At 35.5% G+C, this 60,948-nt stretch overlaps 5 protein-coding genes across 6 annotated transcripts; 4 read left to right on the top strand and 1 right to left on the bottom strand.

Annotated features, from left to right (window-relative positions):
- The first annotated feature begins 10,723 nt into the window (after positions 1-10,723).
- On the top strand, positions 10,724-11,506 carry LOC131162882 (putative germin-like protein 2-1). The gene is made up of 2 exons (XM_058119488.1): positions 10,724-10,856; positions 10,953-11,506. The coding sequence occupies exons 1-2, from the start codon at positions 10,724-10,726 to the stop codon at positions 11,504-11,506; spliced, it is 687 nt and encodes a 228-aa protein (XP_057975471.1).
- A 22,063-nt stretch (positions 11,507-33,569) lies between these two features.
- LOC131162171 (putative germin-like protein 2-1) lies at positions 33,570-34,607 on the top strand. The gene is made up of 2 exons (XM_058118368.1): positions 33,570-33,758; positions 33,877-34,607. The coding sequence occupies exons 1-2, from the start codon at positions 33,617-33,619 to the stop codon at positions 34,428-34,430; spliced, it is 696 nt and encodes a 231-aa protein (XP_057974351.1). The 5' UTR covers positions 33,570-33,616; the 3' UTR covers positions 34,431-34,607.
- A 3,143-nt stretch (positions 34,608-37,750) lies between these two features.
- LOC131162172 (putative germin-like protein 2-1) lies at positions 37,751-38,735 on the top strand. Of its 2 annotated transcripts, none has more exons than XM_058118369.1 (2): positions 37,751-37,950; positions 38,070-38,735. In XM_058118369.1, the coding sequence occupies exons 1-2, from the start codon at positions 37,809-37,811 to the stop codon at positions 38,621-38,623; spliced, it is 696 nt and encodes a 231-aa protein (XP_057974352.1). In that variant the 5' UTR covers positions 37,751-37,808; the 3' UTR covers positions 38,624-38,735. The 2 variants fall into 2 exon arrangements, with proteins under 2 accessions (XP_057974352.1, XP_057974353.1); XM_058118370.1 differs by having other exon boundaries at positions 37,830-37,956.
- A 1,027-nt stretch (positions 38,736-39,762) lies between these two features.
- Positions 39,763-41,123, top strand: LOC131162174 (auxin-responsive protein SAUR36). Its single transcript, XM_058118372.1, has one exon. It carries the CDS (start codon positions 40,105-40,107, stop codon positions 40,483-40,485), a length of 381 nt encoding a protein of 126 aa, XP_057974355.1. The 5' UTR covers positions 39,763-40,104; the 3' UTR covers positions 40,486-41,123.
- A 119-nt stretch (positions 41,124-41,242) lies between these two features.
- Positions 41,243-54,705, bottom strand: LOC131162173 (probable CoA ligase CCL5). Its single transcript, XM_058118371.1, has 5 exons — positions 53,253-54,705; positions 42,536-42,681; positions 42,071-42,138; positions 41,852-41,954; positions 41,243-41,697 (listed from the first exon to the last, which is right to left on the bottom strand). Exons 1-5 carry the CDS (start codon positions 54,598-54,600, stop codon positions 41,584-41,586), a joined length of 1,779 nt encoding a protein of 592 aa, XP_057974354.1. The 5' UTR covers positions 54,601-54,705; the 3' UTR covers positions 41,243-41,583.
- Between the last annotated feature and the right edge of the window lie 6,243 nt (positions 54,706-60,948).

Below are 60,948 nucleotides of genomic sequence, written 5' to 3' on the forward strand. Positions count from 1 at the left end.
GAAAAGGGGGCGACGGGCTGCATCCCTAGTTTTGTTAAAAATCGAATGTATATGTTGATTTATACTGTGTTATAGGGATGGTTGTGCCTTGACTTATTTTAAACTGTATATGTTTGGAAAACCATGATTTTAGATTACCAAATGGGTGTGGTTTGTTTGGTTATATGAGCATGCATTCTTGAGTTGTATTTTGGTTGAAATGCTAGTAGGAACGTGGTTCCGAATTTGTTCCAAGTACTGAGAGTGTCTGACTCTATATCCAAGGGCACATGAAATCGCTGGCCATAGGTTGGCAAAGTGTACGACTCTATATTCGAGGGCATGATCCTATCCCGACTGATCACCGAAGGGTGTGGATCCACCAATTTTGCATTGGTACAATGCCATGGGAGTCAGGGACTAGCCATGTGCCGATGGCACCGTGTTCACGGGTTGGATATGGGCCAATGCCGTATGTCGCAGGCCGGCTTCGGGCCGAAGGGTGTGACGACACCGAGATATCTGATCATATGTGTGTGTGTGCATGTATGCACCGTTTTGAAATTAGTACTAGAATTGCATTTAACTGCGTGTATGTTGCATCATGATAACACTCAAATGCCACACACCAATATAACTTGTATTCTTCCTTATTTAGAGGTGTCTCATCCCTGCTGTACGTACATATTTTTCAGGTCCTTCGAGTAATCGAAACTACCATCCTTGTGTCGAGAGCGTAGTGGTCGGTGTATTGCGGGTAGCGCTTGGGTAAGTGCTAGGACTTGTGTTTTTGCGAGTTGTCGTTTTGAGATATGTTGGGCACCCAGTTGTACATTTCGTATGCGTGGAGCCTGGACTCCATTTCTTGTATAGGCTTTGGTATGGTACCATGTATGTATAGAATGACCTTTTTTCCACTGCGTATATTCTGTATTTGGATGTGTATAAGGTACCTGGGAACCCCACGAGGTCGGACCCTCATCCTTTGTACTATATCTTTGGATGTTTTGTTGGATACAGGGACGGGTTAGGTTACATTCTCACCCCTGTATCCCATTTTTGGGTTCGGGGCGTGATAGCTTGGTATCAGAGCTAACTAGGTTGTTAGATCTTGTAGACTTGGTTAGGCTTAGTTGTGAGTACATACCAGAGTATAGAATGATGGTTGTGGGTAGAGTTAGTTGAGGGTTGTTCCGTTGCTAGACTGAGACAAATGTAGTGTGTAGGAAAGGTAGTATTTTGGTTTTGGGAGAATTTTCTTTCATAATTGTAATCTCCCAGAACTACCCAAGTAACCACGGTATTCTTCCACCATAAGTGAGGGCAGGTAATAAAATAAGTAGACTATTTTTCCTTTTAAGGGATGATGAGTTATATGAATAGTAAATTTCGAGGACGAAATTTTATAAGGAGGGGAGAATGTAGTGACCCGAAGAATGATGGTATTTAAATAATAAAGAGTGGGGGAAATGGAAACAGAAACAGAAGGAAGCTGCAGGCTTTGTCAATGACGTTGCACTTTGGGTGTAATAACCCAAGAATTTAATCAAGGACTCATCAACAAATACAGGGGATTCGTCAACGAGGATAACATAGGGTCTCGTAGACGAGGGTATGTTTCGTCGACGAGAAGATACCAAGAGGCTGTTTTCTAAATTCTGAAATTTGTAAACAAGGAGATGGTGTTCGTCGACGAACCTTCATCGTGACCTCGTCGACAAGATGATGTGCCTCATCGACGAAGGCCGCATTATAAATAGTGTTTAACTCAGTTTTTACGTAGAAATTTCACCTGAAATCTCTCTTTCTTCTCCCCTACGACTCCTTCTCTCTCTTTACTCGATCTCGGTCTCGTCGACCGCCAGATCGACGATTTGAGGCCACCACGACGTTCCTGGGGAAGTTCTCCCTAAGTCTGCCGGAGCGGATCGTCGGTGGGATGAAGTTGGATTTCATCCCAAATTCAGGGTAAGGTCTTTTTGTTAAAATTTGGCTTTCCAGTAGTTGTAGGAAATATAGTACGCAAGGAAATAGTGATAGTTTGGTCTGGGATATTTGATTTTCAGGGTGTTGAGTGGGGAGCTCAGTGGGTATAGGACCCGTCACAATAGGGAATTTTAGCAGGAATTCGGTAAGGGCAATATGCTATGCTAGGCAAACCTGCTTTGATTCAGTATAAATTATATTTTTTTCAGCAAATTATTACTAAGATTATTTATGTAGTTTCATAGCCTGATAATATTAATGTTCAAATGTGTGGCATGAGTTTATTACTAGCCCAGTACACGGTTTCCATAATTTTCAGAATACCATGATTTTCAGTATACGTACAGAAACATGAAATTTATAGAATTTTTCAGAATATTAAGATGTACCTATTACAAAACCATAAAGCTCTGTTTATACAGTTAGTTAGGAAATTCAGTTATTCAGTTATGCAGACATTTCAGATATCCAGTTATTACAATTTATTCAGCTCTGAATATATATAATGTTATGGTTATTTCTACTATTGCAAAATCATGGTAAAAACAGTATTTTAGAAATATCAGTTATGTATATAGTATCATGCCCTAGTGGACCATATTCAGCAGCAGAGCACGATACTGTAACTATATTCAGTTCATAGTGCAACCCCTATTCAGATAATAGGTGGTATTCAGAAGTCGATCATGCCTATGTTGTGGATAGGCTCCCCATCAGATATGGGTTGAGGGGACCGATCTAACTGTCGGAGTTCAGTTGACTTACCCTGGTCGGCCAGCTAGGTTAGGTCCCGCCTTCGGGCCGCACAACCCTGTCATGAGGTGTTAATTCATGACTTCAGTTATCCATCCAGGGAATTTTCTCAGTTATTATATATACGTATAATCAGCTTTACGGAACACAGTCTTACCTATATATAATAGTAGTATTATAAATAAAATATTCAGAAAATCAGTTTATGTTAAGCAACATAGATATGATTTATATTGTAGCAGGTATACATGTTTTACTCAGTTTTGTTACTTATGGTATTTCTCTAAGTCAAATTTTACAAGTATGTAGCCCACCTGCCATACACTGGCAATAGCATATTTCGTCTTACTGAGCGTCGTCTCATCCCATTAAATTGACATTTTTAAGGTGATCCAATTAAGCGAGCAAATCAAGCTCACAGGTAGAGGGCTTCAGTGCTACCCTGCTAGGAAGGTGAGCATTTTTGGGAAAGAGGGTATTTTTGTGTAGCCCTGGTTCAATTATGTATTTATATTTTGGGACTATTTAGCACTCTAGTATTGTATTGTATATGTATATGGTTGTGGATACTTGACTTCAGCTTCTCGCTACTTAGGTTAATGTTTTATTCCATTAGGAGTTATTAGCGCAGTTTAACTAAATATATAAATATATAGAATTTTAGCTGGTCGTTACACGACCTCTCCAAAAAACGACAGGGTTTTATACGCATGAACTGCTTAATCGTGTAGCTCCGCTCTCCTGAACTCCTATCCATCTCTGTCATCACCTGCTGGGTGACGCTACGTAATGCCACTAATACACTTAACAAACTAGGATCCATAAAATAATTTTCTATAACCATTCATCTTATCATCCCTAATCCCAATTTAGGATTCAGTCCTACCACTCAGAAACAAGACTCAGCAATAGTTTACTATGGTTTTCCTGAAGTTGTCATCTCAGGAAAATCACAAAAACCACCACGGAATTCCTGCCTCCAAGCCGCAAGATAGAACCCTAAATTCCTACCTTATCCTCCAACATTAACTGACTCATATCTCAATCTACCCACCTCCTATTCTCCTCAAAATCCATTCCTATACTCTGGTATTGTATTCCGTTGTTTACTAAAGTCTGTAGAATCTAGCAACCTAGGCTTTGATACCAAACTGTGTTGCCCTGATTTTCATACACTTTTTTTTTGTATATATACAATAATAAATAAATTAATCATATGTCACGTCACAAACTCTAATACCATATCAACATAACCAGACTCAAAATAGGGTACTGGGTAATCAATTCATCATATACACACATTCCTAATAGTGGAAGTTAATATTTACATACTATCCAGAATACAAATAACCAGAGTTCTATACATCCATACTCAACCCAAAAATCCATAACATTCTCTAGGGGATCACACAAATAGATTCCCAACACAAAACACTTACCCTGACTATCAGGGTACCAGCTTCCCTCTGTCACGGAGCTCTATCTCTTGGTCTATTACGGTTTCCTGAAATATTTAAATATTTGGGTGAGACACCTCTCAGTAAGACGGAATAAATTATTTATAGTGTATGGCACATGATTTTAGTTATATCATAATACACTCATTTTAATGATTATATCTTTTGAGAAAATATACACATATGTACTCATAATCATATAATTATAAAACATAATTTTATAAGCTTTGATACCACTTCTCATACTCACACATAGGTAACCAATATTTATCAGCAAAGTTTACGAGGATAGGGGAGATTACACTCCCATACATGTAACGCCACTCTGCTCTGATATCGTTTTATAACCTTGCCTGATTAACTCAGGTGCGGTTATAACTAATACTTATCAGGACACTCACCTTTCTCAGTAAGCCCTTAGGCGGAAAGTTTTACTGCGCCCTAATTATTTATGCAATTAAACTCACACTCTTTCATTCCTCATTTCATACTTTATAGCTTTCATAAGCTTTCATTTCTCAAATTCATATTCAATAGTTTTCATTCTCAATAACATGTTCTAACTCAACAAATATCCATGTATACCTAAATCTACATATATGTACTTTACATAATACAACAGATCACATAATTTTAACTCTCAACACATACTTACTTTCCATACTGAGCATTCCTCTCCAATGGCATCAGTAAGAACTTCATAATATGGTCTCATACTGAGCATACCTACCCAACGGCATCAATAGGAACATCACCCACACAATTTCCATACTGAGCATACCTCCCTATCGGCACCAGTAGGAACTACACACACACAATTTCCATACTGAGCATACCTTTCCATCGGTATCAATAGGAACTACACACAGAATTTCCATACTGAGCATACCTCCCCATCAGCATCAGTAGGAACTACACACACACAATTTCCATACTGAGTATACCTCCCCATCGGCATCAGTAGGAATTACACACACAATTTCCATACTGAGCATACCTCCGCATTGGCATCAGTAGGAACTCAATTGCATAGTTCAATATTCGCATTTCAGTACACACATTTCAATATTCTCATTTCAATATATTGGTTTATCTCATCACATCAGTAATATTCTCATCATTTTCTAATTCATTCTCATCATATCATTACTCATTTCATCTCATATCAATATATAACTCAATTCAATATTTTAGTATAAAATATCTCTATACCAACATATTTTACATCTTGTATATCTTCATTTCAAGTAAACACATCTATATCTCACATTTTATCATAACATTGTAAAACATACCTGTATATCATATTTCTTCATTTCCAAATAAAAATCTCATATCATCCACAATTATGTATATAGAACATAACTGGGTTTATCATGATTTCATTTCTATATAAAACATTTCAATATTTATACCTATCATAGTCTCATTTCTCAGTGCAAAACACCTATCCCAATTTCAATTACATTCCCAATAAAAATAAGTCATATCATATTACTCATGCCACACAATTTTTATCTGATATTCATATCATAATAATCACCAACAAAATATCATATTTCATTTTCACATACTTTAAATCATCTAGTTCATTTCCCAAAATAGCTGTTATAATTTATTCCCCTTACCTGACTTACTGAGAGGCCTGCTAAAAACCCTAAATCCACACCCGCAGTATTCAGAATTCAAAATCCTAAAATCACATTTTCCCCAGTTCAATTAACTCAACCCCAGAACTATAATTATTTAACATTTCCTAGACTCACAAGCTCCCATTAACCGGTTAAATTCTAAAAACACGAGTTTGATCCGCTTCTCATATTTAAATTTAATTTCTAACATATTAAAAATACCAATAGGATCAAATCCCCACAGTTAATTTAATTCCAAAATATTCCCAGAAATCTAATTTAATCAAATCCCTGAAATTTAACTTAATTCCAAAATATTCCCCAAAAATCCACTATAATCAAATACTCCAATTTAATAATCTCATATTATAATTTAATCGGCTGAATTTCTAAAATAATTGACATAGTTTGTGCTACTCACCTTAACCTTGGAGTGGTGCCTAGGATCTCCAAATCAAAAATCTACTCCAACTAACGTGACAAGGACCGAACCTAGGACCCTCTAGTGGTGTCTGATCGTCAATTTGAAAAATTGAGTAGAGAGTGAGAGTTTACCTTATCCCAAGAGTGGTTCCTACGACGCCCTAATCACGAATCCATTTCTGTAAAAGTGTTGGTGGCTGAGATAGGAACCCAATGGCATTTTTTGTTTTTCGATCGGCCAAGTATCGAAGAAAAAATTAAGAAGAGAGAGAGAGAGAGAGAGAGAGAGAGAGAGAGAGAGAGAGAGAGAGATGCTCTCTGGATCTTCAGAAGAATGGAATTCTTCATAAAGGTTATCCTTCAGTTACTTTAACTTATGTATATATATATACTTTAACCATAATATTATATTACATTCCTAAGCATATCATTTTCTGGGGCGTTACAAAACCCATTGCATTATGCATTATTAATTTGAACAATATAGAATCATAATTGTTGCAACGTCCTAAAGAAGAGCCTGGAATGGCGAGAAATAATAATATTATAAGTGGGATGGAGTCACCACTAACTTGTTATTTATCTAGGTGAGGTGTGTTCACCCAATTACTACTCGTTGATTGGTCTTTAACCTAATCCAAAGCCAAGGAATCAGTAGTCTCGGTCTGTATTTACTAGAGTATTGGGATCAAAAGTTTAGTTATGCAAGGGAAAGGTATTATCACCCCCTACACGCCTATTCTACGAAAGGTACCTAATTAATTATGAATTATCCCTAAATTAAATCTAATTGTATTTAATTAACTCCTTTAAAATAATTAAATAAATGAAATAAATAAATAAAATTCTAAATGAAAAATGAAAAATAAAGTGTGATTTAGGAATGTCTAATAAGACCTCCAAAAGAGAGAATCGTATTAGATAAACCCCACTCGGAATTAACATAGGTTAGATCTGAAATACCTCTTTATCCTTTATTTAATCATTAGAACGCACACATATAAAAATAAAATATATATACAGATAATAATAATAAAAAATCATCAAATTTAAGCAAAAAAAAAAAGTCTTTAAAATATTCCCAGATTTTTCCAAAATTTTGTATAATTTTTTTGATAATTTTTCCACATTTTTCCAAAATTTTCTCAGATTTTTTAAAAACTTTTCTTCATTTTTTGGTATTTTTATTTTTCTATTTTTTGATATCCAAGTCAAAATAACTCAAATGTTTTATTTATTTTTTCTAATATTTAAATATTTTTTTCGAATTTTCCTAATCTTTCATATTTTTTTTAAACTTTTTTTTTTTAAAAATCAATTAAAAATAAATTAAACTAGACCTATGGTCCAAAAATCATACTGGTTCAACCGGTTTGAACCGAGTGTAACCCAATTGGATAAGTGGGCCACGTGTCCGCCAGCTGTGGAGACACATGGTTTTATTTTATTTTATTTTATTTCTTTTGAGTTTATTGTACCAAGGTGATGTGAGCATGATGTCACCTGCCACATAGTGAGTTTTTTTTAATTTTTTATTATTTTTAAAAATTTCTGCAATAAGGTAACGTTAGCATGGCATCACCTGCCACGTGGTGATTGACGTCACCCGCCACGTGGCAATTTGTGGTTGGTTGTAGAAGTTTGATATGGATTGCTGTCATGACAGTAATCTGGCTATCCGGAAAAAACACAAATTGAACGACTAAGATTGTGTCACATCACCTTCCGAAGGCATGGTCTTGGTTGGGTTAACTAGTTTGGATTTGGCTATGGTTGAATTGGGCCAAGAGCATGGGTTGATGGGCTTGGATTTAAGATTAGGCTAGAGGATAATTGGGCATTGAGTTTGGATTTATTTAAATGGGTTGTAGGACAATTAGGCTAAGCTTGGATTTAATTAAAAGAGTTGCAAGACAATTGAGCAAGGCTTGGATTTAATTAAATGGGTTTCAACCAATTGGGTCAAGTCCAATAGACTTAAACTGGGAAACAAACATATTGGTTTTAGTTTTGTTGGGCTTGGGATTGGGTTAAAGGTCAATGGTCAATGGACCCAGGTCCAAGTTAGACCTAGGTCGTGGGTCTTCGAATCAAATGATTAAGATTTGGGTCAAGCTGACTCGGATTTGGGTCTGATCTCGGGTAATCGAGTATGAGTATTTTGATCTGGGTTACTAAATTCAGATGTGGGTAATCAATTCGGATTAAAATTCCTACTTGTATTCAAATAAAAAAAAATGAATTTGAAATATTACAATTTTATTTATCCAAGAAACGAAACTGAACTAAACAAAATTAAAGGAACTAACCTTTATTTTCTAACTCCTCCAATCTGTAAGTTTGCTACTTTGAATTTCCACTGCTAATTTTATCACTGCTCTGCAATTCAAGCTTCTTGATCTTCTATCTTCCTTCACCTTCTCAACTTCAAGGACTCAAACTCTTAACAATTCTTAAGCAATTCTTCTCTATGTTTGTTTGTGTCTCTCACCCTCATAAGCCCACTATTTATATGTTTAGGGGATCAATTTCATCAATTCCAATTTTATCAATTAGCACCTAATTTGATCAATCAAAATTGAATTGAATAATTTGTGCTTGCATTAAACCATAATTTCATCACATGTTTCTTATGTAAATTTTCACATGTCTAATTTATTTTTTCCTTCTGTGCTTCCAAGTTTAAAGATGAAAATGTTGACCCACTTTATTTTATTTTCTGTTTTTTTTATTTTTAATGTATTCATTTTTTTTATTTTTTTATTTTTCAAGTATTCAATTTTTTTCCTTATATTTTTTTCATTTTATTGCATTAATAAATTCTGCCCATTTGTGATATATAAGTCCCGAATAAAATGGAGTGTCTACAATAATTTTCTTTTTTAAGTTTTTTGTTTTTTTTTTTTGGGGGGGGGGGGGGGGGGGGGGGGGCGGGCATGCTTATTCTAGTTTTAAAATATTAGCTAACTTGGTACATTAATGCTAAAAGAAATGATCAGGCAAGCAGAACCTACGATTCGAGAGTAGGTGAAGATTATATATGAGCTCAGATACATTAGAAAACAAGAAGAACAATTTCTACTTAATTAATTAAAATGGTCTTCCTTAGATGTGCCCTGCCACAAAAACATAAGGCTGGGTCTTTACTAACTTCTGAGGAATAAAGCCTTTTTTCATTACTCAATAATAAGATTCTTGAAAATCACATTCCAACATGCATATAAATTTTTTTCTAATGAAATGCAACTAAAAGTGCGTAAATGAACATTGATAGTTACAATGTAAGTAATAAATTCTTACATTCAAGTAGAAATTTTTAGTTTCCATTAACATAGTACACATTTATATTCTATATATTCATATATTTAATTGTTGATCACAGAAAATAAGCAATGAAAAAAGGCTTGTGTGTAATGAAACATTAACAAAATAAAATAAAATAAAATAAAAGGGCCCTTGCATTATGCATCAGATCAGAATTTTCACTTTTTTTTTCCTCTTTTTTTTTTTTTTTTTTTGGTGGGTGGAGAGTGTAGGGAATTAACACGAAATTCTCAAATCCTATGAGAAACAAAAATAGAGAAACAATCCACACCCAAAAAAAATAATCACACGCACAAGACAAAATTTGCATGGTTCGATAATTTTGTCTACGTCCACGGAATTGTAGGAATTTCACTATGATCAAGAAGAAAAATAGAGAGTGCGGTTATACAACGTTTTCTCTCTCACTCTCAAAATGACGGTCAAACCTAATCACCGAAAAAACAATAGTTTTATAAGTTGCACACAGGGTTCCCAATGGACTACAAAAAGGGCCCAAATATTTTTCCTGGAGGTGTTGCCCCCGGACCCCCATGAGTACAGCTTGGGCTGCTTAGTCCATGGAGCGAAGACTTGGGCTTATTGGATCGAACGCAACTAGGCTTCATAAAGCCCAACAGAGAGTGGGCAGGGCGGTGTGGCTAGGTCAAATTAATTTTTGAGCATGCATACATAATCTAGTTTTAGAGTATAAGCATCATGTCACGACTTGGTACATTAATGCTAAAAGAAATGGTCAAGCAAGCAGACTTCGTGAGTCATATTTAACTTGAGTCCACCAAATAAGTTTATATAGTATATAGATTGCGCTAGAACTAACGGTTTCAGCTGGGTGAAGATTATATATGAGCCCCACATACATTAGACCCTCAAAACAAGAAGAACAATTTCTACTTATTTAATTAAAATGGCCTTTCTTAGATACATTCTGGCTTAAAAGCATAAGGCTGGGTCTTTACTAACTTCTGTGGAATGGGTAAATTCATTGATCAGCTTTGAGTTTTCTTTAAAGAAAAAAAAAACATATGATTATATAAGGAAGAAGAAGACTACTTCCAAGGTGATTTCATTATAAATACACAAAGCTGCCTTGCCATTATCATCACAGCTGATATATCCAAAGGTAAAGACACTTTTCTGGCAAAGCAAGAGATTGCATATATGCTGATCATGAAGAAGAAGATGGCAACCAACACACTTGCATGCATTGCCCTCTTGGCTGTGGCTTTTTCTTTAGCTTCTGCTGCTGATCCCAGCCCTTTGCAGGACTTCTGTGTTGCTCTTAATGACTCCATGGATGGTGGTATGTTTTAATTTTCCTTTGCTGGACTTCTAGGTTACGTCTATACGTTTTATTGGAAGTAGTATTTGATATGTTTTCTGGTGTAAATATTTACAGTGTTCGTTAACGGAAAATTCTGCAAGGATCCGAAGCTTGCGACAGCCGATGATTTCTCTTTTTCGGGACTGAATGTGCCTGGAAACACATCGAACCGGGTTGGTTCAAATGTTACATTAGTAAATGTTGACAAACTCGCTGGCCTTAACACCCTTGGTATCTCAATAGCCCGTTTGGATTTTGCGCCGTATGGTCTCAACCCTCCTCACACGCACCCTCGCGGCACTGAGCTCCTAACTGTCTTGGAGGGCACCCTCTTTGTCGGTTTTGTTACCTCAAACCCAGAAAATCGCCTAATTACCAAGGTTCTTAACCCAGGTGATGTTTTTGTGTTTCCCGTGGGACTCATTCACTTCCAGTTTAATGTTGGAGAAACCAATGCAGTGGCCATAGCTGGTTTAAGCAGCCAGAATCCAGGAGTCATCACTGTCGCAAATGCAGTTTTTGGTTCAAAGCCGCCCATCTCTATTGATGTTCTGACCAAGGCCTTCCAAGTTGACAAAAATGTGATCAACTATCTGCAAGCTCAATTTTGGATGGATAACAACAACTAGAATGATATTTATTGTGCTTTAAATACTATTGTGTTATCTTTAATAAATAGTTTGTTGAGATATTTATTGAATAAACATTGTCATGCATTGACAATCTCAATGTTATAGAGGAGTCTCGTCATTTGTATGTGCTAGTATTTTTAATTAATGTATGCACTGGTGTTGTATAATTGGTCTATGTTCTTCTCACTATAGTTTTTTGTTTTTTATTTTTACACATAAAAGTTTTGTTTACCAAAGTACTCTTTTAGTTGATATTTTTTTGTCATTGAACTTGAGAGATTTCTTGCAAGAAAGGATTGTTAACTCGTGTTTGATACAATTTACTTAAGGGTGTATTTGTTTTGATGGCTGGGCTAGGTTTGACTAGGTTCAAAAATTTTAACTCGTGTTTGAAACAATTTACTCTTAAATAAAATTAGACAAGAAAAATAGACTTCACTCGTTTATATAGCGCAAGGCTGCATAGTTGATATTTTTACACATAGAAGTTTTGTTTACCCAAGTACTCTTTTAGTTGATATTTTTTCGTCATTGAACTGGAGAGATTTCTTGCAAGAAATGATTGTTAATAGACTACATCAAAAACAAATAAAAAAATCTTAATGAAGAGTTGTATGGATACACACGAGTACTAACTAACTAGACTCACATGAGCCATACAAATTGCTTAAGGGTGTGTTTGTTTTGATGGCTAGGCTAAGTTTGACTAGGTTCAAAATTTTTAACTCGTGTTTGATAAAATTTGCTCTTAAATAAGATAAGACAAGAAAAATAGACTTCGCAGATTTATAGATGACAAGATTGGATAGTCTTCCCCCATTGCCAATGTTGGCTAAGGCATATTAAACATATTTGTCCATATTTGCCTCTACACTCAGAGAAATTATTAAATAGACTAAGTTTATACATCAAAATTAACATCATGTGGAGCCCATAGAATTTCTAGGTTGTCCCTGTAGAATTTCTAGCCATCCATTGAAATGTGAAAGTGGCTCAATATCAATAAACATTATTCTGATTTTCAATGCTAACTGACAAAAGGGACCCTGATACTGATTCTGATTTTGCTTTTGAAAAACCCTGTTTGGAATTGAGTATAACTGGGAAGTTATTTATGCAAAATCTTGTCAATTAAAGTTATTTAAAGTTCTTACTTTTGATTGGATTTTAGGACAACTCCGCTCATTAAGAATGGTGTGTCCAATGAGAAGATTTTAATAATAAATGTTTAGAATGCAAAGGTCTCCCAGGCTCAAGATTTAATAATCAGTGATGTGAAGTTAATTTCTTCAATTATATATCTCATCTTTTAACATAATTGAAGAATCAAAAAGTGAACTCTCCATCTCTTGATTGCTGAACCGCACTGGCTCAGGATGAGATTTTCTAATAATTTTATTTTCTTAGAAGATAAAGAAGTGTGCTTCAATATAATATAAATAAATGATATAATAATCCATCAAAGTCCCTTTTAAGAGTTTGTTCTTTTGAAATTCTTTATGACTTTCAGAACTCTCAATTATGAAAGTCACGTTTACTATAATCACTTATGGTATATACGGGGAGGATCCAAAATCTCACATTAATTTAGAGTTGAGAGAAATTTTGACTTTTGGATGGAGCTCGCCCCACCCATGCATGTGAGATGACAGTAAGATGTCTTTTAAGGGTGAAATTATGAAGCATTCGAGTAAAATAAATACTACCTCACATGAGGGCGAAGCACTAGATATGTGACTTTCAAATTGTATGTTGGAAGTGCAAACTTTGGGATGAAAGTTAAGAGTCATGATCCTACATTGGGAATGTAGTGGCAAAATGTTGACCATATAATGATGGTTTAAGCTTCAATGACCTAAGGAAACGTCTTTTATAAGACTAAATTGTGAAGTCTACTGGATTGGATTGGCATTTAGGATTAGAGAGTGACTCTTAAGGTATTGCCTTATATGGGTGGATCCTATATGAAAGTGTAGGTCTCACAGAGATGCAAGCCACTTTGACGGAGGACGCCAAAGATCAGACATTAGAACTTGTCACAATTTCAAGAGGAAACACTTTTTATAGGAAATTCATGAGGCTTAGTGGGGCAAAGTGTGTAATCTCTTGTGAGAGTAAGGTCAAAACTGTTATACTAGGCTTGAACCAACCTTTACACATACACAACTTCCTTGGCTAGAAACTAGGATGATGTATAAAAGGAGAACCTAACGCCCGTTTAATTGCGAAAAATAAAAATTATTTTTTAATTTAATTTGTTTAAAAAATAACCAAAAAATTATTTGATTTTTCATTTTTCAACATTTCTATGAAATAATTGAATATATATATGGTTTTTGCACATTTGCCCGTGAAAATAGTTTTATTTTTTATTTTTAAATTTTTGTATAATTTATAAAAATGCACCTTGTTTTTCAATTTTTCAAATTTGTATAGAAAAGTCGGAAAAAACATCTTTTTATTCTATCTTTTTTTAATTCTAACTCTTACATACTTTGCATATGGGAGCATGAATTTACATGAATTATGTATAAAATTTCTTCTAAATCCACACAAATCCAAATTCAAATTTGAAAATTCATGATTCCAAATATTATGTTATATAAAATTTGAAAAATTAGAAAAATATACAACAATAACAACAAAACCAAACCTTAGTCCCATTAGGTGGGGTTGGTTATATGAATTATTTTTCGCCAATTTATGCGATCATGGATCATTTCTATTGATAAATTCAAAGATATTAAATCCTTACTCACTATCTCCTCCCAAGTTATTTTAGGTCTACCCCCACCCCTCCTATTGCCTCCAACAGTAACTAAGTCACTCTTCTTGACAGGTGCATTATGTGGCCTACGTTACAAGTGTCCATACCATTTAAATCGTCTCTCTCTTATCTTATCTTCTATAGGAGCTACACTTAACTTACCACGAATATGTCCATTCCTTAATTTATTTTCAATGTTATACCACTCATCCATTTAAGCATTCTCATCTAGACAACTTTTACGTTTTGGATATTATGTTTCTTCGTCGCCCAACATTCCACTCCATATAGCATTGCTGGTCTTATAGTTGTCCTATAAACTTCCCTTTCAATTTTAAGGGTATTCTACAATCACAAAATACACTTGAAGCACTTCTCCATTTTACCCAACCTATTTTAACTCTATGCATTACATCATCTTCAATTTCTCCTTCAACTTGCATAATAGATCCAAGGTATCGAAATCTACAAGTACTATTTATTTCTTCATCATCAAATTTAACTGTCTCCAATATTCCTCCTATAATTACTAAATTACATTTCATATATTCTGTCTTATTTCTACTTATCCTAAAGCCTCTAGATTCCAAAGTTTCTCTCCACAATTCTAACTCAATCTCTACTCCGTCCCTAGTTTCGTCAATTAATACATTATCATCTACAAACAACATGCACCATGGAACCTCCTTTTGAATACTCTTAGTCAATTGGTCCATCACTAAAGCAAAAAGATAATGACTCAAAGCAGATCCTTGATATACACTTATGGTGATTGGAAATTCTCTAGTTTCTGTAGGGAATTAACGCGAAATTCCCAAATCATGTGAGAAACAAAATAGAGAAAATACACGCCAAAGAAAAATCAATCACATGCACAAGACAATATTTACGTGGTTTGACAATTTGCCTACGTCCACGAAGTTGTAGGGATTTCACTATTATCGGGGAAAAATTATAGAGTGCGGCTCTCTCTCAGAAATTACGTCTCTCTCTCTCAAAAACGATGGCCAACCCTAATCACCAAAAAACAATAATTTTATATCTTGCGCACAGCAGCGAGCTACAAAACGGGCCCTAAAAATTTTTAGGGCCCAAGCCTTAGGATTAAAATCTCTCATTAAAAACCACGTAGCATTAATTCGGGTCGGGTCATCATCTGGATCAGCACACAACTAGGCTCCACAGAACCCAACAGTTTCTCCATCTATAGTCCTTACACTAGTAATTACTTCATCGTACATATCCTTAATGACATCGGTATACCTACTACATACACCCTTTTTTTTCTAAAACCCACCATAGAACTTTCCTAGGTATCCTATCATATGTTTTCTCAAGGTCAATAAATATCATATGCAAGTCCCTCTTCTTTTCCCTAAATTTTTCCATTAATCTTCTTAAAAGATAAATAGCTTCTGTGGTAGATCTCCCAAGCATAAAACCAAATTGATTTTCTGAGACCTTCATTTCTAACCTTAATCTTTGTTCAACTACCCTTTCTCTAGTTTCATCGTATGACTCATAAGTTTAATTCCACAATAGTTATTATAATTTTGAATATCTCCTTTATTTTTATATATAGGTATTAAAGTGTTTTTCCTCCATTCATTTGGCATTTTCTTAGTTTTTACAATTGTATTAAATAAATTAGTCAACCATATAATTTCGTTATCACCTAAGCATTTCCAAACTTCAATTGGGATGTTATTTAGTCCCATAGTTTTCCCACTTTTTTCTTTTTTTTATTGCAAACTTAACTTCGCTAACTTTAATTTTACGAATAAATCTCATATTTTTAGTCTTTTTCTCATTTGACAATTCTAAGTTTAAGCCTTCTATTTGGTTTTCATTAAACAACTTACTAAAGTAACTTTGTCATATTTCTTTAATGTCTTCATCCTCAACCAAGACAATATAATCCTCACGGTCGACACCCCAATTTTAATCAGGTCACTCCAAGGAGACCCGGCGTATTAAAAATTGACTTGAATCCCGCAATTGGGAGGGCCCGATTGAGTCTTAGTATTTTAATTGAGTCCCTGTGTTTTTACCGAGTCCCAGTATGTGTTAAATGAGTCCCAATGTTTTTACAGAATTTCGGTATGTTTTAAATGAGTCCCGGTGTTTTAATCGAGTCCCGGCGTTTTAACCGAGTCCCGGTATGTTTTAAATAAGTCCCAGTTGTAGACACCATAATTTTGACCTGGCCACCCCAATGAAGCCCAGTAAAATAAGACTTAACTTTGAGATCCAAATGCCCTTGAGTTCTAAAATTTAGACCCTACGGACCCATGATTTCCAAAAATTATGTCCTTTTAATTAGTCAAGTTCCTTAGAGATTTTGCCAAAAAGAAATAGAGTCTCTTAAAACCATGTTAAGTCTTCTTGATTCCTGTTTATAATCCTAGTATGGATCCCTTGGGTTGCAAATTAATCCCCTTTAGTGGCCTTTCTAGTTGATACCCCCATTATAATCTTGTTTGGTTCAAGATTTGAATCTTGAAGTCAAGGTCGAGTCCATCGTTCCAATCTTGTAAATAATTTTTTTGAATTTTTAGTTAAATTTGTGGTTTTCCCAAGAATCCAACCCTTCTATTTCGATTAGATTGAAAATTGAGTATTCTAGTTTAAGGTTGGATTTGTTTTGAGTGTTTCAAGATTTCTTCAAATCTTCTAATTGATTTCACAAGAAGTTAAATTCTGAAAATTTGGGCTTTCAATTCTTCAATTTGAGTCTAGGGATTTGTTCGTTGAAATTATTCAAAATGAATTTTTGGTGTTAAACTGGGTCTTAATTTTAAAACCGGTTTTGTTTGGATATTAAAGTCATATTCTATTAAACCAACTTGTTTGGTCAAAATGGGTGAACTCTAGAGTAACAATTAAAAATGCATGCATCATTGTTACGCATGTACACGTGAGTGTTTAGACTTATAGAAAATGAAAATAAGGTTACAAAGGGAAATACAAAAAAAGTCATAAAGTACAGGGAAAAGCTTAAAAGGGAATGTTACAAATAGTAGTTGCAGGAAAGGGGAATTGGGGGTACATCAGCATGCAAAGGAAATTCAAAAATTACAAAAATGAAAATATAGGAAATAAATCCAAAGCCCTCCATCCCTGAGAGACCACCTGACCAAGATTCCAAGCCCTCCAATCCCTTGCTCCCACATTCACATCCATGCGCACAACTCACGCACATGCCCACATCTCATGCACATGGACACATCCATGCGCTCAACATCCATGCTCGTGTCCATAGACGTACTCTGAACTCATTGGTCTCGACCAAAACCTTAAACTGGTTTTTCCCCGAACCAGTCAATGTTTGATCGACTCACCCCTCCCGTATCGGTTGGCACAGGTTTTCTTCATTTTATTTATTTAATATCATTTCAATGTCAGAAAGGTTCACAAAATCCACAAAATTTTTCGAAAACTCCAAAAAATATTTTTATACTTTAACTTCCATGGTTTTCGTCTTAATTTTATTTGTGTTATTTTAAGGTTCGGTAAAAATATCAAAAAATCATAAAAAATATTTTCACACTTCGGAAATATCACCAAAAATGTTTATTAGGCCCAGAAAATCATTCACATCCCAAACAAATTTTGAAAACCTCTCAGAATATTATTTTTCCTACTTAGAAAAATCTTATGAGATTTCAAAATCAGAGAAAGTATTTTTGTACCTTATTTTCTCCATTTTCTCATCACGATAATTGCAACAAAGGGCATCGACTCTTCAGAGTATTGGATTGCCCCAGTTATAAAGAAATACCTATAAAATATCTATTTTGTGCATTTTCTTTAATTTTTGAATGAGAGTAATTTTGAAAGTCTTATTATATTTATTTTGAGATAATTTTCGATTAACCCTACTCCATACGGACGAGAAACTCTCTTCCCCACTCTCGCTCGTTCTCTCACTGCGTATCTCTCTCTCCGGAATTCCCTCTCACTCGCACACCCAGCTCAGGATCCACCCTCAAGCTCTCTTTTATCCACTCTCAGGTTCTCCCATCTTTCCTCTACACCAGGCATGCCATTCTCTCTTGGTTCCTCCCCATCCTCTCCTGCGAGCTCCACCACTACCACTGTGCATCACCACTGCAGGGCCACGCCAGCACCCCAACCAGCTCCGACCATCACCATTTCTGGCAGCAGTCTCCAATCCTCCTCTCGCGGCCCCTCCTTAGTGCGACGTTGCGTCACGAATCACGCACGGCAGCCGGCAGGCTCCCTTGGCCCAGATCCAACTTTTGGCTCTCTCTCATGTATGCGCTACTGTAGCTTGGGTTCATCTCCAGTGAGCCGCGAGCTCTCTTTGTTGCGAGCTTCCCGACGAGCTGCGATCGCGAAGGTTGGGTGAGATCGACTCACTTCAAAGCACCCGATCCTCAGGATGATGGGGCAGACCCACTGCCATCACAGGAAGCTTAGTTCGGCATTTGGTTTCTGGGGTTCCGTTCTCCGTGCGCTTGAATATTGCTGCCCATGCATGTTTTTCGAAGGTTCGCTTGTATGATCTTTTGATTTGTTAGTAAGGCTGTGTGCGCTCATTAGACCTTTATTTTCTGGAGTTTTCTCGATTTGTTTTGTTGGTCCCGAAAGTTTTTATGAGTTTAGGGTCTGTGATCAGAATCAACTGTTCGCCTGTTGTTTGACTTTGTGCAGTATGATCACCTAGGCTAGGTTCTTTGATGATGGCCTGCATGCACACTAGGTGTTTGATATGAGCTATTGTGGATATTGCAACCCATTACACGCACTGTTCACACGCCATTACACACACTGTTCACACACCATTTCACACATTGTTTACATGCTAATTTACTTGATTACTTACATATTAACTTATAATAACTGTTACTAACATTTATTTACTTGGTTACTAACCTCCACTAACTCTTACTAACACATTTATTTTACATGCTTACTAACATTCATTTACTTGCTTACTAACACTTACATATTTGCGTATTAACTTTATTTATTTGTTTGCATACTAACTCATACCAACATGCATACTAACCAATCTATTTATTTATCTACCTACTGACTCATACTAACTTGCATACTAACATTTACTTACTTGTATATTATATCATTTACTTACGTGTATGCTAACTCATTCACTGATTTGTGCACTAACTCATCTATTTGCTTACACACATTCATGCACACATTTACACACACTTATGCACACACCGGCTTCTATACACATTCCTACACACACATTGTACACATGTTGTCTACACACTTTGTTCACACACTGATTGCACACACGTTCATACATATACATTGTCCATATGTTCTTTATACACATTCATACACACACATTGTGCACATGTTGTCTACACACTTTGCTCACACGCTAATTGCACACACATTCATACATATACATTGTCCATATGTTCTTTACACACATTCATGCACACACTTTACTCACACACCAACTGCACGCACTCTTTTACACACACTCATGCACACACTCTTACACACACATTAACACACACCACCACACGGCTACAGGTGTCGAGATTAGGGTGATCCATGCCTTTGATCTTGGCTCACCGAAATGGTCATAGCCAAATTAACATTGAGAGGTCAATTAGGTGTTCGTCGTGAGATCCTACTATCTCCATTGGCAAGTCCGCCCTCATAGCCTCTCACATTTTTATTTATTACCTTTTTCCTTTGTTTATATTTTTGCTTATGAATGTTTTGATGACGGTTAAATGTTCTGTCGGCACCTGACATGATCATAAGTTGTATTAACATGGTCTTGACTAGACCTTAAATAGATTGACCCTTCCCCTTTGACCGGTTTTCTCCCCGAATCGGTTGGGTCCTCTGAATCGGTTTGAAACTGGTTTAACCTTTTATTTTATTTTATATTTAAACTTTTGAAAACCCATAAAAATTCATGAAAATTTCAGAAAAAATCACAAAAAAAATTCAGAAAACTTAGGAGAAAATTTCAAAATATTTTTGGGACTTGATTTTCATTATTTTTGCTTAATTGTCAAAAACCTCCCAGAATAGTATTTTTCTACTTAGAAAAAATCTACAAAATTTCAAAATCCCACGAGTGTATTTTTGTACTATTTTCTTGATTTTTCGATCCCGATGATTGCAATGGGAGGCATTGAGCTCTTCGAAGTATGGTATACCCCGGTTCTGAGGGAATACTTATATAATATTTTATTTTGTGCATTTTCTTCACAGTTTTTAAGGAGTAAAATAAGAAGGCTTATTAGATTTGTTTTGAGATATTTTTCGATTAATTAGGTACCGTTCGTAAGAACGAGCGCTGGCGCGTAGAGGGTGCTAATACCTTCATCTCGCATAACCGAACTCCCGAACCTGACTCTAGTAGCACGGACCGATTCTACCCTTAATTGGACTCGTCGATGCAGAGCTAGGATGGAATCAATTCATGATTCGGTGAGAACTGTGTGGCTTGATATTAAATATTGGTTGAGATCCATTTCAGACAAGTTAAATAAATGTGCACCTGCTTCTTACATGGATATTGCAGTCCTTTGTGCTTTGGATATTCAAGTAAAAAATGTGGGGGTTTGTCTTTCTCATGTAGTCAGATGGTGTAAACCTGGGATAGGTTAGGTTAAGTTGAATGTGGATGAGAGCTGTAGAGGTAACCCATGGAATTGTGGTGGTGGAGGCGTGATAAGAGATGAAAAAGGTTTATTTAAAGCAGCTTTTTCCTCATTATTTGGTTATGGAACAAATAGCATGGCTGAATTGAAGGCGATTATTTTAGAGATTAATTTGTGCAAATATCTCGAATTTGATCAAGTGGAGATTGCATGTGACTCTGCTTTATTGGTTCAGTAGATAAATTCTGAGAAGTGCTCGGTTTGGAACTTATGGGAATTGTGGGAAGAACTTATGCTAGCATTAAGAGGCATATAGTTTAAAGTGGAACATGTTTACAGGGAGGCGAATAAAAGTGCTGATTTCTTTACCAAATAGTGTGAATCTGGTATTTCTCAATCATATAGTTGCCAAGATGATCTTTCTCAGCAAATCAGGGGAATGATTCGATTGGACTTGTTGGGTTTTCCTTCTTTGCGCTCATGATGTTTTGTGTTATTACACTTTTAGTGGTTTAGTTTCTTAGTTTTTTGGTTGCTGGTGTTTGGTTTTTTGGTTTGGTTTATGTTGGTTAAGTTAGTTTTAGGGTTTTGGAATTTGCTTTTGCTATCTCAAAATCTCAAAATTGTAACCACGATTTTCTTCCGCCATAAGTGAGGGGTTTTCTAATAAAGTTAGGAGGTGCCGCCCTCTTTTAATAAAACTTACAATGAAAAAAAAAAAAAAAAAAGGTTAGTAATCAAATGTTCTAACCACACTCCAAAAGTTAGTGGCGACTCCATTATACTTTTGCTTTCCACGAAAATCACATTTTCAAAATCCACACACTTCATCATTATCATTTTTGAGTCGTCCCAAGTTCGCGTCTGGGAACGTCGCGACACTCACTTTTTATACATTTTGCATTTCCTAAGTCCTTACTCTTCCTTTCTCTAACTTTAACCAGTTTAAATATATCTTTTTCCCCTTCTTTTGTACCTAATCTATCATACAAATTATTAAATGATCTATATTTAACTTCACTAACGGCCTTTTTTGCATCTTTTCTTGCCTCTTTCTATTTTTCAAAGTTATCTCTGTTTCTATATTTTTGTCACGTTTTATACCAAATTCTTTTTTGTTTTTATGATTTTGTGTACATCTTTATCCCACCACCAACTATCTTAGCTATTTGAGAATCTTCCTCTTGATTCACCAAAAATATCTTTTGCTATTTTTTTAATAGAGCTAACTAATCAATTCCAAAGAGTATTCGTATCTATCTCATCCTCTATGGTTCAATCCCCATCTTAGATCATTTTGTCTTTAAATTTTATTATATTTTCTCCTTTTATGTTCCACCATCTAGTTCTCTTACACTGGTTTATTTTATCCTTTTTCTTCCATTTTTTAATACATATATCTAACACTAAAACTCTATATTGTGTGATTAGGCTTTCACCTGAAATAACTTTACAATCCTTGCATGATAAACAATCTACCCTCCTAATTAAAAAAAAATCTATTTGACTTCTATTTTGTCCACTCTTAAAGGTTATTAAGTGTTCTTTTCTCTTTTTAAAACAAGTATTCATTATACTAAAATCATATGACATAACGAAGTCTAAGATCATCTCCCGAGACTCATTTTTGTCTCCATATCCATATCTTCTATGTATCATCTCATAAAAAATTAGAAAAAATATGAATTGTCTTTTTGTGATTATTTTAAAATTTAAAAATAAAAAATAAAAAATTATTTTTCACATTTAATCAAACTCTTTATTTTCTATTTTTAATAATTTTCTTAAAAAAGTTTAAAAAATATTTTATAATTCTTCAGAAAACAAAAAATTGAAAAATGAAAAATATTTTCCATAACTAGAGAGATCCTAAAATTTTACATTGGGCACTGGACGCATTTTGAGAATAAACTACAAACTTAATAAGTCAAAAGCAAATATTACTTCAACTAAATCAAGAAATAACCTTAGACATCAACAACTAATTTTTTTTAAGAAAATAAAAAAAATTAATATTATTTTAATAGTGCTAAGATTAAGTACGAAGATAATTGATTTGTTCGGCGGGCCTGAATGGCAACAACCTGTAGCTTGGGCCCGGGTGTCCTTTGTTAAGGCATTTATAGTTTGTTGAATCATAGGGTAATCTTATGGATTGGCCCAAAACTGGACTACAGCCCAGCCCAGCCCAGCCCATTCTCCATCAGATGAACGTTATCATCTCATCATGCGTAACAAGAAGAAGAAGAAGAAGAAGAGTAGTTCAAATGTGAGAAAATGTCGAAAGCTAGTTTGGCACTATAAATGCAGAAAGCTGCGATGCCTTTATCCTCAAAGAAATACAAACTTCCCCAAGACTTTTTCAGTGCGCTCAATTGTTTGCTTGGTTAAGAAATTGCACACTAAGCATGAAGAAGATGGCAGCTCTCACACTTGGATACGTCGCCGTTTTGGCTCTGGCTTTCTCTATTTCCTCTGCCGCTTCTGATCCCAGCCCTTTGCAGGACTTCGGTGTTGCACTGAATGACTCTAAGGAAGCTTGTAAATGTTTGTTTTAATTTCCTTTTAACTAATTTAATTTGCGCTTGACTTTAATTTTTAATTTTTTTTACTTATCTTTACAGAATGTAATTTGTTGTTTTGTGTGAATATTTATTACAGTGTTCGTGAATGGAAAATTCTGCAAGGATCCAAAGTTGGCCACAACTGATGATTTCTTTTTCTCGGGACTTAATGTGCCTGGGAATGCTTCAAATCGACTTGGTTCTAATGTCACACTTGTGAATGTTGATAAATTAGCAGGCCTTAACTCCCTTGGTATCTCCATAGCCCATTTGGATTTTGTGCCCTGCGGTCTCAACCCTCCGCACACGCACCCTCGCAGCACCAAGCTCCTCACCATCTTGGAGGGCACCCTCTTTGTTGGCTTCGTTACCTCTAACCCGGAAAATCGCCTAATCTTCAAGGTTCATTATGTGGGCGATGTTTTCGTGTTCCTACATATTAGAGAAATATGCACTTTCCATCTTAGCAAAATATACTTTCCATTTTTTCTCTTTCCATTTTTTTCATTTTCTCATGTATATATACACTCTTGTAATATTCAATAATCAATAATAGAGAAAAACGTCTTTCTCCAAATTTAATATGGTATCAGAGCTTTAGGTGTTAACCTAATTTTTTCTTCTTCTTCTTCCTCTCTTCCTCTCTGCCGCCGTCGTCACTCGATGCTCGTGTTTCAGTTCGGGCTGCTCCTTCTCTCTTAGCCCAGCATTCTCTCTAAGCCCGGCATGTTCAGACTCACATGTCCGCTGTCCTTCTTCTTAGCGCAAGGGTTCAGGGGAGTTAGTGTTGTTCAGGGTGTGTTGCAAAGGAGCTCACCGCACGAAGGTTTTTGTCAGTCCACCGCTCATCTCTCCGGCATTCTACCATCTCAGTTCATTTCCGGAAACCACAGTCCCTCATTCGTTTCTGACGTTAGTCTCTCAAATCTCTCATCTCTATCAGCTCCCCGACGGACTCCCATCTCTCTCAGTTTCCAGCAGCCGTAGCCTCTCATTCATTTCCAGCATAGTCTCAGTTGCAACAGTACCTCTTTTTGGCCATCTGCTCGTCTTCTCCGGCATGCAACACCAGCGCCACCTTCCTTTCCGTTTCTTGCCAGCTCGCCGCTACTCTCTACTCTGCAGGTCCTCTCACTCTCTTCTCTCCCTATTTTTTCTGGTCGTCTAGTTGGCCATCCCGACCATCTTGCAGTTGCGGTAGCATCGTTCTCCATTCTAGTATCTTCTCTAGCAGCTCTCTGTTCTCAGTTCCGTTCGGCTAGTTCCTTCCCGACGCTCACAGTATCTCAACCTCTCTCTCAGCTCGTCGTCTCTCAAACATCTCCGGAAGACTCTCATCTTCTCCGGCCGTTCTGCCATCTCTCAGTTGCAGCTCTCAGTTTCGGTACCCGCAACAGCTCTGGCATCGTCTCCATCATTCCTCAGTTATCCGGCGATTCTTTCCCATCTTCGACATCATCTCTCTTAGTTCCAGTTCTTCGTCTCGGCTGTTTTATATTCGTAGCTTTCTGGTGATCCATCTCAGTCCTATTTTCTTCTCTGATGCCCATCTTCTTCGGCAGTTTTTCAGTTGATCATCTCTAGGTATCCCTCAAGCATCCGGTCGTCTTCTCCGGCATCCATTCAGTTTTATCAGTCGTTGGTGGCTTTTCTTGTCTCAGTTTAGGCTCGCCTTAGTGGTCTCAACACTCCGACGGCACCTTTGGCTTCTCTGATTAAACTCGAAAATTATCAAATCGAAGGTTTATATTTTTTGTCGTTGCAAAGATCGGATTTGACCCGATTCGGCAGTTTGATTCATCTGAACTGATCTGGCATTATGGAAGCATCTGGTTCTTCAATGGCTGCAAATATTGTCACAGTTTCTTCGACCTCTTCTGAGATTGTTATCCCTTGTCTCACCAGCGAACAATATCGTCAACTCTTGGATCTTTTATCGCCCTTGAACACCAACTCTGCCAATTTTGTTAGTAACCTTGCCTCTTACCTTTCTGCTTCTCTTTCTAATACTGAATGGGTTGTTGATTCAGGTGCCTTTAATCATATGACTTCCAATTTGTCTTCTCTTTATAATATTCAACTTCTCAATCCATTATGCCCCATTAAGCTTCCCAATGGTCACATTGTTCCTATAACTCATACCGGCACTATGCGGTTTTCTTCTAATTTCTCTCTTTCTAATGTTCTTTATGTGCCTTCATTTAAATTTAATTTATTGTCCATCAACAAACTTACCACTAATATCAATTGTGTTGTTATATTTTTTCCTACCTTTTGTATCTTTCAGGACCTATCAACGAGGAGGCTGATTGGAACTTATGAAGTACGGGATGGGCTTTACCACTATAAACCTCCCTCTGCCTTAGTTTTCCACTCTCAGCGTGTTTCTAACACTACTCTTTGGAATCAACGTCTTGATCACCCTTCTCTCTCATGCATTCCGAAAACCTTAACTATTTCTTCTTCTCATTTGCCTTGTGATGTTTCTACTAGAGCAAAGCACATTCGTTTACCTTTTTCTTTAATACAAATAAGAGCACATTTTGTTTTAATCGGATTTATTGTGACATATGGGGTGGCTATCTTACCGTTTCACTTTCTGGTGCACATTATTTTTTAACAATTGTGGATGACTACTCGCGTGCTATATGGGTCTATCTTATGCGCATGAAACCTAATACTTTCTCTTGCCTTAAAAAATTTTGCGCCATGGTTAAAAATCAATTCAATTGCACCATTAAGCACGTGCGCACTGATAATGGTAGAGAGTTTCTATTCACTCCACTTTAAACTTTTTTTCATGATCAAGGCATTTTTCACAAGCGCACATGTGTGGATACACCTCAACAGAATGGTGTTACCGAGCATAAACATCGTCATCTTTTTAATGTGGCTTGGTGTTTACAATTTCAAACTAACCTTCCCATCTCTTTTTGGGGTCAATGCATTTTCACAACCATTTATTTAATTAACCGTACTCCTTCACCCAACCTCAATCATAAGCCCTTTATGAACTTTTTTAGAAACCACCATCGTATACACACTTGCGAGTGTTTAGGTGCTTGTACTATGCCCAAACCGCTCGCCAACATCGCGATAAATTCTCTCCTCGTGCTCTTCGATGTGTTTTCTTAGGTTATCCTGCTCATCATAAGGCTTATCGTGTATATGATCTTGAAAACAAAAAAAAAAAAAAATTCATCTCTCGTGATGTTACTTTTGAAGAAAATTTTTTTCCCTATCATCTCATACCTCCAACTCCTACATCCTCTCCAGTCTTTCCCCTTCCTATTCCTAATATACACCCTTCCTACCCTTTACCTACCCAACCATCCACACCTACCCCTAGCCCCTTATCTCTCCCTCCTTCTCCCTTGGTATCCTCATCGACACCCTCATCCTCACCTCCTTCCCCACGTAGAATTGGAAGAGTTGATAGAGAAAGTGCAGGACGGACAAGGATAAGAGTTCAGTATTTCTGATGACGGAGCCTTACAGTTTCATACCATACTGTGTGTTCCTGCAAATGCTAAGATTAGGAGGACTATTTTAGAGGGGGCTCACAGATCCTTGTACACATTTCATCCTAGTAATACTAAGATGTATCGGGACCTTCGAGAGTCTTTTTGGTGGAGCGGTATAAAGAGGGAGATAGATGAGTTCGTGCCAGCAGGTAAAGGCTGAGCACCAGAAGCTAGCAGAACAGTTACAGCCACTCCACATCCTTGAGTGGAAGTGGGATCACATATCCATGGATTTCGTCACAGGGTTACCGCCGGCGCTGCGTGGTCAAAATGCTATTTGAGTGATTGTGGATCGGCTGACGAAGACTGCCCACTTCCTACCTATTAAAGTTAGCTACTCTATGAACAGACTAACAGAGATCTATATTCAGGAGATAGTTCACTCCCATGGTGTGCCGGCATCTATAATTTCAGATTGTGACCCTAATTTACGTCACGACTTTGGAAGAATTTTCAGGAGACTATGGGGTCACAGTTATCATTCAGCACAGCTTTTTATCCTAAGACAGATGGATAGACAAAGAGGATGATTCAGATACTTAAGGATATGTTGCGAGTATGCGTGCTAGATTTTGGGGTTAAGTGGACTTAATATATGCCGCTGGTTGAGTTTGTTTATAATAACAGCTATCATGCCAACATCGGCATGGCACCTTACGAGGCTTTATACAGTTGGAGGTGTCGATCTCCACTATATTGGGAAGAAATGGGAGAAAGGCGAGTTTTGGGACTAGAATTAGTGCAGGCATATGACAAAGTCCGACTTATTAAAGACAGAATCAGTGCAACTTGGAGTTGGCTGAAAAGTTACGCAGATACTCGCCACCAAAAACTAAAGTTTGATGTAAAAGATCAGGTGTTTTTGAAAATAGCGCCGCTAAGAGAAGTTATGAGATTTTGGAGGAAAGGTAAGCTAAGCCCTAGATTTATTGACCTATTCGAGATACTTGAGAGAGTGGGTCTAGTGATTTATAGGCTAGCTTTACCACGGGCTCTATCCAAAATACACGACGTATTTCACATTTCCACGTTAAGGAAATACGTTCCAAATCCCTCCCACATGATTAGCTATGAGGAGATAGAGCTCAAAGATACACTAGCATATGAGGAAATACCAGTACAGATTCTAGACAGAGAAGAATAGAAGTTGCATACTAAAAGAATTTCATTAGTAAAAATCCTGTGGAGGAATCACGAAGTGAAGGAGGCCTGGTGGGAGCTAGAAGAGGAGATACGACAGAAGTAGCCCATTTTTCTCAAAGGATGGTGCGTAGTACAGATAGCAAATTTCGATGACGAAATTTTATAAAGAAGGGAGAATGTAGAGACTCGAAAAAATTTTGGCAATTAAATAATAAAAGAAAAAAGAGAAAAGGAAATTTCAAAAGGTAGACTCAGTAGGGTCTCGTCGACGAACGCAGAGTGTTCGTCTACGAGCAGTCTTCTTGGGCACGTCGACGTGGATATGTGTCTCGTCGAAGAGAACTTATCGAGAGGGCTGATTTTAGGGCCTGAAATTCGTCGACAAGGGTTATGTATTCGTCGACGAACCTTCTTCTTGGACTCACCAAAGAGGTGTCGTGGCTCGTTGACGAGACCACATTGACAGCACTCTATAAATATGCCAAATTCAAGATTTTGCGAGAAAAATCATTTTCTCTTCAAATTTTCTCTCTCTAAGACGACTCCTCTACCTTCTCTCTAGATTTTTGGCTCCATTTCTCCCTGATTCGACGATCAGAAGCTACCACGGTAATCCTGGGGAGATTCTCTACAACCTAACCGGAACAAAATGTTGATTTGAGAAGTTTGGGCACCATCCCAATTTCAGAGTAAGTAGATTATTTTGGTATTTCTAGTATTACCAGGTTTATCTAAGTCCATATTTTATGTTGTATGAGAATATACTGGTGTTTTGTGGAGTAAAATTAGAGTTGTTACGATTTCAGGGTTAAGGTGTTTTTGGGACCCTGCAGGCATTGGTTGAGGAGCCTAGCGGATATTTTTCCAGGAGCTTAAGTAAGGAAATTACGAGTAGGCAGGCTTAGGAAATATGAGTGTGATGATTTTTTGGGAAATTCAGTGTTTCACTGGGAAATTTGTATATATGTAATTTCAAGATTTTGAGGTTAGTATGTCAAAAGCGTGAGGGTTGAATTGGAGGCAAGCCTCCCAGTTAGATAGGTAAGAGAAATATGCTATGCTAAGAATCTTAGAAATTTTATCTGTACTATATGTGTTTCGAGGTAAATTTTATAGAGTATAAATTATCTTTATTATTAGAAAATACAAATTTTAGTACAGGAGTCTCTATTTATTTAGTTGTATGGCATGAGTTAATATTAGCACAGTTTAGAATTTATGACAGTCTTTCAGAATATCATGATTTACATTATTTTTGCACAAGAATATGCTTTACTAGATTTTACAGAATTGTGAATTATAATATATTTTCAGACATATATTTTGTAGACAAATATTTTACAAACAGATGTTTTATAGTATTTGTAAAATACCATAATTTTTCATAATTTCAAAACCATAACACTCAGATATTTCAGTTTATTCAAACAGATATCTCAATTTATTCAGTCAAATATTTCAGTTTATTCAAACAGATATCTCAGTTTATTCAGTCAGATATTTCAGTTATTTCAGTCAGATATTCCAGTATTTTCATATCAGATTTTTAGTGTTATAGTTATTTTGGAATCATGATGAAACAGTAAGATAATTATACATTAGTATTATATAGTAGCAGACCCTGATGGACCAGATCAGTTTTCAGAGCACGGTATCGTTGCTATTTCAGTTCAGAGTGCAACCACATACCTCAGATAATATGTAGATTTTCAACAGTCGATCGTGCCTTTCTTGTGGACAGGCACCCCGTCAGTTAGGGTTGAGGTGGCCGATCTGACTATCGGAGTTCAGTTGACTTATCCTGGTTAGCCAACCAGTGTTAACTCCCACCTATGGGTCGCACAACCTTGTCATGAGGGGTTAATTCATGACTTTCAGTTATCCATCCAGGGAAATTTTCTCAGATATTATTATATATCTAGATTTACAAAAAACCGCAGTCTTACCTATAGATATTAAAAGCATTTTGAATAGAATATTTAGGAAACCAGTTTATGTTAAGCAACGTAGGTGTGAGTTATACAGTGTTTCATTTATATGTGTTTTCTCAGACTCAGTTGTTTACAATATACAATACTTTTAAATCAGATATCACAATTATGCAAACTCATCTGCCACACACTAATATTTGCATATTTCTTCTTATTGAGCGTTGTCTCATCCTAGTGACTTAACATTTTTCAAGTGATCCAACTAGACGAGCAGATCAAGCTCGCAGGTAGAGAGGTCATCTACACTACCCTGCTTGTAGGGTAAGTGTTATCAAGGGGTTGTATTTTGTGTAGCATTCAGGAGTTTTGGGTAGTAGATGCTAGAATGATGAGTGGTTATGTATGTATATTATGGGAAAATACTGGATTCTGGTATTGTAAATATGGATGTATGACTTTATGTTTTCCGCTGTATGGGTATATTACTCTGTAAATAGGAGTTTCCTCAGTGTCCACCTAGGGCCTGAGATGTTATAGCAGACATTATCAGGGGGATCAGAGTATTTTATTTTGCAGTATATTTTATAAAAAAAAATAGTAAGAATTTTTGAGTCGTTGCAAAAAGTATATTCGGGATCTCTTTTCTCATACTAAGATGGAAGGTGTTAAGGAAGTGATGACTCCACTTACCACAAAGGATTTTCTTCAGCATTTTTTTTTTTTAGCTCCATGATGACTCTTCTTCTGTTGATCCGACTAAATTTCACCGAGTTATAGGAGCTCTTCAATATCTCTTTCTAACTCGGCCTGACATTGCCTTCCTTTTCAATAAGCTAATTCAGTTCATGCATAAATCATCTCAGCTCCATTGGACTGCTGCCAAGTGTATTCTACGGTACTTGAAAGGTACTCTTCATCATGGCATCTTCCTCAACCGCACTGGAAATCTCACTCTTCAAGGGTTTTCAGATACTGATTAGGCCGGTGATAAGGATACCAGATCTTCCACCTCTGCCTATCTTATTTTTCTAAGTGATTGTCCCATTTCATGGAGCACGCACAAGTAGCGTACTATGACTCGTTCTTGCACTGAGGCGAAATAATGGGCTCTTACTTCAGCCACCTTCGATCTTGTTTGATTCGCTCATTGTTTCACAAACTTGGTATTTTGATTCCTAAGCCCCCACATCTATTTTATGATAATATTGGTGCTTGCCAGTTAAGTCTTAACCCTATTATGCATTCACAAATGAAGCATATCGCTATTGATCTTCATTTTGTTCATGATCTGGTTACAAAAGGTTTGCTGCAAGTCTCTCATGTTAGCACTCACGATCAACTTGCCAACTTCTTAACTAAGGCTCCATCCCGTCACAAATTTCACTCTCTATGCTCTAATATTGGCTTAACTGATGGCACACATATCTTGCAAGGGCATAATAAGGAAATTACTCAGTTTTCAAGCAAACCGTCGACAGTTTCAATAAACCATTCAATAGTTGTTTCGACGGATTAAGACAGAATGATTATTGTGATTAAACCGTCGTCAGTTACACTTGTTGATGAACTGCCAAGAATCCTAACAGTTGAAGATTTGTAAACATCCGATTGTATGAGGTGATTTGAGATTTTTCAAATTGTATTACTTAAATATATGTTTGTATTTGATAGTCTAGAATCTCTTTGATTTAGCATTTAAATACTTTTGAATTTGTAACAACTATATCTTGTACAAGTCATATATATAGGACATCTCTACATCAATGAAAGTGTCCTGCATTTTCTATAAATTCTCAACAACGTCATTGCATCCTTATAAATAGGGTAAGAGTAGAGATTGGGGATGAAGAAAGAATTGAGGAGACAACGAATTAAAAGGACTAGGACTAAAAATTGTAGAGTGAAGGAGATAGCAAGAAGGGGTTAAGAATCAGATGAAGGCAAATGAATAGGAAAATTATGATTAACTAATAGCTAATTGCTATTAGCTTGATGTGAATATTATAGGAGAGGCAAAAATATTGTTCAAGGTGTGAGTTTGACAAAATACCATTTTCATTATTTTCTCTTAAACTGTTTATAGATCTTACAATGAATTCAATCCTAACTATATATGTAGCTCTAAAGATAAAGATAAAAAATAAAAAATAAAAACTAGCTACTTGATGAATGAATTAATATTAAACAAACTTATCCTACTCTACAAATATTGATATGTTCTTGGTAAATTTAAATGCAACCATGGGCTTTTGATTCTCAACTATTTTTTATGATCGATCATGTAGCAAATTCTTAAAGGTAATGGCTAATTGAGGCCTTTCCTTTTATCTTCTTTATGCATCATTGAGCAAGCAAGTGGCATTCTAGTACACATTAGGCGATGACTCCTATGTAAAACCTTCAATTTTGCCTGCTATCCTACATGGCTTAGTGGCCGACACTCAGCCAAAAGGCTGCGCTATTTCCTTTAAGTACACATTTATGGTACAAACGAGTTTATAAAGTCAGAGTTCACCCCTCCTATGTAAAGGCCTTTTAAGGAAAAACAATGAAGCACACGCGGCAAAGGAAAAAATACATTATATAAGCAACAAGAAAACTTTTTGACATCTACAGTTCGCATCACTATGGGACCTATAGGTTCCAGGATGAAACAAAACATTCTCAAAATCAAGACAATATGCATCTTTTACTCAACAATAAGATTCTTGAAAATCACATTCCAATATGCTAAATTTTTTTTCTAATGAACATTGATCATTGCAATGTAAGTAATAAATTCTTACATTCAAGTAGAAAATTTTTAGTTTTCATTAACATAGTACGCATTTAGATTCTATATATTCCTATATTTAATTGTTGTTTACAGAAATGAGCAATGAAAAAAGGCTTGTGAGTTCTGAAACATTAACAAAATAAAATAAAATAAAAAGGCCCTTGCATTATGCATCGAATCAGAATTTTCATTTTTTTTTTCACTTTTTTTTTTTGTGGGGGGGGGAGGGGGGTGGGTGGAGAGGGGGGGAGGCCGGAGGGTGGTGTGGCTAGGTCAAACTAATTTTTGAGCATGCATACATAATCTAGTTTAGAATATAAGCATCATGGCACGACTTGGCACATAAATGCTAAAAGAAATGGTCAAGCAAGCAGACTTCGTGAATCATATTGAACTTGAGTCCACCAAATAAGTTTATAATATATAGATTGAGCTAGAACTAACGGTTTCAAGTGGGTGAAGATTATATATGAGCCTCACATACATTAGACCCCCAAAACAAGAAGAACAATTTCTACTTATTTAATTAAAATGGCCTTTCTCAGATACATTCTACCTTAAAAGCATAAGGCTGGGTCTTTACTAACTTCTGTGGAATGGGTAAATTCATTGATCAGCTTTGAGTTTTGTTTAAAAAAAAAACATATAATATATAAGGAAGAAGAAGACTACTTCAAAGCTGGTTTCATTATAAATACACAAAGCTACCTTGCCATTTTCATCACAGCTGATATATCCAAAGCAAAAACACTTTTCTGGCAAAGCAAGAAATTGCATATATGATGAGCATGAAGAAGAAGATGGCAGCCAACACACTTGCATGCATTGCCCTCTTGGCTGTGGCTTTTTCTTCAGTTTCTGCTGCTGATCCCAGCCCTTTGCAGGACTTCTGTGTTGCTCTTAATGATTCCACGGAAGGTGGTACGTGTTATTTTTCCTTCGCCGGACTTCTAGGTTATGTCTGTATGTGTGAATGTACAAAATTTTAAATTATACTATAAGTAATATTTGATATGTTGTCTTGTGTAAATATTTACAGTGTTCGTTAACGGAAAATTCTGCAAGGATCCAAAGCTTGCGACAGCCGATGATTTCTCCTTTTCGGGACTGAATGTGCCTGGAAACACATCGAATCGGGTTGGTTCAAATGTTACATTAGTAAATGTTGATAAACTCGCTGGCCTTAACACCCTTGGTATCTCAATAGCCCGTTTGGATTTTGCGCCGTATGGTCTCAACCCTCCTCACACGCACCCTCGCGGCACTGAGCTCCTTACTGTCTTGGAGGGCACCCTCTTTGTTGGTTTTGTCACCTCAAACCCGGAAAATCGCCTAATTACCAAGGTTCTTAACCCAGGTGATGTTTTTGTGTTTCCCGTGGGACTCATTCACTTCCAGTTTAATGTTGGAGAAACCAATGCAGTGGCCATAGCTGGTTTAAGTAGCCAGAATCCGGGAGTCATCACTATTGCAAATGCAGTTTTTGGTTCAAAGCCGCCCATCTCTATTGATGTCCTGACCAAGGCCTTCCAAGTCGACAAAAATGTCATCAACTATCTGCAAGCTCAATTCTGGATGGATAACAACAACTAAAATGATATTTATTATGCCTTAAATATTTATTGTGTTAGCTTTAATAAATTGTTTGTTGAGGTATAAAGAGAATTAACATTGTCATGCATTGACAATCCCAATGTTATAGAGGGATCCAATCGTTTGTATGTGCTAGTATTTTTAATTAATACATGTACTCGTGTTTTGTAATTGGTCTATGTTCTTCTCACTTTACATTTTTTTGTTTTTTATTTTTACACAATAGTTTTTTTTATCCAAAGTACTCTTTTAGTTGATAATTTTTTTGTCATTGAACTTAAGAGATTTCTTACAAGAAAGGATTGTCAATAGACTACTTCAAAAACAAATAAAAAGATCTTTATGAAGAGTTGTATGGATACACACAAGTACTAACTAACCAGCTCACATGAGCCATACAATTTACTTAAGGGCATATTTGTTTTGATGGCTAGGCTATGTTTGATGTTTGACTAGGTTCAAAATTTTTAACTCGTGTTTGATACGATTTACTCTTAAATAAGATCGGACAAGAAAAATAGACTTTGCTCGTTTATATAGGACAAGGCTGGATAGTCCTCCCCCATGGCTAGTGTTGGCTAAGGCATATTAAACATATTTTTCCATATTTGCCTATTAGGTAGGCTAAGTTTATACATCAAAATTAACATAAATTTGTGCCCATAGAATTTCTAGGTCGTGTCTGTAAAATTTCTAGCCGCCAATTAGAATGCAAAAATGGCTCAATATTAGTAAAAAGGATTTTGATTTTCAATGCTAACAAACAAAAAGGACTATGATACTGATTCCGATTTTGTTTTTGTAGAACCCCTTTTGAAATTGAGTATAATTGGGAAGTTATTTTTACAAAATCTTGTCAATCAAAGTTATTTAAAGTTCTCACTTTTGGTTGGATTTTAGGGCAGCTCTACTAAGAATGGTGTGTCCACTGAGAAGATTTAAACAATTAATGTTTAGAATGCATAGATCTCCCCATTGACAGCTAGAACTTGTTCATCTAGATATATTTCATTTTTGCAAAATGAATTTGGCTCTAAATCATGCCATGGTGAATTGTTATGTTTTATTTTATTTTATTTAGAAGCACGAGTTAGATTTCAATTTGCATGATGACAAAATCCAAGATCATAAACACATGGTAAGCAATTCCTAAGTTGGGGATTGAAATTTAAAGTTTAAATCTATAAGCAAAATCAGAAGAGGATTGTCACCAGAACTTCTACAATATTAGACGTGTTAATGTGTAATTTAAGCTTAGTAGCACACTAGCATTGATAGTAGTTGTGTAATTTTAAGTTTAGCATATCGAAATGTCAAAAAGAGCGTTTTGTAGCATGCTAATCATGTGTGACAAGGGGTGTCAAAAAGATGCTATAGTAAAACATTTTCAGGAATGAGAATTTGCACGACCCGTAGAAATAGAGTAAAAGTATAGATTGGGGATGAAGAAAGAATTAATGGAAGAGACCAAGAATTAAAAAAGACTTGAAAGCAAGAACTCTAGATAGCAAGAAGAGGCTAAGAATCAGATGAAGGCAAACAAAGAGGATAAGAGGCAAAAACATTGTTGACAGTGTGAATTTGACAAAATACATTTTTTATATTGTTTATAGATTTTGTAAAGAAATCAAACCTAACTATATTAATGCTGCATTTGAGAGTATGGATTTCAAATCTTGAATTTGTATTTTGATAGATTAGACATATTTCAATAAAATTTTATATTTTATCATATCCAAATCCAATACAACTACAAATCCGAGACCTCTCCTAGGGTAAGTGACTCTTTAAAGATAAAGATAGTACATAAAAAGATAAAAGTAGCTAATTGAAAGGATATTTATCTCTGATAAATTGAAACATAATTAGGGGCTAGCATACTCTTTTGATCCTTCACTATTTTTGATTGATTGAGCATGCTACAAATTTTAAAAGGTAATGGCTTATTGAGGCTTTGTTTTTTATCTTCTTTATTGTTGAGCAAGCAAATAGCCTTCGGCAATAGATCCTCTGTAAGACCTTCACTATTACATGGTTAGGTATCCCTACATGGCCTACACTCAGCCAAATTAAGGCATTTGCTACTTCTTTGAAGTACACGTTCTTGGTACAAATAGGTTTATGAAGTAAGAGCTCACCCTTCCCACATAAAATCCTTTACTCTTTTTAAGAAAAAGTGTGAAGCAAACGAGTCAAAAGAGAAAATGCATCACAAGTAACAAAAAACTGTTGGCATCTACAATTGGCATCACTATGTGGCCCATATGCTCTAGGATGTAATGAAAATATTTTGAAGAGATAATATGCATTTTATTTTTAGTAAAAAAATTCTAGAAAATCACATTCCAAGTGGCCCGGCATATAAATTTTTTGCAAATGAAATGCAACCAAAAGTGCATAGATGAACATCATCACTATGCAACTAATAAATCTTACATTCAAATAGAAAAATTTTGGTGTTGATTGAAAAGTATGTATTTACATTCTATATATTCTCATATTTAATTGTTTCTTAGAAAATGAGCGATGCAAAAAGACTTGTAAGCTACGAAACATGAATAATATATATATATTGTTCTGTTTTTTTTAGAACTAAATGAAAATGAGCGATGCAACCAAAAGTGCATAGATATCGATAAACATCATCACTATGCAACTAATAAATCTAGCATTCAAGAAGAAAAATTTTAGTGTTGATTGCATAGTACATATTTACAGTATTTATATTCCCATATTTAATTGTTCCGTAGAAAATGAGGGACACAAAAAGACTTATGAGCTATGAAACATGAATAAAAAAATTTAAAAAAAAAAAACCCTTGCATTATGCATTATTAATTTGAACAATATAGAATCATAATTTTCTTTTTTATGTTTTTTTTTTTTTTTTTTGGGTGGGGGGTGGGTGAGGACTTGGCTAGGTCAAATTAAATTTTGAGCATGCATACTTAGTCTAGTTTTAAAATATTAGCTACATGTGGGTGACTTGGTACATTAATGCTAAAAGAAATGGTCAGGCAAGCAGAACTAACGATTTGAGAGTGGGTGAAGATTACATATGAGGTCAGATACATTAGACCCCCAAAACAAGAAGAACAATTTCTACTTAATTAATTAAAATGGTCTTTCTTAGACGCGCCCTGCCTCAAAAACATAAGGCTGGGTCTTTACTAACTTCTGAGGAATGCGTAAATTCATCGACTAGCTTTGAGTTTTGTTTTTTGAAAAAAAAAAAAAAAACATATAATTATTTAAGGAAGAAGAAGACTACTTCAAAGCTGGTTTCATTATAAATACACAAAGCTACCTTGCCATTATCATCACAGCTGATATATCCAAAGCAAAAACACTTTTCTGGCAAAGCAAGACATTGCATATATGCTAACCATGAAGATGAAGATGGCAGCCAACACACTTGCATGCGTTGCCTTCTTGGCTGTGGCTTTTTCTTTAGCTTCTGCTGCTGATCCCAGCCCTTTGCAGGACTTCTGTGTTGCTCTTAATGACTCTATGGAAGGTGGTACGTGTTAATTTTCCTTTGCTGGACTTCCAGGTTATGTATGTATGCGTGAATATACGGATTTTTTTAATTTTATTGGAAGTAGTATTTGATATGTTGTATTGTGTAAATATTTACAGTGTTTGTGAACGGAAAATTCTGCAAGGATCCAAAGCTTGCGACAGCCGATGATTTCTCCTTTTCGGGACTGAATGTGCCTGGAAACACATCGAATCGGGTTGGTTCAAATGTTACATTAGTAAATGTTGATAAACTCGCTGGCCTTAACACCCTTGGTATCTCAATAGCCCGTTTGGATTTTGCGCCGTATGGTCTCAACCCTCCTCACACGCACCCTCGCGGCACTGAGCTCCTTACTGTCTTGGAAGGCACCCTCTTTGTTGGTTTTGTCACCTCAAACCCGGAAAATCGCCTAATTACCAAGGTTCTTAACCCAGGTGATGTTTTTGTGTTTCCCGTGGGACTCATTCACTTCCAGTTTAATGTTGGAGAAACCAATGCAGTGGCCATAGCTGGTTTAAGTAGCCAGAATCCGGGAGTCATCACTATTGCAAATGCAGTTTTTGGTTCAAAGCCGCCCATCTCTATTGATGTTCTAACCAAGGCCTTCCAAGTCGACAAAAATGTCATCAACTATCTGCAAGCTCAATTCTGGATGGACAACAACAACTAAAATGATATTTTTCGTATCTAAAATAGATATTGTGTTATCTTTTAATAAATTGTTTACTGTGGTTTTTACTGAATAAACAATTGTCATGCATTGACAATCCTAGTGTTATAAAGGAATCTAATCGTTTGTATGTATGTGCTAGTATCTTAAATCAATATATATATATATACTGATATCTTATAATTGGCCTATGCTTTTCTCACTCTATAGTTTTTGTTTTCATTTTTTCTTTTCTTTTTTCATTTTGAAGTTTTAACCAGAGTAGTCTTGTAGTTGACATTTGTGGTCCTGTTTAACTATAGATATTTCAGGGAGAAAATGATAGACCATACTAGAAACAAATAAAAATATCTTTCTTAAGAGTTGTATGGGCAACCCAATTACTAATTAGGCTCACTCAAGCCATAAAATTAACCTAACATTGCATTTGGGAACATGGATTTCAAGTTTTTGATTAGTATTTGTGTGGATTTAGAAGTATAACATTGTATTGAGTTTCTTCAAAATCCACAAAAATTTAAATCTAAACCTTAAAATTTATGCTCCCAAACAATACCTTAAAGAAAAGTAGAATTAGAGAATGCATATGTTCACAAAAGATATATTTGGGATGAATTATAAAAATAACTTGTACATGAAATACAACTCCATTTCTATCCATAAAATATACATCAAACCCATAATCTCTTTTACTCAAATGGTTCTCATGTGGCAACATTTTGGTTTACACAATTCTTTATTGTGCTTCTTATCGGGTACAAATACATCAAACACCATCCATTTAGTGGGTCTCGTACACTTTTAGTGTTGAATCTTAACAGATCAACTGTGATGATGCATTAGGCATACTGAAATTTTTTTCTTGTCTCATGTGCCTATTGCAAAACTCACGTGACTCGATCTCTGCCTCGTCAAAAGTAAGATATTTCAAGAAGGAACTACGAGATGGATGGACTATACTAGAAAGAAACTAATCTCTTAAAGAAATAAATAAATAAAGAAGTTTTCTAAGAGTCGTATGGGTAGACAACCAACTTACCATGCTCACATGAGCCCAATAATTACCGTAAAAGATTTTGAACTTATGCATGACTAACAACTCCAGTACAAACTTTTTCTGAAGAACTTAATTGAGAAAGGCAATTTATTCATTCATATCAAAAGTAACACAGATCACTTATCCTACAAGTGGTCCCAAACACCACCAAAAGCACCTTCTACTCGTCTCTAACGATACAAGTTCTCAAATTGAATGAATTGAGGTAGGGCTTTCACACTCATGGCTACTTTTTGGCTTTTCCTACAAGGGCAGTTAAAAGAATGCCAACATAACTAAGGTCACGAGGCAGTCCACTTCCTCCACACACTCCTTATCACAGTTCACCCCACCCCTCCTTAAAGCTTGTAAATGCCCAAACAACAACTCCCCAACAAAAGAATCCATCAGGCTTCAGCAGGGCAAAGATATCTAAGTACATAGCATGAAACGCAGTACTTCTTCTAAAAAGCTGAGTGAGATCATAGAGAAATGGAGAAAGAGGAAGAAGGGCCATTTTGTTGTCTACACCAGAGATGGAAAGAGGTTTGTTCTGCCTCTTTACTACTTGAACCACCCCATCTTCAGAGTACTGCTGGAGATGGCAGAGGAGGAGTTCGGCTCGACGGTTCACGGGCCTCTGCAAGTTCCTTGTGAAGAAGGGCTGATGTACTCCATTCTCTCCCTGCTAAGCAAGAATAATCCTTCCGGGGAAGTCGAGAAAGCCCTCCTCTCAATGACTACCTGCCGGGGCGCTTCCTTTTCTTCCTTCCTGCCTCTTTTTAATGCCCACAACCAGGGTGAGAATGGAAATATAGCTTTGTAGCTGATGGTTTTAATAGAAAATATGACAAGCGTAGGACAATTTTGACTTAACACGTATCGCAGTTGTGTGTTTGCTTCAAAACTTTTAAGTTACCATTTGGGTTTTTGCTTTTCTTGCTTTTAAGCCCAAATTTGAAATTTGACACTCAAAACTAGCATCTGAAGGAAGAAGAGTTGGTTAATCCGCATACAGAATTTTGCTCTTACTAGCATTCAATGCAATTAAATGGTTCCATGTATTTTTGTCCCTCTTCTGTTCTCGCAGATGTGTTTTTACTTTTAAGTTACCATTTGGGATTTTGGTTTTCTTGCTTTTAAGCCCAAATTCGAAATTTGTCACTCAAAACTAGCGTGTAAAGGAAAAAGGGCTGGTTAATCCACATACAGAATTTCGCTCTTGCTAGCATTCAATGCAACCCAATGGTTCCATGTTTTTTATTTTTTTTTCTCCTGTTCTTTTGATTTTCGGTTGAATTCCTGATGAGATGGACATTGAATTCAATCTTTCCGTGTATTTTAATTCTCTTCTGTTCTTTTGTTTTTCGGTTGAATTCCTGATTAGATAGATCTTCCAATATTCGGGCAAAATTTAAAAACATAATGGAACACTGCAAAAGAAGTTGCGATGTTGTATTCCCATAATTTAATCATTTGTTGCACATTCAGTCGACCATTTAGGTCCCTCCAGTGACTAATGAATTATGCCAGAGAATTTTGAGGGAAAAAAATAATGATTAGCATGAAAAAGCAAGCAGAGATGCATTGGAAAATCTCTAAAATATTTTATTTCATTGAGAGAGTACCTGATTTAAACTTACTATAAGTAACTAAAAATATGGATTACACTTGCTGGCGAGGCTACTCCCTTGAAAGAAATTCACCCTTAACATAATCTTGCCTCCTATCAAAACAGATCACCAGCCAACAGGGGGGAAAAATGTGATACCGCAACATGCAAATGGTTCGGGGAGGATTTAACCAAGAACCACAATTTATGGCTTAGGAGTTGGAATTCGAAACTGATTCAAACACGTGATTATTAAGGCTTAGGATTTAGGGTTCAACTTTTCCAGATAGGTTTTTGCAGAAAATGCAGTTCTCAGAGTTTGGAGGTAGCAAGCTGTATAAGATCCTTCCTAAGTATTTTGCCAGACGGATTTTTGGGGACAGAAGCTATAAATGCCACTCGGCGGATTCTCTTGTATGGAGCAACCTGTGAATATATCAGCAATTCATCATTTTAATAAGGTAATGATTACAAATTATCACGAGACTCAAGTCAGGAAGACATGGAGTTCATAATGTATTGAACAGTTTATAGGCAGGACTAAGAGTTTACCATATAGAACTGGAAAATAAAGACTCACCTGCTTTGCAGTGAAGTCCATGACTTCGCTACCTGACAGATTGCTTCCAGCTTTTCTCACCACATATGCCATGGGATACTGCCCCACCTCCTGATCAGGATACCTGTGAGAAAAAAAATATCCAACTTAGACACTCCTCCAACAGGAAAACAAGTTCGAGAGAAAATGTTTTCCATGAAAAATTTTGTATGCAGGGAATGTGGAGAGAAAAAGACTCACGGTATTACAGCTGCATCAGTGATTTCTGGATGAGTAAGTAACAATGCTTCTAGTTCTGCAGGAGGGACCTATAACATACAGTTCACATTGAATCAATAAATTCAACTTCTCTGTAATTAAAAATTGCATGACAAGCACATTCATGGTAATGTCATGCACACTCTCTTCAATCTTCAACTAAAGTCAGAAAGTGGATCGCTTGGATCAGAAAGGAAATTGTCGGTCCATTTGAATCATGAATAAAATATAGTTAAACTGAACTGGGAATTTCACAAAGGAGGCTCATGACAAACACTTTCATGGTATGCAAACTCTCTTCAATCTTCAACAAAAGTCAGAAAAAGGATCGCTTGGATCAGAAAGGAAACTGTCGGTCCATTTGAATCATGAGTAAAATATTATTAAACTGAACTGGGAATTTCACAAAGGAGGCTAGGTAAGAAGGAAGAAATAAATAAATTTCACCTGATATCCCTTGTATTTAATGAGCTCCTTCAACCTATCAACCACGAAAATGAATCCATCTTCATCAATGTAACAGAGATCTCCAGTTCTCAGCCATCCATTTGAATCTAGAGTCGAAGTTGTTGCTTCTACATTACTGAAGTAACCTACAATGACAAGAACAATGCAATTAACGGAAACGTTTTAGTTAAGGAAACATTGGGGTTAAGTGTTGAGCTATCTCTCGTATTCGCAATGTACATTGTAAAGCAACCATTGTGGTAAAACAAAATTTCAAAATAAAATGAAATAAAACAAAACAATAATCTGACTAAACATTTAATGGTTGTCCATACTTAAAAAAGATATAAAGTTCTATCCAGTGTCAGCATAATAGAAAGTTTTTAGAGGGCAATTTTATTTTTTGCAAAATGTATTATTCACTTGCTACGGCAGGTAAAGATATTTTTAACTTGCGACGAAAACTGACATGTTTTATGAATGAAGTTTTACTGTGTTACTATTCGTGTACATTGGAAACTGGTTTTATTAAAAATTTATTCCTTTAGAAGCATATAAATTACAAAGTCATTAAAGATTCGCTCATTGTAATTCAATACCTAATGTTTTAGTTTTGGCATTCTTCTCCACAAGCAAATTGCAATGTCATCCATGAATTTGAAATTAGTAACCCACGACCACAACCTTATAAATTACATATTTCTGCCCTTACAGGCACGATGTGTGTGAGAAAGACTTGTAAGGGCGGTCCCTTCACATAGGATTTGAAATCCTCTAATCATCATTGGGACTCACACAAAGCAACATCTCTTATTTGTATGGATCCAAATGCTAAAATGAAATCTTATAATTGAAAAGTTCCAAATCTTATGTGGAGGAACCGTTCTTTACAAGTATTTCTCTTTTGTAGACATGGGAAATTGTATGCATCGTGTATATATGCTGGTATCATGTATATATGTTGTGGGGTGATTGGTTGGTGTCTTGGGGTGGTTGGGCGGCATTCTGAGCCTACCTCGGCCTTGGATAAGCATGCCCTAGGAAGGGCTTCAAGAAAAAAATAAATGAAGATATAACATTGCCAAATCTAAGTGCTCCTTTGATGTGACTGCTACCTAACCTTTCCATCACATCTGCCTAGAAAATTAGAGTATTTTTTAAAATAATTTAACTAATCCTAGTCAATTAATTTGGATTGACATCTGTTAACAAATTTTTAATTGTTTATTATACATTGTGATTTAGTTGCATGCTCAAGAAGTGACTTCTAACAAACTATGGACAGATTTTTTCAGAGCTAAATATTGCAGAAATGATTATTTATTAATAAGGAAGGAAAGATCAAATGACTCTCGGTTCTAAAGATCAATGATGGCTACCATTCCGAAAGTTATGGATAATGTTAAAATTTTGGTGAGAGGCGGGAACTTTTCTTTTTGGTTCGATAGGTGGTGGCTGACATCAGGCCCGTTATCTATAAGCACTGAGGATATTTCGAACAAGAAGCTATATATTAAGGACTGCTGGCTGAATAATAACTAGAACTCTGATTTATTACTGAACTTGGTTGGTGCCAATAGAACAATGAAAATTTTGCATAATGTGCTGGCTGGTAAAAGTGGGAAGGATATATTCGTCTGGAAGCCTGCCCCTGACGGTAATTTCTCTACAAAAAGGGCTTGGAAGGCAATTGTTGTTTTTTGTCCCACATTGGTAGAATACTTCCACATTAGTATAAAAGGTTGTTTTGAATTTTTTATATTATTTGTCCCACATTTGAGAGAAGTGCTTTTTAGACTTGAGGTTGAAACTATAAAAGAGCTCAACTCTTCATTTGTAAAATACACCTCAAAATTATACTTTGTCAAGAAGTAGTGGATTGATCATCGGCGCCCGAGGACGTAGTTAATTTTATACCGAACCTCGTAAATTTTTTGTCTTGTTCTAATTATTGCTTTATTATTAGTTTCTGCATTGCTTTAATTTATCATATATTCAATAGCAATAGTTATAGTATTAGTATTTGGCACAAGTGGGGTGCCTGGCACAACAATTGGTATCAGAGCTAGGTTGAATAGTGTTGATACAGAAGTGTTCCTCTGTTAGGATCCTTAATTCCACGTTTGATGCCTAAGAAAGACCTTGTTTAAGCGAGTGCTCAGAGACCATTGCGGTTCAGTCGCTCCCTGGAGGTCGGCCTAGTCAAAGTGGAATTTCATAGGATAAAACAGAGTAGACACAGTTGGTACGTACTATTCATCTTAGGCCTTTTGCTTTATTGGTTGCTATTGAATATATAGAAGATGGCAGAAACTAGTGTAGCAGTAGACGAAACTCTGTCCACACGAACTCCAACCCCTTCAGCTTCGACATCATCAACGAAGACGATAGCTAATGCTCGGTTTGAGGTGGAGAAATTTGATGGTACCAATAATTTTCGTATGTGGCAATGTGAGGTGATGGACATCTTGTATCAACAAGAACTAGATATTGCTTTGGATGATAAACCAGTAGATATGGGTGACAGAGATTGGGAAAAGATCAATCGTCAGGCATGTGTTACGATTCGCCTGTGTCTCGCCAAAAATCAGAAATATTGTATTATGAGGGAGACATCTGCAAAGAAATTGTGGAAGACATTGGAAGATACATTTATGATCAAGAGTCTAAAAAATCGACTCTATTTGAAAAAGAAATTGTTTCGCTTCCAGTATCAACCAGGTATTTCGATTAATGACCACATAAATGCTTTCAATAAAATTTTAGCCGATTTGTTAAATTTGGATGAAAAGGTGAAAGATGAGGATAAAGCCATATTGTTACTGAATTCTCTCCCTGATGAGCATGAACATTTGACCACCACTTTATTGTATGGGAAAAATAAAGTTACTTATGATGCTGTTTATACTGCATTGATTAGTACTGAATGCAGAAAGAAGGATCAGAGGGTCCATAAGGAAACAGAAGAAGCACTAACAATAAGGGGACGTTCTCAGAGTTGTATGCCTAGAAGGAAGAGTAAATTTCATGGGAGGAGTAAATCTCGTGGGAGACCTGCTAAAGATGAATGCGCCTTTTGTCGTGAGAGAAGGCATTAGAAGAACGATTTCCCTAAATTACAGTAAAAGAATAAGGGCAAAGCACATTCTAATGCCAATATAGCCAATGATGATGGAAGTGAGTCAGATTTTTCTCTTGTTGGAACATCTTCGTCACATTATTTTGGTGAGTGGATTTTGAATTCTAGTTGTTCCTATCACATGTGTACCAAAAGGGAATGGTTTTCTAATTTTAAAAAATTAGATGGAGAGGTTGTTTTATGGGAAATGATAATACTTGTAAAACAACTGGAATAGGATCAATACAGTTGAAATGTCAAGATGGAACTATTAAGACCTTGACTGATGTTAGGTATGTTCTAAACCTAAAGAAGAATCTGATTTCATTGGGTGCCTTAGAATCTAAAGGGTTCACTATCACTTTGAAAGATGGAACGTTAAAGATTAAATCAGGTGCGCTGGTGGTGATAAAAGGAATAAGGAAAAATAACTTGTATTATTAACAAGGTAATACAGTTATTGGCTCAGTAGCTGTTGTTTCTAAGAAAGATGCAGGTTCAGATACAACCAAGTTATGGCATATGCGGTTAGCACATGCAGGAGAAAAATCTTTACAACAATTAGCTAAGCGAGGTTTGTTAAAAGGTGCAAAGGTGTGCAAACTTGAATTTTGCGAGCATTGTATTCTGGGAAAACAAACTAAAGTAAAATTTGGCACAGCAATCCACCAGACTGAAGGTATTTTAGACTATATCCATATAGATGTATGGGGGCCCACAAAAACAGCTTCGTTGGGTGGTATGCATTATTTTGTCACTTTTGTTGATGATTTTTCTAGAAGAGTTTGGGTGTATTCTATGAAGCATAAAAATGAAGTGTGTGATATTTTCCTTAAGTGGAAAAAATTAGTTGAAACTCAAACTGGCAAAAAGATTAAACGGCTCAGATCAGATAATGGTGGTGAATACACGAGTGACCTGTTTATGAAGGTATGTCAGGATGAAGGTATTACTCGACACTTCACAGTTCGAAATACACCACAGCAGAATGGGGTGGCAGAGCGCATGAATCGGACTTTGCTGGAGAAAGTTCGATGTATGTTGTCTAATGTTGGGTTAAAAGGTTTTGGACTGAGGCTGTTAGATATGCGTGTCAGCTCATCAATCGTCTACCATCATCTGCAATAGGGAAAAAAACACCCTATGAGGTATGGTCTGGAAAGCTTGCTAGTGATTATGATTCTTTACATGTATTTGGTACTATGACTTATTATCATGTTAAAGAATCTAAATTAGATCTAAGAGCCAAGAAAGCAATATTCTTGGGGATAAATGCAAGAGTCAAAAGATACCGTCTTTGGTGTCTAGAGACCAAAAAAATGATTTTAAGTAGAGCTGTCACTTTTGATGAACTTGCGATGATGAAGAAAACAATACGCAAGGAGTTACGAGTTGAAGAGAAGACCAGTGGTACTCAACAACAGGTGGAGGTTGAGACAATTTTGGGAAACCCAGTGAGAAATGAAACTACACAAGGTAACTCTCCAGTTACGGTGGAGAATAGTGTACAAGAAGAGGAGATTTCAATTTGAGAATCTTCACAGCAACAAGAATCAATTGTTTCTCAAAGGCCAAGACGAGAAATTCGAAACCTACTCGGTACACTGATGGTGGCCTATACACTTCCAGTTGTGGATGATAATTTTCCTTACACTTTCAAAGAAGTAATGAGGAACTCTGAATCAGACAAGTGGAAAACAGCAATGGATGAAGAAATGCAGTCTCTTCATCAGAATCAGACTTGGGAGCTAGCCCAGCTGCCTAAGGGTAAGAAAGCAATTGGTTGTAAATGGGTTTATGTAAAGAAAAAAGGATTTTCAGATGCAAATAATGTTCGCTTCAAAGCTAGATTGGTAGCTAAGGGCTACGCACAGAAGGAAGGCATTGATTAAAATGAGGTATTTTCTCCAGTTGTTAAACATTCTTCCATTCGAATTTTGTTGGCTTTGGTAGCACAATTTGATCTTGAACTAGTTCAACTCGATGTAAAAACTGCATTTTTACATGGTGATTTGGAAGAGGAAATCTATATGACTCAACCAGATGGATTTCAGGTTGCTGGAAAAGAAAATTGGGTATGTAAACTGGGTAAATCGTTGTATGGTTTAAAACAGTCTCCAAGACAGTGGTACAAACGATTTCATCAGTTTATGATGGGTCAGAAATACATCAAAAATAAACATGATCATTCTGTTTATTTTTGCAGACTACAAAATGGATCTTTTATATATTTACTCTTGTATGTTAATGATATGTTGATAGCTTCAAAGAATAGGGAAGAAATCAACAAGCTGAAAACTCAGTTAAATCAAGAGTTTGAGATGAAAGATCTTGGTGAAACAAATAAGATACTTGGCATGGAGATTTGCAGAGACAAAATGAGAGGAAGAATTAGTTTGTCTCAAAAACAGTATTTGAAGAAGGTAGTACAAAGTTTTGGCATGTCTGTATAGTCAAAACCAGTAAGCACTCCTCTTGCTCCTCATTTCAAACTTAGTGCGGCTTTATCTCCTAAATCAGATGAGGAACGTAAGTATATTTCACAGGTTCCTTATGCAAGTGTTGTTGGTAGTCTGATGTATGCAATGGTTTGTACTAGACCTGATATTTCACAAGCTGTTAGTATGGTGAGCAGGTATATGCATGATCCGGGTAAAGGACATTGGCAAGCTGTGAAATGGATTTTGTGATATATTATGAATACTATTGATATTGGTATAGTATTTGAGAAAAATAATACTATTGAACAACGTGTTGTTGGATATGTGGATTCGGATTTTACAGGTGATTTGGATAAACATCGATCAACTACTGGATATATTTTTACATTTTCTAATGGTCCAGTGAGTTGGAGGTCTACCTTACAGTCTACCATTGCCTTGTCTACAACAGAAGCAAAGTACATGGCAGCTTCAGAGGCTATTAAGGAAGCTATTTGGTTGCAGGGTTTACTTGAAAATTTGGGAGTTGTTCAGAAGCACATTGTTGTGTTCTGTGATAACCAAAGTGCTATTCATTTGGCAAAAAACCAAGTCTACCATGCACGAACGAAGCATATCGACGTTCGGTTTCATTTTATGCGAGATATTATTGATGGAGGTAAGATACTAATTCAGAAGATTGCTACAACTGAAAATCCCGCAGATATGTTGACCAAGATTGTGACAACAATCAAGTTCAAACATTGTTTGGACTTGATCAATATCCTGCAAATCTGAATATTTTTGGAAGGCACCGATGATGTGTAACTCCAAAAAAATGTTGGTGACTGAAAAATTTGTTGAATTTATTGTCAAGGTAGAAATTTGTTATTTTTTGTCCCACATTGGTAGAATACTTCCACATTAATATAAAAGATTGTTTTGAATTTTTTATATTATTTGTCCCACATTGGAGAGAAATGTTTTTTAAACTTGAGGTTGAAGTTATATAAAGAGCTCAACTCTTCATTTGTAAAATACACCTCAAAGTTGTACTTTGTCAAGAAGTAGTGGATTGATCATCGGCGCCCGAGGACGTAGGTAATTCTATACCGAACCTCGTAAATTTCTTGTCTTGTTCTAATTATTGCTTTATTATTAATTTTCGCATTACTTTAATTTCTCATATATTCAATAGCAATAGTTGTAGTATTAGTGTTTGGCACAAGTGGGGTGCCCGGCACAATAGCAATAAGGAGCAGAAGTGATAATTTTGTGTGGAATGACTGGTTTTGGCATTCTTTATTGCCCAGAAGAATCTCAATGTGTTTATGAAAAGTCTGGTTCAGATGCTTGGCAATAGATTATAAAATTCAGGTCAAAAGAATTTTGATGGCTTGGGCTCGTGATTGCTGCGTGCAGAGAAGTTAGGAAAACACAGATCATATTCTTTCTTTAGGCGAGGTGGCTTCAGAGGTTTAGCGTCGAACTAGTGTGGTGTTGGGGATTCCTTTCCAACGGTTCTTTTCCTGGAAAAACTAAATTGCAAACTGATTCCACTATTCTTGAAAATCGTCTATTAAAGGTATTTTAATCAGACTGATTCCGTGTATCTCTGAAATTGAAGATGCAAAGCTAGAATGGAAGGATTATATCAAAGTGCAAATCAGATGTGAAGAAGTGTTCAATACTGAGTTAGTTCTATAGCTGAGAGCACTAATTCCTTTCGAAAATTGAAGATGTCGGACATTAAGATTTTAAAGAAGTTTCAAATTAAGCATCAGGGAGTTTGCGACAGGCCTAGAAAAAAATTTTTGTGGGTTGAACCTCCAACAAGGTGGATAAAACTTAATTGTGATTGGAGCTGTAAGGGCAATTTAGGTACTTCAGCAGGTGGAGGTATTATTCGAACACTGACATAGCATGCCGAAAGCGGCTTTTTCAAGCTATTTTGGCAATGGTACGAACAATAATACAGAATTAAAAGCAATTATGAAAAGAATTTGTTTGTGCAAACGACTTCACTATTTTAATGTAATTATTGAAAATGACTCGCGAATTGTTATTGATTGATTTCGGAAAGGTAGATGTACCTTTTGGTATATTTGAGATTTTTGGGAGGAGCTCGTGGCGAAACTAGAAGGAATGAACTTCATGGTGATCCATCAATATAGGGAAGACAATAGAACAGCTAATTTTCTCGCTAAAGAAGGAGAAATAGGAAACAATATCATCTACGAAAAATAACATCTTTTACCACGTTTTCTGAAAGGTATAATTCGGATGGATAGGTTGGGTCTCACTTCCTTTCGTCGTTAGTTCAACTCTCGAGTTTTTCTAGGTCTGTTTAGACTTGTTTCTTAATTAGCATTGTTTGGATTTTGTGTATTGGTTTGGTTGGTTATTAGTGTTGTTTCTGGGGAGGGTTTTATTTCTTTATCTGTTTTCTCCCTTTTACTTATCTTGTAACCACGGTTTTCCTCTGCTAAAAATGAGGGCATATCAATAAATAAATGGACGTGCCGCCCTCCTTTAGTGAAAAAAAAATATGTTCAAGAAGTGAAATATCAAAATTAAGACATAAAATATTGAAGTATACTAAGACGAAACTTCAAGACAATGGTTTGCTAGGTAGGAGTCCTGGACAGAAGTGGAGAATAACAAAGAACTTATAGAAGTCAAGAGAAGAAGAGATAAATTAATTTCTTTACACATTGTTGTTTAATAAGGAGTGGGGAGGAACACAGGCAATGCAAACAAGTCAATCATAATTTACAAAAATATTCACGATCATTTTTAAACTTTTCCAAGTGTGTTTTAGACTTTTTGAGCGTATTATTTTCCATTTCTCTGTGGTTTAGGAGAGAAAAAAAAAATAAGTGACTTTTTTCCTCAAAAAGAAAAGGAGTAATTCTTTTTCCATCTTTTTATTTCCTCCATTTTTCTTTTCCCTTGTCTTTCTCATGAAGAAATAGAGAGAAACATGTTTCCTTTCTCTTCTCTTCCCATCACTTCTCTCTTGTAATTTACTCTTTTAAAACAAAAGAGAAGTTACGAGTATAAGCGAGTCACGCCGGCTTGCTAGCTATTCATGCTCAACTTACTCTATAACTTGACTCAACTTAATTCTACTTGAGTTTGAGTTACTTGATCAGCTTAATAAGCCGAGTTTGATTTTGTAATACTAATACTACTTGCGAGCTTAATAGAGCTTTTGTAAGTTTATTATTTTTAAATTATATAAAACATATAAAATATACTTTATGCATATACTCAATATTATATATACTAGTCGCGGAGCTTGCACATCGAGTAATAATTATAACAAAATAATTCTTTACAAAATTATAAATATTGTAAATATATATATATATATATATATAGAGGAAATTATGGATAATAAGGGTTATTTTTTGAAATATTTATGGGTAATTATAGGAATATTTTTAAAATATATATGGATAATTATAGGGATTTTTTTGAAAATTTTTTATTAATTATAGGGACATTTTGTTGGGGATATTAATATATATATATAGTTATAGGAATTTTTTCTTTTAAATTTATGGGTAGTTATGGGATGTTTTGGGAAAGTTAAAAATCAGACCGAGAAAAGGGAATCCCCTTTCTAAGGTTAGGGATATAATCAATTTCAAATATTAAGAATCACTTTAAGTTTAACAATTTTGAGATTGAGACTTTTAATTAAATTAATAACTTAAATTTTTCGAATCAAATCGAATATCACACAACTTAGGAGAAGTATTGGGACAACATCTGCCCAATGGAAAATGACTCCATAGTTTAAATTCTTCCTCCCAATCTATACTCTAATGTGTTGTGTCATGACAAAAATTTGTCTGCGTAGCAACGAAACTATAAGTCGACAGAGTCACGGAGGGAGTTTTTCCCCGTTTTATTCTTTTTTCTTTTAAATATATTAAATAATATTTTTTTTAAAAAAATATTTCACAGAATAACCCTAACGTAATCTCGCTACTTGAAGTAACAAGATTTGCCACTGATCATTCGAAAAAAATATATTATTTAATATATTGAGTAATTAGCATTTATAAATCAGGAATGTTTTGAGAAACTTTCTATACCCGTCCTGGTATTGGAAAATTTATATATATAATAATTATTTGAAACTAGCCGTTGACCGCGGGTAAAGCAGTATTTATAACGATCCAGAATAAATTTTATTTTAAGAAAACACTTGCGTCTCTCCCCTTTTTATATTTATTATTTTTTATAGGAAATAATAAAAATTATTTTTACATTTAAAATTTTCTTATTTTATATATATCACTTTAAAATTTTCTTATATATATATATATATATATTACACTATTTTAAAATTTTCTAAAATATCCATATAATTATCTTCATTGCTTTGGTTCTTTAATTTTTTTTAAAAAAATCTCAAAATTTGATAATTTAGTTGAATTAAAATATTCCCTAATTTTTTTTATTTTTTTTTATTACTCATAATTTTAATATGTATGGATCTTTTGGAACATCACAAGTGACGTCAAACCACCTAATTAATCTCAATAATTAGAATTTAAACTATGGTATCATTTTTAATTTTTTATATTCATTTTTGTACCGTGAAGAAGCAATTTATCACAAAAAAATCTGATATTAAATAAATATTAAAATTACTGTAGCTTTGCAGTGTTATTAATAATTATTTTTCTTAATTGATATTGATATTGATAAAAAATCTTATATATATATATATATATATATTAATTTCAGGTACAATTAAAATTGGTAATTTAAATAAAGTTCAAATTTTTAATTTATTATGCAATAAATTATTTTAATATATTTTTAAAAAAATAATAAATCGAAAAATAAATTATTCTGCGTAATAAATTCTTCTACGTAATAAGTCAGAAAATAAATTCTTTTAATTTATTACGCAAAATAATTTATTTTCTGATTTATTATTTTTAAAAATATATATATTAAATAATAATCTCGCTGCTTCAAGTAGTAAAATTTGTTTAAATTTCGCTACTATTATTTAAATTATTTCAGAAAATATTTTTCAAAAAAAAGTATTATTTAATATATTAAAAAAAAAAAAAAGATAAAATGGGAAAAAACTCGTGATTTTCAATCACAAGAGAAATGGGTCAACGCAAAAAGCAAGACAATATGCATATACCTTTCATAATGGTGGGGCCCCTGAGCCAAAGCTCGCCCGTCCGATTTACCGGCAACGCCTCTCCGCTCTCTGGGTCAACTATCTTCGCCTCCATGCTCGGCGACAGCATCCCCGCCGTGCCGTATCGCCGGCTCTCCTCCAGCGAATCTGTCGACGCCCCCACCCCCGTCGACTCCGTCAGCCCGTACCCCTGCAGAATCTTCACCCCCGGGTACCTTTCCACGAACCCCTCTGTCAGTTCCTTGCTCAGCGGAGCCCCACCCGACAAAACCGTCTGGAGCGAACTCAAATCGTACTCCTCTCTGATAGGACCCGACCCGTTCACCATCGCCACCAGTATCGGCGGCACCAGCGGCAAGTACGACGCCTTAAACCTCGGAATCGCCGCCAGCATCTCCCCCATCTCGAACCGCGAAAGCACCACGATCGTCGATCCTGATGCCAGTAGCCCCGTCGCGAACGCTGCCAGGCCGTAGATGTGAAACATCGGAACGGTGCAGATGAACGTCTGCTCCCCTTTCTCGTCGAAATTGAATCTGTTCATTACTGTCCGTACCATCGAGATGAGGTTCCGGTGGGAGCTTGCGACGCCCTTGCTCGCGCCGGTGGTGCCGGACGAGTAGAGCAGCGTCGCCGTGTCGTCCTGGTTGACCTGGTCCCTGACTCGGCTCCCACTCGGTTTTTTCCCCATCAACTCGTCCAAAGTGGACGCGATCTTGTTCCCACCGGTACTGCGTTCGCCGTCGCGGGGTCCGATCAGGACGACGGAGAGACCCGACCCGGCGATTTTGGGGACGAGTTCCGGGATGGTGAAGGCGAGGACCGGCTTAGAATCGGCAATCTGCTTGGCGATTTCGCGGGCAGTGTTGAGGGGGTTGGTGGTGGTGATGACGGCGCCGAGGGACATGACGGCGAGGCAGACGACGGGAAAGAAGATGGAATTAGGGGAGAGAAGGAGGACGACGTCGCCCTTGCGGATGCCCATGTCGTCGGAGAGGGCGGCGGCGACGGAGTCCACAGCAGCCCATAGCTGGGGGAAGGTGAGACGGCTGCCGGTGGCGGCGTCGATGAAGGCGGTCTTGCCGTGATGGGCTTGGGCGGAGATGAACGTGGTCACGTCCAGAGATGGGTTCTGCGGGAGAGGTATGGGCCTTCGTTTGCTGTAGAAGACGGAGTTGGACTTGCAGAAGCCGCTTCGGGGGTCGATGCTGGCGTTGTTGCTATTGTGCGCCATGGGAGCAGAGGGTACTTTTGCTTCATGTAGACACTGTCTCAACTTTCTTTCATATAAATCTTGTGGTTTCGCGTGGTTGACATCGGCAGCCAAAATAAACTGCCGGCTGTTCATGGGTCGGGTTTTTTGATCCACCTTGGCCGGTCGGGTGGGTCGAGTTTGGTCCGGAAGCAAAACTCAGACAATACAAGGGTAAGGATGGCCCGCCCGCGGAGTCGCGCTTCGTCGGTGTTGATGATTGGTTTATTTAATTATTGATCTGTCACGTGGAAAATGCGGCTAATTTCTTAGGTGCACGTGAAGAGACATGAGCCAGAAATTGGAAAAAGGCAGGGGATCAAAGTGTGGAGTTGATTCGAAGGACAATTGGCGCGTCAAACAGACAACAGGAAAATTATAATTTTGATATTGGAATTTTGGTTATTCAATTTAAGGCTTTGAACTTGAAAAATATTTTAAATTTTGAATAAATATTTTTTAAATGTTTGATTTTAAAAAAAAATCGTGAAGACAAATAAAATTTATTAAATTAATAAAGAAAATTTTAATTTTGCATATGATAAATATCTAATTTATCTTAATTCTTAATTATATTAAAATAAAATTTTATTTTAATAGGAAAATATAATAGAAAATATATTTTTCTCACTTTCCTTTCTTTTCCTTTTCTTTTTAAAAATTTTGTTCCCTAAATTAAATTCATAATTAAAATTGACCCTAACGACTAGTTTAGCTATGGAAAATAAAATTTTTTTCCTTTCTTTTCCTTTTCTTTTTAAAAATTTTGTTCCCTAAATTAAATTCATAATTAAAATTGACCCTAACGAGTAGTTTAGCTATGGAAAATATTTTTTTTAAAAAAATTATAAAAAATTACTTGATTGTCACTTTAATAACATTTATATAAAACAACAAAAAAAAAAAATCAAGCCTTAAGTCCCACTATGTGGGATCGGCTATATGAATCTTTTTCCGCCAATTTATGCGATCATTGACAATTTCTTTTAACTGATTCAGACATATTAAATTTTACTCTCTATCTCCTCTTAAGTTATATTAAGTCTATTCCTACACTTATGTAACTAACTCACTCTTCCTCATTGGCGTACTATGTGGCTTACGTTGTAAGTGTCCATACAATTTGAGTCATCCCTCCCTTATCTTATGTTTTATAGGAACTACACTTAACTTACCGCAAATATGTTCATTCCTTAATTAATAATGAAAAGTGTTTTATTTTCTATTTATAATTTTACAAACCCTAAAATTCACAATCCTTAATCGAACAATTATTGAGAAATTGAAAAATAATTTATCTTTTTATGTAATTATTTTGTAACCTAAAAATAGAAAATAAAACGGAAATTATGAACATCGAAACAAACTCTTCAATGGAAAATATTTTTCATGAATAAATGGGCCTCTAAATTTTATGTCTACGTACAAATTATAGTAATAGTATAATTAGAATTAACTTATACTATTATTATGGGATCACATGCAAAGTAATTTATGTGTGCTCATTTCAAAGCACTATCAAGTATATGGTGATGCAAATGTTTACAAACTTTCGATATTACTTTTTACTAATGATAGAGACAAAAAAAAAATTAGGTCGAATAGTCAAAAGAGAATTCAAACTTGGCATATGATTTGCATGTTTATTGTGAAAATAAATAAATAAATAAAAATCTATAATAATCACATAAGTTCTTTATTTTCTTCCTTTCATTATTACAGCTATACATAAACAACAATAAGCTTAAAGTGATATTAATAAATTAATTATCTTAAAAAGTTAAAAATAATTTGTAAAAATAAAATCAACAATGGTTTTCTAACTAAATGAAGAAAAATCTAAATTTTGTTTAAAATACGAGTTCATAACACATGCACTACAATGCATATATTAATAACCCAAATCATCTCATTAATTAATTTGTTGCCTAAAATTTATTTTTATTTTTCCTCAAATAGTTTGATACTCATAGTTACAACTTGCTAAATTAGATGGTGATTATGATTCATATATTTTTACAATAAAAATATAAATTAAAAAAGTTACTCGAAATGTCATTGATATGTGTAGTCATCCCTCTCTCTAAATGTAGGAACTCGAACCAAGAAAATAAAAGGAAAAAGAAAAAGAAAAGAGAAAGGGAAATAAATGAGGAAATTAGTTTGGCACAGGTTCAAGTCGTCAATAGTTTTATTCTATCTCACGAAACCGTCAACGATTAAAACTACCGAGAGCATTTTAAGTGTAAAATTTTCGACCATTTCGTGCGGGTCAGCTTGCCTATAAATAGAATGGAACTCATTTTTTTTTAGAAAAATAATTTCTCTCTCTCTCTCTCTCTCCCCTAGGGTTTTGAGGTTTTCTCTCTCTAGGGCTCTCTCGGGCTTCCTTGTGCTCTTCGATCCTCCTTCCAGCTCGTTGGTCGTCGACCCTCGGCAGATTTAAGTGGCTTGGGTTTCGAGTTTTGATGGTTTAGGTAGATTTTCCAAGAACAAGTAAAAGGATTAGATTATATAAGCTCTTTTTGAGATATGAACCGATTAAACTGATGTATATAAGTTTATAAATGGTATATGTGATTTTTTGAACGAATCAAACTTATGAAGATGATAATTTTGATTATTATACGTATTTAGGAAAAACTAAAGTTAATATGTTGATCATCTCTTTTTTCCTATAAAACATATAGTTTGAGTTAAATTAAACTCTAAAAATGATCATACCCTTATTTTCCGCAACTTTATATTCCTTGGGCATTTTATTATATTATGATTTATCAATCAAAATTGTGTGGCATGAGAACGAGTATTATGATATGATTAAATATGATAGTTTAATAAGATGATTTTATCAGTATATGTTATAACCGATTTATACAGTTATGATATACTAAAATGGCGGCTATATGCCGGATATGATATACTAAAATGGTGGCTATATGCCGGTTATGATATATTGAAATAGAGGCTATATGTCGAATGTGATATATTGAAATGACGGCTATATGTCGATTATGATATACTGAAATGACGGCTATATATCGGGTTATGAAACAACGGCTCGATGCCGAGATATAATAATGGCATGTTTTACACTGATATATGGAAATTAGATTTTATTACAGTTTTCATCACGTAAATTGCAATATATGGTTTAAGAACCCTAAGGGATTAAATGTCATGTGAGCATGGTACCCTAGCTACAATCAGGAGGGAGTGCAACCACACCGGTATGAAAGTGTGGTAGGAAAAGTCGATTTGGCCTGGGTACAATACTACTCCTGTAGGCTATGCCGGGAGACCCCTCCTGAAGGACATTCCGGGGGACCCTACCGAGGTACATTTCGGAATAGGGTAGACAAATTGTACTTACAGATCAGTTCGTTTGACTAAGTCCAGTCTTTGTGCAGCACAACTTGGTATGGAGCGGAAGCATGTCATTAGTTCAATGGCCCAAGAGATTGGTTCTTCTATGCCTATATTTGTGAATTTAGGAGAAATAGGCTATATTGATCCGAATTATCTTATATAGGAAAATATACGTATTTTCAGTTATACAGGTGAGTACAGTTTTCAATGGTTATTTCTTGTTCAATTATATAATGGAAATATTATGTTCACACTAAAACTCATGTCAGCCACACACTGATGATAATTTGATCCTCCTTACTAAGAAGTGTCTCACCCTAATATTCATCTAATATTTCAGGTCCTACAGGGAATCAAGCCCAGCGTACTTCGGGCTGGGATTAGACTGTCAACAATGGTTGATAGAGCTAGTAAGACACCAGGTGTTGTGTTTTGTTATTTTGGGATTGTAATATAATGATGGGAAACTTTGTAATTGTGTTTGGGGGCAATTATAACTCTGTTAATGTGTTTTTAGGTGGTTTGTCTTCCGTTGCATATTTATGTTTTCAGTTACAGACAGGAACACCCGGGACTCCAGTTAGGGATGGGTTTTGTATTATGGTATCAGAAATTATAACTGGGATTATGCATGTTTTCCTACATGGCACCCCGGGGCCCACGTGCGCGGGTTCGAGGCGACACACTAAAAATAGTCTACATCAACAAACAACAAAATCGAGTGTAACGACCCCAAAAATAATACGTGTGTAAGTGTAATCCAAAAATAATAATAATAATAATAATAATAATAATAATTTATTTATTTATTTAAATAATTATTATTAATTAAATAATATAATATAATATAATATGATATAATATAATATAATAATATTATAATATATATATATATATATATATATATATATAAGTAAAAGAGTCTTTTGAACATTCAGGAGACCAAAAGAAATTTCATTTTCCCCCTCATCAGTCTCTCATAACCATCTCTCTCTTCTTCAATTTTTCACTCTCTCCTCAAGCTCTCTCCCATTCTCTCTAAATTTTTATCCATCTGTAAGTCAAATCAAAAAACGAACATCATATATGGGTCCCAACTTCGCTCCTGAACACGTTAACCGGAGTGGATTTGTCGTTGGGACGTCGTAGACACCATTCAAGGGTTAAGGTAAAAGGAATAAATTATGTCAGACATTTTGAAAATTAACTGATTAATTTAAAGCATGAGAATATAACAATATTGTATATGATTTTCTGACTTATCAAACATATGAAAATAGTGATTTTGGATTATCATATATTTTTATGGGTAATTATTATATTATGAAATATTATTTAAAATTTGTGTGGCATGAGAAATGGTTTTGTTACTGTACAATAAACATGTGAGAATATTTTATGATGAAATGTAATTTATACTAGTTTATGGGAAATTTTGAAAATACGGCAGATATTGTGAAATGATGAAATATGATTTTATATTAGAATATGAGATAATGGTTTTATACCGAAATACAGACATGATATTTTTGATACCGAGATATGTGATGACGGTATTATAAAGGGAAATGAAATGACTGAAATGACAGTTTTTATATTGAGATGTGGAAATGATAACTTTGATAGACCAGTGATGTAAATTAGAGCACGGTACCATTGCTAGTGAATGAGTTGGTGCAACCACACTACTCAGGAAGAGTGTTGGTATTGGAAGACGATTGGGCCTACGGAGAGATGTTGATCGCCCCTAGGTCCAGACCAAGCTGTTGTAGGCCAATCATACTACATACGCGTACAATTTGACTTAGCTTGGTAGGCTAGCCATGGTTAAGTCTCACCTTCGAACCGCACAACCGATAATGTGGGGTTATTACATGGCAATGATATAAGAATGTCCACTCAGGTTGGTTCCTCATTACAGACACGATGATTCTACATTAACAGATATGTTGTGTTTCATATACAAAGAAATTTATTGAGCATGAAAATTTTTTTTTTCAGAAAAATATATAATTGCAAATGTGTGTGTGTATATATATATATATATATATATATATATATATATATATATATGGTTATAAATACAATTTTCATGATTTTTCAGTTAAATTAATTATTTAATGGATGTGTTTCTAAAATACTAAAACTCATGTTGTCACACACTGATAATAATCTAGTCCATACTTACTGAGAGGTGTTTCACCCAATTATTTCCATACATTTCAGATATCCTAAGGAGCCTAGCCAAAATCAAAGTAGCGTGGGTGGGGTTAGAAAGCACAATTTAGACAAAGTATTAAATTTGTTATTTTAGCATATTTTAGAATTTTACGGATGATAATATTTGATATTAGAGATATTGTTGTAATAATAAAAGTTTTTAGTACACTAGTAAAAATATTTGAGCTCTTCTGTTGTGCGAATATTCGGGTCATCACATTGAGCCTCAAGTCCCACTAGGTGGGGTCGGCTATATAATCATTTTCTTTTAGCTTATGCAATTATGAACCATTTCTTTTGATAGATTCAGGGCTATTAAATTCTTACTCACTATCTTCTTGCAAATTATTTTAGGTCTACCCTTACCCATTCTACTGCCCCCAACTGTAACTAATTCACCTTTCCTCACTTGAGCACTATGTGTTCTACATTGCAAGTGTCCATACCATCTAAGTCGTCATTTTTCTTATCTTATTTTCTATTGGAGTTACACCTAACTTTTTGCGAATATGTTCATTCCTTAATTTATCTTTCGGTGTTATACCACTCATCTATCTAAGCATTTTCATTTTAGCAACTTTTACTTTTTGGATATTCTATTTTTTCGTTACCCAACATTCTGATCCATAGAGCATAGCTGGTCTTATAAAACTTTTCTTTTAATTTTATATAACGACCTTAATTTCTTAATATAAAATGTAATATAATAAATAAGATGGTCAACCCGAACCCGTGCGTAACGGGGATACCTGTCAATCACAGCAGAAACCTAAGCAGCAGTAAGCATAAAATCTCAACCATCCAACCATAAAACATAATACCAGAGTTATCTACATTCCCAAAATACTGTATTTA

This window comes from Malania oleifera, chromosome 8 (genome assembly GCF_029873635.1).
Source record: "Malania oleifera isolate guangnan ecotype guangnan chromosome 8, ASM2987363v1, whole genome shotgun sequence".
NCBI lineage: Eukaryota > Viridiplantae > Streptophyta > Magnoliopsida > Santalales > Ximeniaceae > Malania > Malania oleifera.

Bases quoted from the DNA above. Each gene is read 5' to 3' on its own strand.
- LOC131162882 (XM_058119488.1), top strand. From the start codon at position 10,724: ATGAAGAAGAAGATGGCAACCAACACACTTGCATGCATTGCCCTCTTG. The intron at 10,857-10,952 runs GTATGTTTTAAT...AAATATTTACAG, and splicing joins TAATGACTCCATGGATGGTG to TGTTCGTTAACGGAAAATTC.
- LOC131162171 (XM_058118368.1), top strand. From the start codon at position 33,617: ATGATGAGCATGAAGAAGAAGATGGCAGCCAACACACTTGCATGCATT. The intron at 33,759-33,876 runs GTACGTGTTATT...AAATATTTACAG, and splicing joins TAATGATTCCACGGAAGGTG to TGTTCGTTAACGGAAAATTC.
- LOC131162172 (XM_058118369.1), top strand. From the start codon at position 37,809: ATGCTAACCATGAAGATGAAGATGGCAGCCAACACACTTGCATGCGTT. The intron at 37,951-38,069 runs GTACGTGTTAAT...AAATATTTACAG, and splicing joins TAATGACTCTATGGAAGGTG to TGTTTGTGAACGGAAAATTC.
- LOC131162174 (XM_058118372.1), top strand. From the start codon at position 40,105: ATGAAACGCAGTACTTCTTCTAAAAAGCTGAGTGAGATCATAGAGAAA.
- LOC131162173 (XM_058118371.1), bottom strand. From the start codon at position 54,600: ATGAACAGCCGGCAGTTTATTTTGGCTGCCGATGTCAACCACGCGAAA. The intron at 42,139-42,535 runs GTGAAATTTATT...TGTATGTTATAG, and splicing joins TTAAATACAAGGGATATCAG to GTCCCTCCTGCAGAACTAGA. The intron at 41,955-42,070 runs GTGAGTCTTTTT...TTTTTCTCACAG, and splicing joins ACTGATGCAGCTGTAATACC to GTATCCTGATCAGGAGGTGG.